The sequence below is a fragment of the Aplidium turbinatum genome, chromosome 1, assembly GCF_918807975.1.
Source record: "Aplidium turbinatum chromosome 1, kaAplTurb1.1, whole genome shotgun sequence".
NCBI classification, from domain to species: Eukaryota; Metazoa; Chordata; class Ascidiacea; order Aplousobranchia; family Polyclinidae; genus Aplidium; species Aplidium turbinatum.
Genome location: NC_137472.1, coordinates 17,478,698 through 17,549,672, shown reverse-complemented (window position 1 = coordinate 17,549,672; position 70,975 = coordinate 17,478,698). Strand labels below are relative to the sequence as shown.

At 38.0% G+C, this 70,975-nt stretch overlaps 4 protein-coding genes across 4 annotated transcripts; 3 read left to right on the top strand and 1 right to left on the bottom strand.

Moving 5' to 3' along the window:
* The first annotated feature begins 12,046 nt into the window (after positions 1-12,046).
* On the top strand, positions 12,047-22,699 carry LOC145780960 (uncharacterized). Its single transcript, XM_082592648.1, has 6 exons — positions 12,047-12,429; positions 15,607-15,727; positions 16,192-16,316; positions 21,015-21,147; positions 21,798-21,922; positions 22,438-22,699. The coding sequence occupies exons 1-6, from the start codon at positions 12,080-12,082 to the stop codon at positions 22,523-22,525; spliced, it is 942 nt and encodes a 313-aa protein (XP_082448774.1). The 5' UTR covers positions 12,047-12,079; the 3' UTR covers positions 22,526-22,699.
* An 18,100-nt stretch (positions 22,700-40,799) lies between these two features.
* On the top strand, positions 40,800-43,402 carry LOC145768760 (GMP reductase 1-like). The gene has a single exon (XM_082580348.1). It carries the CDS (start codon positions 40,829-40,831, stop codon positions 41,873-41,875), a length of 1,047 nt encoding a protein of 348 aa, XP_082436474.1. The 5' UTR covers positions 40,800-40,828; the 3' UTR covers positions 41,876-43,402.
* Positions 43,356-50,294, top strand: LOC145768766 (phytanoyl-CoA dioxygenase, peroxisomal-like). The gene is made up of 7 exons (XM_082580359.1): positions 43,356-43,482; positions 44,314-44,508; positions 44,954-45,091; positions 45,534-45,615; positions 45,717-45,898; positions 46,673-46,822; positions 48,359-50,294. The coding sequence occupies exons 1-7, from the start codon at positions 43,444-43,446 to the stop codon at positions 48,545-48,547; spliced, it is 975 nt and encodes a 324-aa protein (XP_082436485.1). The 5' UTR covers positions 43,356-43,443; the 3' UTR covers positions 48,548-50,294.
* Positions 50,295-52,137: 1,843 nt separating this feature from the next.
* On the bottom strand, positions 52,138-66,977 carry LOC145770823 (uncharacterized). The gene is made up of 17 exons (XM_082582557.1): positions 66,820-66,977; positions 65,551-65,634; positions 65,035-65,181; positions 64,547-64,692; positions 63,880-64,053; positions 62,336-62,444; positions 61,320-61,437; positions 60,958-61,049; positions 60,425-60,597; positions 59,968-60,037; positions 58,601-58,730; positions 58,339-58,518; positions 57,351-57,422; positions 56,913-57,031; positions 56,280-56,370; positions 55,646-55,721; positions 52,138-55,320 (listed from the first exon to the last, which is right to left on the bottom strand). The coding sequence occupies exons 1-17, from the start codon at positions 66,916-66,918 to the stop codon at positions 55,110-55,112; spliced, it is 2,091 nt and encodes a 696-aa protein (XP_082438683.1). The 5' UTR covers positions 66,919-66,977; the 3' UTR covers positions 52,138-55,109.
* Between the last annotated feature and the right edge of the window lie 3,998 nt (positions 66,978-70,975).

The window sequence follows — 70,975 nt, the reverse complement described above, 5'->3', positions numbered from 1 at the left end:
CTCTCAGAGCGCACCAAATTGGAAGTGTTTTTCAAAAATTTCTGGGGGAGGCCCCCAGACCCCCCGCTGGAAGTGTTGCCTTCGGCAACACACCTTCGGGCTTCGCCCGACGGTTACATCCTTCGTGCCTACTACCTTGCTGCAGCATATTTCCAAGTTGCTTTCCCAACGGTTTAAGCCACCGAACGTCACTGGTGTACACAGAAGCTCATTTGAAAACAATCTATTGCAGTTAATTATAAACAAACTTTGCAGTGTAAGCTTAATCTAGAAAATCGAAACGTCGTAATCATTATCATTTTCAGTCTGTGAGAGCCCACTGCAGAGCATAAGCCTTCCCCTTTTCATGCCAATTTAGGCTACATGATTATGTGCTACTGCTAGTTGGTACCAATTGGTTGTATTGCATTGTTTGTCAATGTCGTCCCTCCATCTCACTTTTGGATTTCCTTTCTTTCTTTTGGTCTCTCGTGGTGTCCATGTTGTTAATTTTTTAGTCCATCTATTGTCCTGATATCTTGCTATATGACCTGCCCAGGACCATTTTAGTTTCTTGATTGTGCTTAATATATCTCGTAATTTCGTTTGGTTTCTAATCCATTCGACAGTCTTTTTATCTCGCCATCTTAAGCCCATCACGATTCGTTCATGTGCTCTCTGCATAGTTCTTAGTTTAAGTGTTAATTTCTTTGTAAGTGTTTCAGACAATTGTTCACCTAATCACACGTCATATAAAAACCGTTCAGGTCTACTGAATCTTAGCGTATTACGTCATGGAATTTTTCCTAAAAATGAGCCAAAATTGCACCATCGTTCGTAAGACTTGTGTCAAACCTGTTTAAACATGAAACATTGGATCACCACCTTTGAACACCTGTAAGAATTGCGTGACAATGTCTTTCATTATTGCGTCACAGTTACTGTTTACGTGAGTTTGAGATATCGCAAATTATTCTAGTCATTTTAAAATTGTTGCTTGAAGAGGTTGGTCGCAAGTTTAACTGTTTTGCTTAGTGCTTGTCAGCTGGACGAAAATTTCCGTCTTTTATCCAAGTAATCTGTTCTGTAGTGACGAGTTTTTAGTGGTGTATCGCGTTGCACCCCATTTTCGACAGCTTTGAGGCTATTTTTAGAGAAATACAATTCTCGAATAGACGTTTCCTGAAGAGTGTTTCTTTTCGGTCATTACATACAGACGAACGGATCTGGGAATCTTATGTTACAATTTTCCCACGAAGAGATTATGGTTTACCGCTGTGACCATAGAAAATAAAAGACGTTACTCTGTCTAGTGTTTGGTACTGAAGCAAAATAATAAAGACGTTGTTGTCAGTTTGAACTTAGAAGCACATAAGTAATAAAAGAAGATCTTGTTGGTTGGTAGTCTACAGAAGCAAAAGAAAATTAAAGACATTTCTTTTCAGTTGGTACTGAAGAACTTCAAGCTAAAAATTAAAGGCGTTTCTTTGTCGGTTCTGAAGGAAAACAACTTTGACATTCATTGGCAAGAAAGAAGATTAAAGACAATCCATCTGTGCTTGAAGATTCAAGTGAACGAATCCAAGCAAGTTTTGCGGAACTTTAGGACTTCATATACCCGTACAACTACGGTATTGTGCATTTTAATTCTTTTTTGTATTTTTTACGGTCTTTGCAGTTTTTTTATAACCTAATTTTGTGTGTTTGTGTAACTTAATTTTTAATTGTTAAATTTAGCCCCAACATTTAATATGTCTACACTCGGTGGCGACAGGGACTCGGCCGCCGTCGACTCGACTGAGTTTAAGCCTGATGATTAGGGCAAGTTTTTGTTGCACTAAAAACATGAGAAAGTTGCACTTAATTTTAACAAAAGTTGCAGTAAAAAGTTGCATTTATTTATTTACCTTTTTACCATTCATTTACTTCGAAAGACTAGACACAACCTGTTTCCGTTTATGCGGGCTTGGCCAAAAGCCAAGTCATACTTCCACTTCTAATTTAGTTCGGGTGCTGTCGTGCTTGGCTGAGGTTGTTGAACTTCTAGCTTGCAAGCAAACTGTTGCGTCATAGATAACATTGAGATGCAGCTAATCCATCACATAGCTTTTGTTGTGCAAATCAAAGAGAATAGAACCATACTGTACTAGAAACAGTTTTATAGCATGTTTTTTAAATCACTCCTTTACATTTTGCTCAATACTTGATAAAAGTTGTGCAGTAAAAAGTTGCATGAAAAATAGAAAAAAGTTGCAAAAAGTTGCAATATAAAATTCCTACAAACAGCTTAAAACATCATACTACATAAATTCTGAGTATTTAGGAAGCTGCCGGAAGCTGTAAAAAAAAGTTGCAAAAGTTGCAAAAACTTGCCCTACTGATGATGTTCTTTGCGGTCGGGCAGGCCATTCTGGGGAGGGACCCAGTAACGATGAGGCTAAGTCAGTTCGAGAGGCCCGGCATCTTAGAAGGTATATTTTGACTCAAATTGGGGAACTTTCTGTAGCCCTATGTTCTTTGAGTGATAAGCAGGAACTGTTAATTTTTAGATCTAAGTTTTTCACTTTAGAAGAGGAATTACGGCATTTCCATGCACTTTTGAGTAAAATTTTTAACTCTGCAATTCTGGCAGAACTTCGTGATAGGGTAGATCCCGAATTTAACTCGTTAAAAAATAACTTCGAACAAAAAGAAAGTGAGTTCTCAGATATGTTGGATGCTGACATACATCCTGAGGATAGCGCCTCAAATGTAAGCACTAGGATGTCTAGGAGTTCGTCTCGGATAGTTGCACAAATTAACCTACAGCTAAGACGAGAGGAGCTCCAGATACAAGCCGAAGCCAAAGCGAGAGCTGCTGAGGCTGCCATGAGAGCTGAGGCCATACGAGCTGAGGCCGCAGCGAGAGCTGAGGCCATACGAGCTGAGGCTGCCGCGAGAGCTGAGGCCGCCGCGAGAGCTGAGGCCATACGAGCTAAGGCTGCCGCAAGAGCTGAGGCCGAAGCGAAAGCTGCTGAGGCCGTACGAACTGAGGCTGCCGCGAAAGCCGAAGCGAGAGCTGCTGAGTTCGCACTCAAAGACGCACAGTTGAGGGCTGAACAACGTAAGGAGATAGCTTTAGCTGAATATCGATCAGAGGTGGGCTCCCGGCGTAGCTCTAAGAAGGGATCTTCTAGGCATTCCAGAAGTGAAGATCAATCACAGTTTAATTTACATAACCTTTTCCAGACGCCTGTTCAATCTGTAAGTGGACCAGTGCAATCCACACGTTTTCAAGCTGTTTCAGGAGGTTTCGGGGCCGCGGCTAAGGGTCTTCCGAAGGCTGTTGAGCCAATGGGTGTCCGACATTTTCTTCGTAAACAGTTCTTCGTAAGCAATTTTTCGTAAAACAATTCTTCGTAAAATTAATTCTTTGTAAAACAATTCTTCCCAAAGCATTTATTCGTGCATGCAATGGAGATTTGATGTATACGAAAAATTCTTCTACGGATTTCATTTCACCAACAACTGTTTACGAACAATTGTTTTACGAAGAATTGCTTACGAAGAATTGCTTTACGAAGAATTGTTTACGAAGAATTCGCCTATAACCGAGCCAAGGCCTGCGAATTATAGCCGAACTCCTCCCCCAGAGCGTGCAGGTCACGGGGCCGCCATTAACAGTAATGCTTTGCCCCCTTCACAGTTTTCTGCGCCGCTAGTTTTGGATCGCCCAGCTACACGTAATCTGGGTGGTTGTGAGAGGCAGGTTGCGTCTAATGATTTTAACGTGTGTGAGGATCGTGATCAGGCTGTGCATGTGACTGAGCCCCCTCAGCCCCTTAAGGGATATAGCTTGTCTTCTCCCGCTAAATCGAGTTCTCAACAGCAGGATTGTTTTTTTGAATACCAAAATAGTAGGACGTTTTTCGATAAGGCGGCTTTGATTGGTTACGATGGTAATAATAGGGGAAGGGAAGGTAATTTGATACGGAAGGTAATTTGATACACCCCCCCTACAGAAATGTACAAAAAATATTGGTCAAAAATATTGTCATTAGGTGGAAGATCTGTGAAAATAATGCCTACAAAAATTGCACCATGCAGCTAACTCGTGCTTTTATGGCATAAAATTGTGAAAGTGTGTTTTTTGAGTATTTTCGTAAAAATTTTAACTCATGATTATCTTCGTCTGGAAAATTAAAGAAAAGTTTCTGAAAGATGAAACCAAACTCATTTGACAGTTCATTAATAAGGCTTCAAGGGCATGTCACGTTTTTTCTGCAATGTGCATCCAAGCATACAAAAATCAGTATTTTATAACTTTTTTTGAAAAAGGTAAATTGATACATGTGGAGAAGGTAAATTGATACAGTATATTAAATTCTTTTTTGTGACTGTAATAAATGTTGACATTGATCTACTTGATTTAAATAAGTTATTCTTTATTAACAAGACCTGCTACTTTGGGAAACAACAATTATATAAGCTTTCGTAGGCCTACACGCTATCTGCTGTCAAAAAATGAGAAAAGTGCAAAGCACCCCCCTTGAATAAGAACTCCAGCCAATGATCCTTCCCATGACCATCCCGCTGTAGAAGCTTCGCCGCACACGTGGGCCTCAACAGTCATCTTTGCACCCAAGCACGCCAACCACATATTAAATTTTCATTTATTGCTTTGCTGTCAAAGGGGATTTCTGTATTAGTTTTACTGTATCAAATTACCTTTCGGGTGTATCAATTTACCTTCCGTGGAAGGTAAATTGATACATTTGAGTGACGTTTTTAAAATTTTAATTAAAAAAAAAGTAACAAAAATAAAAAAGTGAAAATGTTTTTAAAAAGTGTGTAAGGGATCAGACTTTCATTTCAGCTTAAAATCAATAGTTTGTGTCAGATAATTTTCAGTTAACAGGCAAAAATGTTAAAAGTGTATCAAATTACCTTCCCTTCCTATGCCATTTATCTTCTTTAAAAATTGTGTTACGGCCTTAATGGCAGCTTCGCCCTTTAAAGGAACTCGTTTGACTTTGTTACAAGCAGCTTGTGTTAGAACAGTTGCGCAAACGATTGCTAATTTGGTTTCCGACACTCCTGGCTTGTCAGAGGAAGACAGGATAGAAATGTCGTTAGCTCGCTTGTCCCAGCGTTTTGGAGTTTGTGGAGGTCTTTTCGCCGAACCGGAAATTAGAAAGTATCGCTATGGTAGCAAATTGACTTCGATCTCTTCAAGTGATTTGAAAGAGTTTAAAGATGAATTGTCGCAGTGTCTGCTTTACGCGCAAGCTTATGGTCAGCGTGATAAATTGGAAGGACGTTTTGTTTTGGATTTGGCTAAGCGACTCCCGTTTGACGCTAAGCAGCGTTATCTTGACTTTTTAGGTGATCAGTATGGTGGCACTAATGAGCCTACTTTTCAGAGTTTGTTCGATTTTGTTGTACGAGAGGAAACCCGTAAGTCGACTGATTTTAGCATTATGCTAATGGGCGATTCTGGTGAGTCGCAGCATTTTAAAAAGTTTGGCAAAGGAAAATTGCCTTCATGTCCGGTTAGGCAGACGTCGGTAAAACCCCATGATGATGTGATGTCAGGGAGTTCGCAGTACTCGACTGCTGTTGGCGCACCGCGCGGTGGTGTGGCCAGACGTAGAGACATACCGGCATGCATTTGTTGTTCGTCACGTGGTCAAGTTGAATATCATTTTTTGTCTAATTGTAAAGAATTTTTGCGCTTGACACCTAAAGATCGGAGAGATGTCATTGTGAAAGCTGGCAAATGCTTGAATTGTTTGCGCCAGCATATGGTTAGGGATTGCGTTCATGCAAACAACTGTCGTCAATGTGGCCCTAACAACGATAGGAAACACTATTTTCTTCTGCATGATTTTTATGTGACGTCACGTGATTTTCTGGATTCGGTTGGGAAAGATGATGCTCGTGCCAGAGTTCCAGTGCGTAATGTTAAGATTGGAAATGTTAAAGCAGCTTTTAACCGCGTTACTGCTGCTCGTGTTTTGAATCCAATGACTGGCAAATCGAAGTTGGTGTATTGTCAGCATGATCCTGGTTCGCAGTTGACGTTTGTTTCGAGTGATTTGGTGTGCAAACTTGGCCTTTTACACCGTATGATAAAGCGTCGTTTAAAATGGATACTCTGGCTGGTCAGAAAGCTACTTGTGCTGACCTTATTAAACTCAACATCCAGTCGTCAGAGACGGATGAATTGTTTTGTGATGTATCCTCGGTTGTTCACCCAGCTTGGGCTGACGATGTTAAAACTTTACCGCTGTGACCAGTAAGGTTCCAAGTTTTTGCACCATATGTAGCGGTTGGAAGGATGCATTGATCGTAGACTTGTTACTTGAGAGAAAGAGGCAGTTTTGACTTAAATATCGAACTTGCTCTTCCGAAGGCTTGCCATCCAAGTGAAATACTTCTTTTGATTTCATCTTCTTTGTTGGAGTTGGTTGTAATTTTTAGTTTAAAATTTGACCAATGACAAATTGCAATATTGTCAAAATAGCTGTGGTGTAAATATTTTTCGTACAGTATCAATCGTCTACGTGTAGCGTATAATAACAGCTATAGAATTACATTTCATCTTCCGAGACGTATAAGTATAAGCTCTGTGATGGTAACTAACAAAATTACGACGTTTCATGCTCTCCTTCGTAAAAGTATATATAAATTTACTGATCGCTGCTTTAACACATCGAATACGTGGATTCAGCATTTGATGAATTCCGAGTGTTATCATCAATCTGCTTTCTTCCAGCATCGTGATCGTGCTCTCCAGCCTGAAACTTGTGCTTAATATTTGTGTAGTACCGATAGCTGCTAGGCCTACTCGATTTCTGTGTGGTGTTGTATTTCGTTTTCTTTGTGTGTTTGTATCCTATGGACCAATTCTACTTGTGTCTGAAACAAAATCCAAATAAATAATAAATAAATAGGCTTACTTAAGGTTAGAAGATTTTAGGAAAGACACATGACGAAGTGTGGAAAATAATTGCCAAAAAAATATAACTTTTTTAAGATTCGCTGCAATGTGAAAAGAAGTCAAAAATGCGAACGAGATAAGGAAATTGTTGCAAGGCAGCAGAGATCTTCGGATAACAGGCTAGGTAGGCTACTTAACCATAAAAAATTTTGGTAAGACCATTAAATCGTTGGATCAATCAGAAGTTACAGGAACAGCGTTTCTACCAATCATAAAGTTAGGCTACAGGTAAAACAGAGAAAAAACTCAAACATTTCTGGTAGAAAGTAAAATCAGTGAGCGTTTCGCCGTAATCAGCGTGGTCTGGTGATGGATTAGGGCTAGTGAATACATTTCGATGACGTAGGCTCGATTCCTATCACCTCTGTCATAACTATTTTTTCAATCAAAGTTTAAAGTAGGATCAGCTATCTACTGTAACAGAATGCTAAAGGTGTCCCAATTGGACGGTAGTTACTTAAACATATCTTCTGATTGCGGTGTCTTAGAGAGAATTGTCATGTTTAAGTGGCTACCTCTCCGGATCTCCCTTTCCCAAGATCCTGATCCGACGATTACATGTCCTGTCCTGTAGAGTTGAGCATGAAGTGGAATCGAAGTTTTCCCGATTTTCAGAAAATGAAGCACGGTAGGCTAGATTCTGAGTTTAGTTTGGACAGCAATTTTTGCATTTTAGTTAAATCAAATAAATCCTGTATTGTTCTGTGTGTAGAAGAAAATAATGAAAACTGTCCCCACGATTTTCGACCAAGCATAAATGCAAATAAGTGTGCCCCACCAAAAACACCTTTAGCCTAGGCCTATGTGTTAGTTACTATTATAAAGATGAAAAAATTATACCCTTGAGCTAGTTCGTGAGGCCTACGCATTGGCTATGAGGCCTATTATGTCAATTTAAAATTTGATTTTAGACTGGAACAGATAAAAATGATGAAATTTTTCGAAGTCTGATTTCATGGAGTAAGAGTGAAGTCGGAGTATCAAAAATCACGCTTTGCTCAACACTGCTGTCCTGATCCGATAGTTTTGGAAATTTAAAAGATCATGTCCTGATCCAGCTAAATTTTGATGATTCAGTGATCATCTTTGCTTCCTGAAAACTCTATTAAACAGTCTTTAATCCTTTGAAAAATGAATTTTAAATGACATGTCAATGTGATTTAGAATCCATTCCAATGTCATTTTGAAGCAGGGAATGGGATAGGATGGAATGTTAGTTGGAATGGAAGACAGATTTTGGGATGGAAGATGTCAAAGATGAAAAGGAATGGAAGATCTTGAAAACACCGCTCACCTCTACTCAGGGTGTAGTAAATTGGGTGGGCGTTTTCTTCATTCCAATTTAGCCTATATATTTAGACCTGGAGAGCAAAAACTTTGCTTATTACTTCGAAAAAGTGCGGGAAACTATAAAATTGATTGATTGAATCTTAGCCGCCCGTTAGCTCAGTGGTTACGCGCCCAGCTCAAGATCACGCGGCGCAAGTTCGACTCTCGGGGTGTGCGCTTGAGCAACGCATTTCAGGACTGCTCTCCATTCAGCAACACCTAGTGAATGGAATAATTCCCGGCAACAACACTTGAACAATCGGAAACTTCACTCTGCCAATCTCGGTAACCGGCCCTGTGTCAAGAGCCTCTACAAGTATGCGAAACTACCAGGAATAACCAACCAAGGCTTTGTCAGTCCGAGGGTAAAGATTCAAAACCAACCAAACCAACCAATCTTTGTACTCGGACTGGGAAAGCTTCTTGCAGAGCTAAATCCAGGCAGTTTCGCATACTTGTAGAAGCTCACTTAATGTCATGCATAGGCTACATTATAAAGAATATAATCCGGTAAGTTTGTGAATACTTTCATACGCTCTTTTGAACCTTTGATCTGCGGCAAAACCTTTGAATCCTGTCTTTGAAACCTTTGATCTTGTGAACATCTTTGAGCGGCAGTGAAGATATTTATTTGATGGCATCTGGCAACACTGAAGAGACTTGCAATCCGCAAGCCGCTGTCCGCATGGCAATGCTGAAAAATGTGAAAATACAAGTACAATCGAAAATTGAAATGTAACAAACAAGAACGATGAATTTTGTACTGAAACAAGATGTTTCCAAACATTTTTCACACTGGACTTCATCCCCTGCTAAGTGACAATAAACAGTAGCCTAAAGGAGTAAAGGTGAGTCCTATACTTGATCCAAGCATCGCGGGATGAGAAGATCAGGTTCTCATTACACTCAGCCTTCGGCACTAATGAGAGTAGGATGGCCCAATTTATTACACCCTGTGTAGAAGATGTTTTTTAACAACCAGCAGGAAGTCGAACCAGAATTGCATGATTGGACAGCGAGCGCCTTATTTGCTGCGCCATCCCACCTCTAAAAACAATGGGTGCAACCTAGTTCGTACCTTGAACCATTCGTACAGTCAGTTCGTACCGTACCCTGAAAAAATCGAGAAAAATTTTTTAAAAAAGCTGAAGTCGCTGATCGTAGTTTTAATAGTAGCCTAGCACAAAGCCGAAGTCGCTGATCGGAGTTTCCCCAAATAATTTGAAACAAACTCGAGGGTTAGGGTTAGCGGAAACTGCAAAACTGTGGAAAAATGTTTGCGGAAACTGCGATCAGCGAGGGTTAGGGTTAGAGCATGGATTACTCTATCGTTAGAGTTAGGGTAAGCGGAAAATGCGGAAAATTGTTTGCGAAAACTGGAATCAGCGAGGGTTAGAGCATAGATTACTCTATGGTTAGAGTTTGGGTAAGCGGAAACTGCAAAACTGCGGAAAAATGTTTGCGGAAACTGCGATCAGCGAGGGTTAGAGCATAGATTACTCCATGGTTAGGGTAAAGGTTAGCGGAATCTGCGGAAAAATGTTTGCGGAAACTGCGGAAAAATGTTTGCGGAAACTGCTAGAATTAGGGTAAGGGTTAACGGAAACTGCGGAAAAATTTTTGCAGAAACTGCGATCAGCGATGGTTAGAGCATAGGTTACTCTACGGTTAGAGTTAGCGGAAACTGCGGAAAAATGTTTGCGGAAACTGCGATCAGCGGACTTCGGTTTTGAGCTATTTTTTCTCTCCATCTTTTCAGAAGGAAAATTTTTAAATGATTGCGGAAACTGCAATCAGCGATTTCGGCTTTTTTTAAATTTTTTTCTTGATCTTTTCAAGGTACGAACTGACTGTCCGAACTGTTCATGGTACGAACTAGGTTGCATCCAAAAACAATAGCCTACTCTGCTCAATAAAATATAAGACATCCACAACTGGTTTATTTTTTTCTCAAGATATCATGACGATACAAAGTGAAATGAGAGATGAAGGAAGCGAAAGACCTTACCAGGTCACCAAGTCAGCATTCACCTCGTCAGTATTTTACAAAAAAGTTTAACAATAGGAATTATACTGAAGACACAAGAGAAAATAAAGAAACGTTGAATAAGGTTACAGTCGCGGATGCAACCTAGTTGGTACCCTGAAAAGATCGAGAGAAAAAATTCAAAAAAGCTGAAGTCGCTGATTGCAGTTTCCGCAAACATTTTTAAATTTTCCTTCTGAAAAGATTGAGCGAAAAAATAGCACAAAGCCAAAGTCGCTGATCGCAGTTTCCGCAAACAAACAAAAACTCTCAGGATCATTACTGGAAATTTTAAAATGTTTGCGGAAGCTCCGATTTCAACCCTAACCCTTTTAAAATGTTTGCAGAAACTGCGATCAGTGACTTTGGCAAACTCTTAGGATCAATACTGGAAATTTTAAAATGTGTGCGGAAACTGCGGAAAAACGGAAACTGCAATCAGCGACTTCGGCTTTGTTCTATTGTTTTCTATTAATCTTTTCAATTTGTTTGTTTGCGGAAACTCCAATAGCAACTTCAGCTTTTTTTAATTTTTTCTCTCGATCTTTTACTAACCCTAATCCTTTTAAAATGTTTGCGGAAACTGCGATCAGCGACTTTGGCTCTTTTTAATTTTTTCTCTCAATCTTTTCCTAACCCTTTTAAAATGTTTGCGGAAACTGCGATCAACGACTTCGGCAAACTCTTAGGATCATTACTGGAAATTTTAAACTGTTTGCGGAAACTGCGATCAGCGACTTCGGCTTTGTTCTATTTTTTTCTATCGATCTTTTCAATTTGTTTGTTTGCGGAAACTCCGAACAGTGACTTCAACTTTTTTTTATTTTTTCTCTCGATGTTTTCAGGGTACGAACTGTTCAGGGTATGAACTAGGTTGCACCCTACAGTCGCAATGTGGTGGTTTGTACATACCATCCAACCCTTAGGAAATTGTATACGGTATGTACTTATTGTAACAGAGATAACAAAAACATAACACACAAAAATCAAACAAAACACAAATCAGATCCCAAAGGCCCACTGCACTGCAAAATCCATTCCACCGAAAACTGTGTTTAGCAAGAGCAGTAACCAACCAGATATATATGTTTGAAATTGCTTTTTAAATGAAAAAGGAAGCAAACATTTAATTTCAGAAGGAACCTTACACTATGCCAGGGGCCCCAAGTACTGTAATAGTTTTTGTCGTGAGTTATTGTTAGATCTAGGTAAGAAATATTGAGGTTTTATCTTGTGGCAAGTACTATGATGATGGATATTATTTACATCATTAAATTAAATCATCCACTTTTGACAAAAGTGACAATTTTCTGGTATCATATCTCACAAACCAGACGTGATAGAATAAATCTGAAGTCAGAAGCAACAACACCTTGATAAAAGCAATTCTTGTTGACTTATGTATTTATGTTTAATTGCATATGTCGCTTGAAAGTCAGGATGTCTTTTTTTTTATAAAAAAAAAAAAAAAAACATTTTTTTTCTAAAATCATAGTTTAAAAATCAAAAAACAAGTCACATAGTTGGCGTAAACAGATAAAACTTGTTTTGATAACATTGTTGATAAATAAACTGTTAATTTTTTTGTCAAATTATTTTCAATTGCAAAATATTCACCACTTTATGAAGTGAACACAATCTTGTCGATGGTCGCACTTGCAATACGCACAATCGCACATGGACCCTATACGATATTAATGATTTTTTTACCATATTTTTAAGTATTAAGATTTTATAACTGCAAGTATACATAAATTGTAATCATGAAAAGACGTAGCACAAGACTACAAAGAAAGAAAGAACTTCTCAATGATGAAGATCACGATCCACTGAAGTATGGTGAAGAAGTTGAAAAGATCATTTTAAAGGAAGATTGTATGAAAAGCTTGATTAATGAACACTATAGTCCAGCAAGGCACACTAACTCATCATCAGTTGACAACCCAGATGATACTTCAAGTGACTATGAATCAGACTATGACATAGATGAGTTTACATTAAAATTTGCAGATAACCTTTTAGAAAATATGAAATCTACTACAAAGAATAATTCGTCGGAACTCTTTATAAAGTTGCCAAAGGATTCCTCTATTTCTGAATCCGAAGAAGAATTGTAAGAGTTCAAGTTGTTTATTAATCCTTTAATATATATACTGTAAATATACAATTTAAACTAAGGTACCAATACGTGTTTCTGTGCTTGTTGACTAGTTGTCATTCAAAATTCACTGTATATACTTTTATCAAAACACAACAATTTTTTAATGAATCAAAAGGTATCATTATACAAAAAAGCGCCAACATTACATTACTCAGTAAATTTTGGGATGAAAGATGAAAATTGTCAAAAATGGCAAATTTTTATGGTGGTATGGAAATAGTCTTCTATCATGATCTTTCTAGCATTGCATCAAGACGTGCAAATTTTGTATCATAATTTGAATAAAAAAATTTGTTGGTGGAGCAAAGAAATGCTTTTTCCATTTTTATATTTTTTACATTGAAAATGTATATATATATTTATATAAGCCAGCAACAATAGAAAAGCATATTGTTGCACATAAAGTGGAAAAAACATAAAATTTGCAGATGGAAGAAATTTTTGTGATGAAATGAAAAAGTATCTCAGGATGGAAGATGTAAAAAATGCCTTCCATTTATTCCCATACCCTGCCTGTCACAGTGAGGTAGCTTCTTAATATTTTGACGTCAAAGTGTAGCTGCCTTCATGTTTAAAAACAATACTTCACAATAAAAGACAGTTCACTCAGAAGCAAAATAGCAATAGGGTACTGTCTAAATCGCCAAGCTACCACAATGTGGGCGCTTGCAAGTCATAGCCTAATCTGTTGATTGGATCCTATCATTCTATGTATATTGTATAAGCTGTGTAAGATCAACTTCCAGTGCCTAACTACTCACAAGACATTTTGTTTGGTAGCCTTACCTTTAGACCAGTGTTTCTCAATCTTTTTTGGCCCAACGCCCCCTTTATGAACTGGAAAAATGTTACCGCCCCCCAACAAAAACGATTAATTACGAAAATTGAATATAAAAGAATAAATAGTATTAATAGTACTACAAAAGTGCTCAATGCCATGCAAAAAGCCAAGCAGAGCGAGTTACATCAAATATAGGCTAGTTACCAGTCTCTAAAACCCTTACAGCCTGTTTTACCCGAAAAGGGAGATCATCAGAAGGTCCTTATTCAAATAGAATTCTATTTCTATTAGAATAAGGACCTTTTGATGATCCCTTTTTTAGGGTGAAACAGGCTGTAAGGACTAAGGGTTTTAAAGACTAGTAACCTGGGTTTTTTTTTTCGCTGAGACTTTTCGGTCATTTGTCCGAAACGACTTCAAATTCGGTCATTTTTTCTGATGAAAATATTTCCTTTCAAGTAGCTGATACAAACCAAAATTTGCACTTCCTGACTAGCTACAACATGAAGTTTCGCTGAGAAACGTTGTCGTGTTATATCTGAGAAAAGTTAGAACAGACAAACGTTTTTTCAACGTTCATCAGCAAAATTCAACCTTGCAACACCCGACCACAAACATCTTTTATTGCACAACAGAAAGGAATAAAAACAAGTAAGAATGACCAAATAAAAAAACACGTTACGCTCTAATGGTTCGTATTTACAAAGTGATTTAACTCGTCAACAATTTCACCGCTCACGTTGTAGCGTGCTCGCTTCGATGTCTTGTTGGAGTTCGCAACCAAGAATGCAAACTGAATCCACGTTCTACGGTTGCGTTCACTTCTCTTCATTAAAAGTCAGCAAAGCATTAGCAATTAGCTGCCAAACTTGGCCAATTTGTGCCACGCTTCGCAGCTATTGTTAAAGCTTTCCGCCAATTGTCACTTGGTTCGCAATTACACATTGCTTCAAATTTAAAATTTTTAATGGAGTGGAGTACGACGTTGCAAAAACCATCACACAAAATCACTATCTATCGATGTGAAGTCAAACATTTCACGGAGGTTATCACCAGCTCAAAAGTTAACAACATTATGCAACATGCTTTGATAACTTCCCGACTGACAGATCAATCTTTTCCACGACTCGAAGGAAAGATTTGAAAACACAGTGGCATTCCTAGGAAGTTGAAGTCTTTGAGTGTGTTACTTTCATGTTTGCGTTTATCACAAGCAATGAGACATTGGATCAACGTTCAAAGGGATACTTCGTTGTTATCCAGGTCTGGTCAATAGCATTTCGAAAGTGTTGACCACTAGCTCAAAAATTGATAATGCAACATGCTGAGAAAATGTCCCGATTGACAGAACGGACCGATCAATCTCTACCAAGCGGTTTGACCTTTCCAAGGCGACGCAACATTGCGTCACACTTGAAAGTCACGTTTGGGAAATGTTGCTTCTGTATTTGCGTTATCACATATAATAAGACATTGGATCAACGTTCAAACACTAAGTCTACGCCATTTGAAATTTGACTAAGTCTATGTCTTGTATTTCCGATTGACAAAAAATTGTAGAGTGGCGCAAAAAGCTTCTTTGCAATCACTGAAATCGATTTGCACGCGTTGACTACATATTTTTTCGGACATTTTGACCAAATTGACTATATTTTTTTCGGACATTTTGCTAAAAAATCGGTCAATGACCGAAAAAAAAAACCCAGCTAGTAACTATATTTGATGAAAAGCAAATACATATTTGCAAGCATGAAAACAGTAGGCCTATAGACCTACTGGTAATCAGTGTGAACCTTGAACTTGGTGAGAAAGTGCCAGTTTCTTCACATTCGGTGTAATGTCAGTGAGAAACATTCGAAGATCACCTCTTATGGATATGTCAAGTGGGTTTCGCAGTTTGATATGTAGCATTGTAGCAGAACAACACAGCTGAATACCTTTTCCACCAGGTATGAGGTAGGAAATGCTACCACGAAGATAGAAGCTCTTTGATGAAATCGTTACGCTGGGCGGTAGATGGGTTCAACCAGAATGCCCCCTAATAATCAAAACGTCCCTCCCCCCCTTAAGCTGAAGTAATCATACCGCCCCCCTACAAAGTCAAAACGCCCCCTGGGGGGTGGTACCGCTCTCGTTGAGAACCACTGCTTTAGACGTACGTCTTTTTATGTTTGTGACTTAGTCTTTAAATCGTAAAGTAGGCGTAGAGAATATGTTCCATTGGATGCATCATGCATTGCATTTTGTTTTTATTTTAAATAGCTAGTAAAGACGTTTTTCTTGTTCAAATGCAAGTATGGCCTTTAGCATTTACTTATATTATATTATGAAGGTTTATTATGTCACAGACCAACAAGTATTGATCCTGGGGAGGTTGATTTCAAGTCATATCTTAGCCTCCCTTCGATTTCCTCTTCAGATGACACTAAGCCTGTGGAATTGATGGACATTTCTTCTGTTGATGAAACAGTAAGTTTTTTTTTTTACGTTCTAACCTTGGGATACTCAACCAACCACCTTCTGGTCACACATCCTCAAGGATCAATATTAACAAAAGTCCTCTGGGTGGAAATTGAAGAAAAGTATTTTTCCTATCTTGGTAGCCTACTGTCGAAAATGCATCTTAATTTGCCAGAAATTTTACTGTAAACATCGGGTCTGCTACTATTCGGTGAGTTTCTAACCCCTAACCCTAAAACGGCAATGATAATTAGGCTACGGTACCTGATAATTTTAAAAAAAAGTGAAAAAATCACCGATTAGGGATCGGACTCACCGAAACGGGCCATTCCGGTAAACATCATGCTAATGTCTATATTTTCTCAGTTGTCATATCTTCATTTTCAATTGATTCAACTATATATTTCAGTGCTATTTGGAAAATGAAACAATTTTCATTGGTTAATGACAAATATTTTCTTTGTTATTATCAGATAAAAAAATATTCAGTCCTGAGCAGCGATTATGAGGCAAAGCACTCCGCTCCGGTGCAGAAGAGTGCTCGTGCAATGAAAAAAGCTAAAAAGAGGGAAAGATTAACCACAGCTGGAAAAGACTGGTACTTATCTTATTATTCATGTTATGTCTCAAAAACAGTATTAATTATGTTGTAGTTAACTCGTGGTGGAAAAAGACTGGTACTTAAAGTTAGATTATGCAATGAAAGCAATTCAAAATGCTTTTTGATACGAAAACCAATTAAAAGCAACGCCCATATTTGCTAATTATAACCAGCAAGTTATATTGTATAACATTAGCCTATCATACTCACTACTCAGCTTGCATTGACGATATTTTGTTAGTTTGCAACAACTAGGTTACTCATTTGCAGGGGCTCTATCCACTTTTAGAATTCGGGGGGGTGAGTTTTGGACAGTGGGCTAAAATCGTCATAGGCTAGTCATTTCAACTTCTGGGGGGCTACGCCCCCCAGACCCCCCATTGCAGCATCAGCTTCTTTCTGATCGAAGCATAGGGTTTCCAAATCGTTTCACAAAGTATGTTTCGGAAAGGGCATTTTTGGGTAAGCAAACTGGTAGTCACTTAACAAGAAATATTTCTCGCATTGCAAATGAAAACTCGAACCAATCATAAACTACGTTTTTCGTGACGTGAAAAAGGGCGAAAAGAAGATGATACAAAGCAAATCAAGTGCTGGATTTTCTATCAGCTGTTTGTTTGTTTGTTCATTTGTTTTTCATATTTTTACCGATGGAGTGGGCAATGAGGAAAAGAGGTATACCGGAGGTAATAGTGAGAGCTGTGATGTCTATGTATGAGGATGCAAGAACAAAAGTGAGAGTTGGATCAAATTATTCAAACGAGTTTTTTGTGAAGGTTGGTGTACACCAAGGATCAGTTTTGTCACCTCTGATATTTGCTATTGTGGTTGACGTTGTAACTGAAGGAGTGAGGGAGGGCTTATTGAGTGAAATTTTGTATGCAGACGACCTGGTCTTGACAAGTAATAGTATGGAGGGACTGGAGAGAAAGTTTGAGAAATGGAAAGAAGCATTTGAAACTAAGGGTATGAAGGTGAATCTTGAAAAAACAAAAGTGATGGTGAGTGGAGCAGAAGGAACAGTTGTTGAGAGCAAAGTAGATCCCTGTGGAATATGTGGCAAGAGAGTGATGAGAAATTCAATGCAATGCAAGGAATGTGGAAAGTGGGTACATGCAAGATGTGCTAATGTCAAGAGAGCCGCAACAAGATTGGCGAAGTGTTTTGTTTGTGGGAAATGCAGTAAAGGAAGGAATGAAGTGGAAGGCCATGATGATGAGTTCTGCCATGGCATCGAAACAGTGACAGACTTCTGTTATCTGGGTGATCGGATAAATGGAAGTGGTGGATGTGAAGCAGCGGTGACAACAAGGGCAAGATTGGGCTGGGCAAAGTTCAGGGAATGTGGGGAAATGTTGTATGGCAGAAAATTCTCACTAAGGATGAAAGGGAAAGTATATCGGAGCTGTGTGCGGCCTGCAATGCTATATGGTAGCGAGACATGGATATTGAGAGAGAGTGAACTGGCAATCCTGAGAAGAACGGAAAGGTCAATGGTGAGAGCAATGTGTGGGGTGAAAACGAGAAGGGAAAAAAGGACTGAAGAATTGTTGGATATGCTAGAGATGAGAGAGACCATAGACCAACTGGCAAGGGCAAATGGAGTAAGATGGTATGGACATGTGATAAGGAGGGAGGAAGGAAGTTTTCTTAGAAAGGCACTAGATCTAAAGGTGGATGGGAAGAGGAAACGCGGTCGTCCAAGAAGAACGTGGAAACAACAAGTGAAGGATGAATTTAAAAAAGTCGGACTGAAGGAGGAAGATGCAAGGGACAGGGTGAAATGGAGAAAAGGGATTAAAACAATTGCTGCGCGGAAACAATCGGCCACCCCCACTAGTGGGGAACAAACCGACGATGGATTATGATGATGATGATGATACCCTGCATTGCGAGAAAGCGGACTTGAGCGCTATGCATCGGTGTACGCCTTCCGACATACACCTGACCCACGCTGCAGCCGACGGCAATGTCTGTTTCCGGTTGTCTACTCTACTTATGACTTAAATTTGGTACTACATTACTCGAAATCGATCACTGAGTAGAGGCAATTATACTCATAGTGAAGTTTCTTGTCCAGAGAAACAACAGCAAGTGCGGGGGGGGGGGGGGGTGGAGTCGAACATGCAGGCTCTCGACTGCGAGCCCAACGCGCTAACCACTCGGCCACTGCTGCCGACTAAGTTGGCAACTGGTTGGCTTTTTAGGGGTTAGGGTTAGAAAGTAGTCATTTCATTGACGTGGGTTCGACTGCTATTGCTCTTTTTTCTTCTGTAATTACCAAATAAATTTCAAAGCAAAGATTAATTCTCTGGCTAAGTGCGAGGAAGTCACAATTGGACGGTAGCCTCTTATAACATGTTCTGATTGGTTGGCGGTGTCATTCTAGTCATTTGCAGTGGCAGAATTTTTTCTTGTTAAAGTGGCTACCAAGCAAGCTAAGTTAAAACACAATGTAAACGCCTGGCTTGTAGTTCAGGGTTGCCAAACCAAAAAATCATATTGAAATGAAATATATATTCATATTGATAAAAAATTCAAAATGTGCCAACAGCGAAAATATATTTTTCAAAATTTGATTAATAAAATAGCACAAAACCTTTTCAAAGCCAAATGAGTGGGGGGGTGATTTTGCATTGATCACCCCCCCACTCCAATTAGTGGGGGGGTGATCACCCTCCTCACCCCCCCTTGGATAGAGCCCATGCTCATTTGGATAGATTTTGCATTTAAAACAAACAATATAATACAACACTCTTGACGTCTCGCATATAATGTTTTATGTAGACGACGTAATTGGCTTATTCAACCCAGTGAACCACGCGTATTGACTATTGAGGGTACGTTCAGCGGCGTACGCAGGATTTTGTTACTTGGGAAGGAAACATTTGATATAATTTGACATTTTTGATCAAGAATAGCGTAATGCTAAGTCTATTACTTTATAGTCTGACCAACGTTTAAGATGGCCTAGGGCCCTAGGCTATCTGTTAGTGAAATATTAACTCTTACGCTCTTTGCCTATGTCACTGTATTTACGCACTGCATTATTAGATATGTGAATATGAAAAGCAGAGATATGTTTCAAACTGAAATTCACTTTGTTACACAGCGGGGAGAACTGTCGCTTAATCAAGCATTTCTAACAAATAATTATTAGTGTAATTTAACATAGCAAATACCACCTAAATTAATCTAAACCAAATCCTATCATTTTGGCTGTTGTGTATGGCTTGAATGGTGAATAATTTCTCATCAGTCCAGAGAACTTGTGGCTGCGTGTCATCAAGGAGCTTATTCAGAAGAATCTTTGATTTTTTGAACCTCTTCTTCTTTGTGGCATCACAAAAAAAGTTATCGTATGGTAATTTTGTAGGGCTTGACATTAAGATTCCTTACCAGCACGCTCTGGACGGTTGAACGGCTAACATGTGCCTCTTTAGGAAGTATTCTGGTGCTCCTTCCAGGATTCCGTTGCAAATTTTCTCTAATATGTTCTTATTGAGCTTTTTGGTTTTTACGAACCTCTCTGGGGTGCTTTTGACCTTTGGTATGCAGCTACCAGTCTTTCTGAACCTTTTTACTGCCTTGTATGCATCAGAACGACTCAAATCCTTTTCAAAACCTTGAAAATCTTTGCAGGTGATAGCTCCTTATGACAGTGCGTTTCAAGATCTTATTTAAAGTCTTCTCCATGGGTGCAACCTTAATTTTCCAGAGAATTCATAAAATAGTAGTATCCTAGGATGGTTATATTATAAGTCTGTGATAAATACAAATAATTTAGTAGTCCGGAAATGTGTTTAAATTTAATATGAAATTTAGTTCACACTTTGCTGGGCCACCCTGTAGTACAAACAAATTACCTTATCAGTTAACTACTTCACCACAGCATGTGCTTCAAGATTAATTTCAATTCTTTAAATTGTAATTTTCGATTGAAACCAAAAACGTTCAAGTTTCTCCACAACAAGAATAGCAAGAGTGTCTTTTGACCTTGTTATGGAATGATACGAAAGTGGGCCGCGGATTTAACGTTATGTCATATAAATAACAATCATGCTGCATTGCTGCTGCATCCTGTAGTCTAATTCACCACTGGCCAATCCAATCGAGCGATTCAAGACTACTGCTTAGTAAAATGATTGTTAACAATGAATAGAGCAATGGCTTCAATGCCCAGTATTTTTTTGGCAAATACGGCACCCGGTAATATTGCCACATGACGACTTACAGCAATTTATTGGCAGGCTTGATCAAAAATAAGGCTGGGATTGTCTTTAAAAAATATTAGAACCTTGTTTGTAACTTAGAGGATTTGGACGCCCCAGTGTCAAGTTGATGCACTTTTTTCTTTTTGTAACTTTACATACAACTCCCCTTTTCTTATTGCTATTATTACACAATGCTCTGGAATGTTCCTTTCAAAACAACAATCCGTTTAAAACTAAGTCAATGCAATATCAGTGAGCATCCCATCAGTGTTATTCGGTTGAGTTAAACACCACGTTATGCCATTTTTAACTTAAATGCGTTGACTGTTTTTTTAAATCGATTGCTGGGTAAGTTATAAGATATTTATCAATATTAGGTACGTTTTGGAGACGTGTTTTCCCGGGCATATAAATACAATAACATTGTAGGCCACCATCAATAGTCTTCCTGTTTTTTCTGTCATCAATTTCTTTTTCAAAGGTTCAACATGAAGGCTCCCGAAATGACGGAAGAGGTCAAGCGTGACCTTGACTTGCTGCAGATGCGATCTTTGTTGGATCCTAAGAGATTTTACAAAAGTAACGATCGGAAAACGAAGCCCAAATACTTCCAGGTACATTTCTTTTGTTTTAAAAGCAACTTGCTTGCGATTATTGGCATGTTAAGTTTGTTATCTATAAGTTTGTCCATAGGTAAAAATGCTTCAAACGTACAGCATCCCAAACCAACATAATTTGAAATAAATTCAAATTAAAAAATCCGATGGTGTTCCTCGGCTTAGCACCAACTGAGGTTCGGAGCTATAAACAGTTTTGTAGCTAGTTTTGGCCTGTTCTGAGTCGGCCAGTTTTGAATCAAGGAGTCGGAGTTGTATGTTTTTGGCCCGACTCCATAGCCCTGATCATAAGCAGGCACACAAAGCCGAGTAACGTAACCACATTTTAACATATTTACGTTTATTTTTAACATGTACGTACTTATGGTACAACAAGACAAAATTTCTACCGAAGTTTTAACATGGTGTTCTATTACATGTGAGGTAATCAATCTCCTTAAAGGTGCAATTTACCATTGTTTGTAGGAAGTGTTACACCAGTATGCTGCACTCTCCTCGTAGTCTTCGATTTGTATCGTCGTTTATAGACTTGGCCGCTAGTAAACGTTTTTGTATTTATTTTTTGAAAGAATGATGTTTTTGTTATGCCTGCAGTCCAAGTGGACATGTCGGCATCGCAGCATTTTATTACCATTGTCTCTTGTTAGATTGGGAAGATCATGGACAATGCTGCTGATTTCTATGCCTCGAGACTTCCTAAGAAGCAGAGGAAGACAACATTAGCAGACGAATTGCTTGCTGATGCCGAGTTTAAGAAGTATCAGAAGAGAAAGTAAGTTTGGATTTCTCTGCGTTGTGAAACTCACGCATAAAGACATTAAGATTAACATCGAATTTGAATTTAAAATTGGATGAAGCTAACTCAGATTTGATTGTGGGGATCTATATCCCCAAAGCTTCTTTGATAGCTCAATCCTGGCAATTTTACATAGTGCAATTGCGGAGACTTTGATCTACTAACGCAGGCGCGGTCATCGAGATTGACTGTGAAGTTTCTCATTGTTGAAGTCTTGTTGTCTGTGAATTATTCCATCCACTAGTAGCCTCTGAATGGAGATTGGAGAGCTGTCTTTGAAATGCGTTGCTCAAGCGCACATCGAAGAGTCGAACCAGCTCCGCTTGATTTAGCGGATTCTTTGTTCCTGAAGTCAGGCGCTTAGCCAACTGAGCTATCGGGGCGCGGACGAATTTTATCGCAAGTGGCAAAACAGGTTTTGTCCAATCATGCTTCTGTTTGTAGGTTAGTATACTGTGCTTGTGAAATGTATTTATGCAAATTGTTTACAGAATGAAAGAAATCATTGCGAAACGAAGGGCTTTGGGTGGAAATCGAAATCGCTTGAAGAAAAAGAAACCTGCCTTAAGAACTCGATAACGGTCATGCAATTGTAAGAAGCTAAACTCACTCTTGAAAGTTTTGCCTTTGCAAGATCCGCTGGTAGTCTTGTGTTTCCCCAATTGCTTTTGTAACTTAAATTTAAATGGGTGGAGCGTTGTCTCTTCCTGGTTTATTTCGAAAAAAATAACGATTCTCGAAAATACATGAACATAAAAATATAAAGGTGAAAATATTTGTTCATAGCACTGAAGATGCAGACAGTTTGGTAACTTATCTACATTTTGGGCTTTGTATTTTTGGGTCTGCTACTATTCGGCGAGTCCGATTCGGCTAATCCGATTCGGCGAGTTCCCTATTCGGCGAGAGCCTTTTTCGGCGAGTGCCCTATTCGGCGAGTTTTTGAAATTTTATTTTTGAAAGGGAATTATCGGGTACCGTAGCCTAATTATAATTGCCGTTTTTACATCGTTAAACGTTGTCATCGTTGTTTTTATTTCTGACCATCATATCAAAAACAATACAAGTCAACATAGCAAAGGTAGAAGCGACAAAACGCGAACGTTAAGACGTGCTTGAATTCGTCATGTCAGTTCACTTGTTTTTATTTTTGATCATGATATCAAAAACAATTCACGTCAACATAGCAAAGGTGTAGAAAAAGGTAGAAGCGACAAAACGCGAACGTTAAAACGTGCTTGTGACCGAAGTAAGTTATTGAGTTGAAAGAAATTTGGCACGGTCGCAACACCTTTAGAAAAATTTAAGAAATGAAGGAAAAATAAAAAAAATAAAATGTTACAAAAATAAAATCATGTTTAATGTCTATAAGTTAGTACTTTTAAATAGTTAAAATGATTAGTTTGGATCAACAAATGTGTGGCCTACAGCTTGGATTGAAAGGAAATTATCGGGTACCGTAGCCTAGTTATCCTGACCAGCAGAAATTGCCGTTTTTACATCGTTTTAACGTCGCTAAACGTTGAAATCGTGTAGAAAAGAGAACTTTGCTGACTAGGATACGTTGAAACTGGGAAACATTCACAGAAGCCCTTCGATTTGTTCCAAGATCCCATTTAGCCTAACAGTTCATTTGTACATTGATTCAACGTCTGAATACATTATCTTAAAAATGCAACGTGTCGAAGGGCTTCTGTGAATGTTTCTCAGTTTCAACGCAGGCCTTAAAACTCGTGTTTTTTTTCGGCAGCCATCGTGGCCTACCGAGAGCTCCTTGGCGGCCAAATCTGCGTGCTTGGAGGCCAAAATACAATAACGATAGCACAAGTAAATAGCATTAAACATGCAACAATGTTAAAATGATCACTTAGCGTTGTTGAAGTCTGGGCGACGTCCTGCAATAGAATCGTTGTACCACGCATTAAATGCTTTATCGGGATTGTAATCCGGTATTGCGGGACCATCTAAAGACCCTAAATTGTTTTAACTGCTCGCAGCTCAGTAAATTGTTTCAACTGCATACCGCCTTTCATAAAACCTGACCATTTATTCCGTTATGATGTCACCATTGAAGGTGTGAAGTCACTAACCCACAGCGTTCTCAACTATGAAGACACGTGTTTTACCCACGGATTTCAACTAACCTAGTTCTCCTTTTTAACAACGATTCAATGTCCGACAACATTGAATCGATATAAAAACGACAATATTGCCAGCCGATGTAAATTAGCACTTCGGATTAACACTTCGTTAAAATAAACATCGGGAATTGCAAACAAGACTTACAGCGCTGGTGATCGCAGCTGGATATATTCAATACAACAGTAGTGACTATGATGCACTGACCTAATTCTGCGTCACTTTTTGATACTACATATTTTCGACATTTTATCCACAATCATTCTATTGCGAAATTAAATAATTGGCTAGAAGAAACCGGCGGCCAAACTTGGCCGACGGAGGAGGTAGCATAGGCGGTCATTCAAGCACTACTTAGCGGCGATGGCCGCCGGCTGCTTTAAGGCTTGCAACGTATCCTAGTCATCAAAGTGATCTTTTCTACACGATTTCAACGTTTAGCGACGTTAAAACGATAGGCCACACATTTGGTTAGCCTTTTCATTCTGTTACTACAATGTAAAAATGAACTGTTAGGCTAACTGGGTTCTTGGAACAAATTTTTGCTGGTGGGGATAACTAGGCTACGGTACCCGATAATTTCCTTTCAATCCAAGCTGTAGGCTACACATTTGTTGATCCAAACTAATCATTTTAACTATTCAAAAGTAGGGGAGACCGGGGCTAGTTGTAACATTTTTTGAATTATTTGTTATATGTCTGTAAAAACAAGTCTGAGCGAATTTTTTGGAGATTAGTTGTATAGGTAGACTATTTACGCATATTATTCCACCTAAAGCCCTGTGATATGTATTAAGGATTTTGAGAAAATTGGCCTAGAAAAACTTCAATCGGGCGTTACAACTTGCCCCGGATCTGGGGCAAGTTGTAATACAGGCAGAGGCAAGTTGTAACAGAATATTTTTGCTGCTAATAAATAGCAAACACTTTACTGAACATTCACTTTTGCTCAATAAAGGTTTATTCACTCCTCAAGGTGAGAAAATGTTCACCAGAAGGTACACACTAAAGCAAAACTGCACACAATATAATAGGCATTTCAAAAATTCACATTTTTCCTTTACTCCTCACAAAGGTGACAATAATACTTTGGCAATCCCTCGGTACATTGAGAATGCGACCAACCATGGCACTTTTCACACCTGACCCAGTTTTCTCCTGGTCTACTGTTCGAATACGCTCGAAAGACATAGGCCTACAGGTGTTCAATGTTTTTTCTTACAATCAGTAAGCTATCTTAGGTAGGCTAGTTAAATTTTCCTTTAACTTTCTTAACCAGTCTGAACAAAGTCACATGGCATATGTTGTAATCTTTGGCAATTTTTCAAATAGACTCATTTCCAGTGATGGCTTCCTCAGCATCACGTTTTAATACAGCAGGTGGAATCTTCCCACGTTCACTTTTTCTTTTATAATTACGCATAATTGTAACAGTTACCAAGTAATCTAGCTCATTTACTGCCAAAGAACATAACACAGCTCTTGTTACATCTTGCCCCAATAGCAGTTAGCCATAAACTGTTCGATATTTCACCAATAAAATGCCACATATTTTTGGTCACCTTTAATTTTTTAAATACCTAAGTAAATGGTTATATCAACAAAAAAAGACCAGCCCTCTAGCTTACTTTTACTTGTCGTAGTTACTACAAGTTTATTTTTCTAAAATTTTACTTTCAGTAGGCAAAAAATGCTTTTCGTTATAACTCAACTGTACGGAGAGATATTGAAACGAGGGTTTCTCTGTAACTTAGCTACAATACACTTGATAGAGGGCGCAATAGAGAAATACATTTTTCTGTTTAGTTGGGTAGAAAATGATAGTGTTACAACTTACCCCTGTTACTTTTAGCCCCGGTCTCCCCTACTAACTTATAGATATAAACATGATTTTTTTTCTTGTAACAGTTTATTTTTTTTATTTTTCCTTCACATCTTAAATTTTTCTGAAGGTGTTGCGACCGTGCCAAATTTCTTTCAACTCAATAACTTACTTCGGTCACTAGCACGTTTTAACGTTCGCGTTTTGTAACGGACATGACGAATTCAAGCACGTTTTAGCGTTCGCGTTTTGTCGCTTCTACCTTTGCTATGTTGACGTGTATTGTTTTTGATATGATGGTCAAAAATAAAAACAACTGAACTGACATGACGAATTTTAATTTAATAGTTCAAACATTTTATTTTTATTCCTTTCTGCGCGTTCAGCGACGTTAAAACGATGTGAAAACAGTTAGACTACGGTACCCGATAATTCCCTTTAAAAAATAAAATTTCAAAAACTCGTCGAATAGGGCACTCGCCGAAAAAGGCTCTCGCCGAATAGGACTAGCCGAATCGGACGCTCCGAAACATAATTTAGGCCCGGTACCAACGAGATCTTGGAGACTCAAGGGAAGACACTTCTAAGAAGAACGTACTACCTTATATGAAAGAATCCGAGGTGTTTTTTTTTTTGTTTCCAGTTCCAAAGTACTCTCTGGACCTCTCTGTCAACGCTGCTGTAAACAGTAATTTAGTTGGTTGGTTTTGAATCTTTATCCTCGGACTGACAAAGCCTTGATAGGTTATTCCTGGTAGTTTCGCATATACTTGTAGAGGGTCTTGACACTAGGTGCCGCTGAATGGAGAGCAGTCCTGAAATGCGTTGCTCAAGCACACACCCGAGAGTCGAACCAGCGCCGCGTGATCTTGAGCCGGGCGCGTAACCACTGAGCTAACGGGGTTAACTAAGTAACTTATTGGTTATTAAATTAAGTCAGTAGCGCATCCAGAAAAAAAACTTAGGGGGGGGCTAATTCAGAAATGTCGGCCGAGTGATTTGCGACAATATGCTAATGCCCATCCTTTTAATTAATATTTAAAGGCACTCACGGCCCACCGGTTGCCGATACATCAGGATTCGTTCTCTCAATCAGATTAGAAGCTGGCCTGGTAAACCCCATGCTACTAGCAGCATCCTCACCCCTACGTCCACTCTCGCAATTTTCTATAGATCTCGACTTTTTCGTCATTTAAATTTTAGGCTATGACGAAACAGAATTAGCTTTTCGTTTGCCAACACAAATAAGTGCGAAAACAACAACTAGCACGAAAACAGTTTGAAACAAAACACTAATTTTGTAAACAGTAAATTTAATGTGGACGTTTTTTCTACTTACAAAACATTCAGAGTGGTTCGTATCTTCCATTAAACTCCCAGACGCCTTTGTCTCTCTGCTCAAATGTCTTATACAGTTTTACTTGTCCGTGTGATTCGGCATTGACGTACGGTACATCGGTAGCATATGTCCACCAGACATTTGACCACTAGAGTACTGGAGCATCTGAACTTTAGGGAGTTAAAGAAAAGTGCCATCAAAGACCATATCATGAAGTGATCTTTTTGCACAGATCGAAAATTCTCTGCTGACTCAGTTAAAATTTTACGCAAAGGCAAATCCAAATTTGACACCAAAATTCAGGAAGCGCTGTTAATCAAACGCTACAACTCAAATTTAAACAATTAATTATTGGCCGGAGGCGCATCCATTCTTCCCAACATTTACTTGATGTATCACGTTCCCTGTGGTGCAATTGTGGCAACGACGGGGGGTCTGGGGGGGCCTCCCCCAGAGAATTTTGAAAAATTACTTTCAGTTAGGTGCATTCTGAGAGCATTTTCAACAAATTTGTGGGTATGAATATTCTTGTAAAATGGTTCCGTCCGGTGGCATAGCAAAAGGATAAAATCATGTTTTCTTCGGCATTTTTCGGAAATAAAGCTAACCCAGCAAACATTGTACCTCGGCCCAACGTAGTGTGACAGTTGGTAAAATAGTGCTCCTCTGTTGACTCAACGTATCTTGCACCATTCGTCGCAGTTGGGCCAACTTATTTTAAAATCTTTGGGCCAATGTAGAAAAATTGAGGGGTTACCGTAGTTCGCCCGCAAATAATGACGTTGGCCCAACGTTCTGTACAACTGCACACCAACATTAGCAAGAACGACTTTCTAATTCTAACTTTTTTTGCATTTTCATTGTCCCATTACAATAATTGTAAAAGGAATACCATGAAAGAAACTTAAACAATTCTTCGAAGGTATCTTCAAGTAAAATATTTCAAAAGTTGGAAAAATTACACTACCCTCAGCCAACCCGAACAACCATCAGCCAACGTTGGGCCAAGGAAAAATGTTTACTGGGAAGTGTCTATGTTTTCTTGTTGCTAATTCCAGGCTGAGATATTTGAATGTTTGGTATTGGCAAAACTAGCTTTTTTAATGCAGTTTCGTTTAAAATTAGGCAAACTTTGTTTTAGAGACATAGGTTGATTGCTTTTTTTTCATCATCATTTTTCATTGTATTCATCATCAGTCTTATCTCCGCCTGCGGCAGATTGCAACATGGCTTTATTTGCTTCCAAGAGTGGCGATTTTGAGCCAACTCGCCCAGTGTCGTCAAGTTGAGTCCGGTTCATGATTGAATGTTGTCTTGCCATCGTTTTGGTTGTCTGCCACGTTTTCTTTTTCCTTCTACTTTGCCTTTTGTGCAAACTTTGCTGATTCCGAATTGTAATCTTTTAGTGTGGCCGAACAGTTTTAAAACTTTTGATTTTATTATTGCTGCAATTGGATGTAGTTTTGTCATAGTTAGAAGATCTTCTATTTTCGTGTGATCAAGTAACCTTTTGTTGGTCATGCTTTTCATGATGTGATTTTGGAAGGTAGTGAGTTTTTTCATTGTTAATGATGTCCAATTTACGCATTCTGGACCGTACAGCACGACTGGTAAAACGTAGGTGTTGAAGATTTTTGCTTTCAGTTTGATTGGGAGTCTATTGGATGTTAGAATCTTTTTGTTCTTTTCAAATGCTGCCCAGCCTAAGCCAATTCGGTGTTGCACTGCAGTTTTTCCATCGTTGGTCGCGAATAGTCGGTGGCCAAGATATATGAATTCTGGTACTTGTTCTATTTGTTTTCCATAGAGAGTGAGATTGAGTGTGTTGTTAGTTTTGTCGGTTGTCATACATTTGGTTTTGGACACATTTATTTGGAGGCCGAAGTTAGCAGCATTTTTTGACAGAGCATCTAGGTATTCCTGCATTTTCAGTTTAAAATTATTCAAAATGGCCATATCGTCAAAATGGCTTTCACTGCCACGCGTTTTTTGATGAAATTTTCAGGATTTAGCTTGAGTAAAGGCTTTGATTTTGAACTGCTGTATTTTGAGAACGGCAACTGCTAGAAAACAAATCAAAACATGAAAGTTGTTGCATTTTCAACAGTCTTTTACAATATGTTTACAAATTTTGTGCATTTTCTTTTGAAAATGCCTTAAATGACTAAAATTTATGACAAACTACAAAAAATCTGTGCTTTTTGATTTTTTTTCGGTTCCGTTTAGATATCTGAAAAAAATGTTCAAACTGCGATAAACTTCACCGGTAGATGTCAGGCAAGTACTACGCTTGCCGCACAAAGGTTGTCACGGCGATATTGACGCGTTTTGCGAAGAAAGAACTGGATATACTTCACTTTGCACAAAAAATGACAACTTTTTGTAAATAATTGATAATTGCAGGAAAAATTTAAATACAAACCTAGTAATTTCTTTCAATTTTTAGACAATAAAAGTCTTCCTGTTTCTAAAACAGTCAGACTCATGCAGTTTGGCAAACAAAGACCAGATTTATGGTGATTGCAAACAGTGTGGATTTTTTAGAATTTTGTCTCTGGATATCCAGAGGTTGGCAGTGAAAGTGGTTGGATATTACACGACCGCCGATGGTGAATCCAGTGTATGTATTAATGTATGTATTAAACATATTTATGTATTAAACAATGTATTAACATCCGTAAATTCAATTTGAAAGGTTGAAACCCCCAAACCCCCCTCCCTTGGCTACGCCACTGGTGCAAGACAGTGATATATTATTTAATTTCTCTTGTTTTCTACTGCTATTATCTACTGCAATATAGCCTACCAAAAGTCCCACATTTTTGACCTGTCTGATCTGTTAAAAAAAATAAAATTCAAAATAAATCACAGTTTGATTCCGTATGGGACTTGCAAGTGCCATGGCTAGCGAAATTCTGCGTATCTTTTTTCCAGATTGAAATACCATTTTTTACAAATGCACTTTCTGACTATCCAACAGTCTGTTATTTAAATATGCCTCATGATTTTGACTAGTCTGTTAGTTGACAGAGAAATTATCAAATACTGTACTGAAACGCTGTGAAAACCTTTTTCCATGCTTGGAAAATACAGATGTCAAAACATAGTAGATATATAAAACATAGTAAGTAGTAACGCAGAGGCGGTCACATGCGTATTGCGTAGCCTATGACATTGTGAGAATTGAGGCTAATAAAAATTAATTGAATAAATATACTGTGACGGCCACCGGGCGTAGTTCAACTGCTATAAATACTCAGCCGGTGTTAAATGATTTTTTATTCTTAATATTTCTTCTTCCTATCCACAAAAATTTCATCAGGAAAATGCACAAAATCAAATGATAAGTTTAAAACACAACATTAGAGAACAATTTTTAAGAAAATAAATCAATAGTTTTTTTTCCAAGTCTAAACCTTAAACCATTTGACCAAGTAAACACTCACAATAGTATTTCAAATTTTTTTTAATATAATTTATGTTGTGGAACCGGTTTTCTTCCTATAATTAAACTATTGATTTATTTTCTTAATGATTGCTTTCTGTGTTAGGTTGATCGCCCATTTGAGGAAGTGTCATAGTTCCTGATCACCTTTACCAGTTAGTTTTTCTCACTTTTGATCACTTTTTTTTTTTAAAACAATTTTTATTAAGATGCCAAAAATGCAATATGACGGAACAATACAGTTAAAGTCAACATGTTTTTACGTTTATTCGACATTAAAACAAGCTTACATCAAAACAATTAAAACAAGATCAGAACTGACGATGCACTGAATAAGTGCGAAATATATTTTCTGTTACATCTACTGACAACTGCTTAAAACAAGCTTCACTGAAATCAATTAAAACGCCAACCCCAGCCAGCTAAATCTGCTGATTTTACATCGATTCAACGTTGTAGGGCGTTGAATCGATGTAAAAATGCACAATTTTGCTCGCCGGGACGCAAGTCTTCCAATTTAAAGGCAATAAGCAACGCAATATCTGTAGAAATAAAAGAATGAGAAAAGAATTTTACTACAAGTGAAACGTATTTTAACGTCCATTAAACGTAGGAACATGTTGACTTTAGTTGCATTATTTCGTCATTCTGCATTTTTTGCATCTTAATACGTATATAATATAATATTGTTCGCTCATTTTGTGTTTTAAACTTTATCGTCCTTATATTGCGCATGAAATCTTCATGGATGGGATAAAGAAACATTAAGAATAAAAAATCATTTAACACCGGTGGAGCATAATTGCAGTTTAATAGAATAAACTTTAACTAATATTAACAGGAGTATAGCATACCAAGCTGTTGAAAACTCGACAGAGAAAGCAAAATGTGGCATCCTTAGCTTCTGAATACTCCAGCCAGAAATAGTCATCAAACCACTGGTTACTTACTGTATTACTTCAGTAGACTTCGTTGAGTTAAATCTACATTATTTCCTCGAAACATTTATAATGACCCACTGCTGTATGCACTGCCACCACTCAAGAACCAAGCAAGAGCCAATCTGCTGAACAGCCGGTAACAAGTGTTACGTGACAGGCAGCAAGCGAAATACGTGAATAGAATCACAGAATCTCAATAATAACAGCAGCAAGAAGAGCAAGTTCAATACAAAAGAGAAAGCTTTACCCCCCCCCCCCCCCCCCCCCCCCTTGCAACTTGAGTTGATTTCAGGTTGGGATCCAAATATTAAAAAAATAATAACAATATGTATTAGGCCTAATATAAAAAAAATTAAAAAGATGATGCCAAAACTTTGGGGGGGGGCAGCTGCCCCGCCTGCCCCCCTCTGCCGGCGCCACTGTCTACAACTCCGATAAACTTGAGACTCCTTGCTGTGTCTTTATAATAATAAGTGAGATCTGTTGTCTTATTTGCTACAATAAGTATTAAGTAGCCTAGGCTAAGTAGGTGTCCGTTTGTAGCCATTTTTGCTTCTTGTGAAAACAATATATCACCCATGTCCTACTTGCACTGCATATGAATCTACTGGAGTAGGCTAATAAGCCTTATTAAAGGCGAAGGGACATAACTTTAAAAATGCCATTCACCAAGCTCGTTTATTTATCGAAATTAAACAAACTTGGAATAGGCCTAACTATTAACTATAGGCTACTGTAGAATTGTAGATAATGGCTATAAAATTATATTTTTAGTTAGGCTATCACCAGTAGCTTTGACAGGAGGGTCCAAAGCGTAGCCTACTTTCTTTGCACCCAAACCTTTGGATAATTTTAGAGGCCCGGAAACACGAAGAAACCACAACGTATTTTTTGAATCCAGTGCGTTTTTGTTATAAATATCTTGATTTGGAGCCCAAGGATCTCATTAGTAGCCTACCGGGTGCAAAATATCCTCTCAAAGACCCTGGCTATCACTGCTGTAGAGCCGAGTGGTGTGAGCCCTGGAACGGCAATCGAAAGGGCGCCGGTTCGACACCGCTCAAGAGCATTTGGCTGTGTCTTTGACAGGACACTTAAAGGCATGCCTGAAGGTGGACACGAAGATTGGCTTCCTTGCCTTCCCGTCCACTTAATCTAAATCTTTAACCACCAGGTGTAAGCCTGGATACGACAAACAAAAACAACTGCTGTAGAGGAAGCGCTTTCTGTCATTTTATTGAGTTGGACTGCCATTCAATCAGGGCCTTGGTATAACTTTGTCAGTTGAGGCCCCGATGCAATTATCTTTTGCAATTATCTTAGGCCTCCGTTTCTTTCTGTGCATATTATAGAACGTAGAAATAACGTATGTAAAGCTCGCAGGAGCTTTAGACCACGAAACATTTGTTGCTCCCATTGTGACTGTTCCCGAGGCTCATTTGCCTAATTGTTTCTGCGCACGCATCACCTAATTTGTTAGCGCTTTACCTGCGGGAAGGCACCTTCTCGAAGGTAGAGCCAGTAGCCTATTGTTTCACTGTTTACTTTTACTTTCACTTTCAATCACTTCAGTTGTTTGGTAAAGTCATAGGCTAGGGACTGGAAACTCAGTGGGCAACATGAGGCCAAACAGTTGGTACAACAGTTGGCCAACAGTGGGCCAACAGCCAAGTAACTAACCCTGTTGGCCAACTGTTGTAGCAACTGTTTGGCCTCATGTTGCCCACTGAGTTTCCAGTCCAGATGCTACTATTTAGAAGTCCATGGCTAGGGGAGAGTGGGGTTGGTTGAATCATTTTGAGGTTTTATTCCGCTTGTGGGCGCCACAGACTACAGATCATGGTGAAAATTGGTCTGCTGATACTTGGACATACACTCTACTAGATGAAAATGGTTTCATATAGATACTACAAAGCAGTTGAAATTGATGCAAATTTCAAAAAAGGTACTATTTTTTGAGACAACGGGGTTGGTTGAATCACATGGTGGAGTTAGTTAAATCATTCATAAAATCATTTTAAAGAATTCCTTGTTGTGCTGTATAACATAACACATTATTTGGAATAACTGCAAACTAACTTAATGGCAAAATATTTATAGCATTCCACAAAAACAAGCAAAACAGTTTAACACACTTTGTGCACATAAACAGCCCATCTGTACAAAGCTCATGAGCCCATTACGATACATTTCACACAAACTTTTCTGTCAACACTGTTATTGTAATTTTCTCCACATTGGTTGGATAGCCATGCTCTTCCATCTGCAGTAGCTGCTGAACCTCTTTTTCCTTTTTTTTGTGATTGAATCTTGCTCTTCTCTTGAGGCTTCTTAGCAGTCCTATGCTCAATTGCTTTTTTTTTCTGGCGTGTTTGTCAGTAGGCCTATCGCACACTTGAGGCGTTTTCTTCCTCCATTTCTTTTACCGGTTTTGATAGGAGCCTTGGGGAACTTACGCACCATTTCAGGGCTGAATGGCATTGAATTAACTCCGGGACTTGTCAATGCGAGTCTTTTCCTACATGAACGAGAGGTTGAAGGTGTATTGACCGGTTCCTCATCGCTTGTGGCGGCCAGCAGACCTTGCACCTCAGAAATTGAGCTTTCGTTCGAGGCTGGTGGCTCATCAGCAACGCCAATGTTCTGTGACATCACAGACGTTTGAACATGATCGCATTGGTTAGTGGTTTCATTTGGCAGATTATTTGACTCATCTCTGATTAACGATTTCATCAGGTGAAAATATAACGGGGTTGGTTGAATCACGTGATTCAACCAACCCAACCAAGATATCTCAGAAAATAAGAGTAAAAACTATTTTACACTGATCAAGTTTAATTATAAACTTGGCCGTCATTACTGATTTCTTAACACTTATAGCTAACTGGCTACAAAAATAACTTCCACTTTCTCATCTGCACACTATCTAACTAACGCTAAACGAAAAATACAAACAACACTGAAGTGTTACAAACAGCTATAAAATATGGGGGTACTCAAAAACGCCAACTAAACACCAACTTCGAAACTCGTGCGTTGCAGCATGCTGAAATGATGGCCATGCCTTGCGAAAAAAGTTATCTGATTTGGTTCAATGATTTTAGTCTCAGCGCAGTCGACCGTGATTCAACCAACCCCGGATTCAACCAACCCCACTCTCCCCTACTAAAGGAAAAACCTGACTTGGCGATTTTCCACGTTCTTTGTGTTTAACATGCTACCATAAAACGATTTTGAAAAAAATTTGGCCCCATTGCGGTCTGACCACAATTCTTCACGTGCTTTTGTCAGAGCTTTCGAAACGTGAATGGGCGTGAGCAGCGAAGCGTGCGATTATAGGCTACATTCTACGTCACCAGCGACTAGCTGATCGGGCAAGAGTTTTTACTGCGTGAACTTCAAATGGCAGATCTTGTTCTTCAAACAGTAAATCAGCCGCTTTTACATAGATTCAACGTATTCAGGCCTTCAATCAATGTAAAATGAAAATGTAAAAAAACAAGTTTTTTGAAGGCAAACTCCACAAAGGCATGTGAAACAATTTCAGCTAGGCAATGCAGAAGGTGTGGAGTGAGCAGCATTTTTTACATGGATTCAACGTGTCCAGGCCTTGAATCAATGTGAAAATTCTTGGAACGCAACACGTCTGAACTTTCCCACCCAAAGACTTTTGATAATGCTACTGCTAGTCGCTGGTGACGTAATTCTCGAGCAGTGTTTCCAATTTTTTGGTCATTTTGCAAAAAATAAAAAATAAATGAAACATTGGACTTTACGCCTTGCCAGCGCCATTGAAAACAATTTTTTTTCAATAATTTTTTATGAAATGTATTCTTGAGTATTCAGTTTACGCATTTTAATGCTTAATTCTCGTTTGAAAATTTCATTTAGTATGCCTTTAATGCCATCCGGAATCCGGATGGCTGAGAACCTTTGGTGTTGATATTGTTTGGTGTTTGCAAAGGACTATTTTTAATCCTTTAAAAAGAAAAACAAATAAGATTCAAAAAGTTGTGCGTTGAATGAAGTTTAGAAAAGGATAGGGAGACTTACAATGCAATAAAGCTTCCTCAATTTGAAAGTCTCCTTGAAAGTCCCCTAAAGCAACTTTTTAAACTTACTTAAACCTTTAAAGTCTCCATTTGAAAGTCTCCTTAAGCAACCTCGAGGGACGAACCAGTGACAACATATAGAGTAGCCTACGCTGCGATCACAAATGCAACGCAACAGGAAGCCTGTAGCTAGTCTTCGAGTCAGCTGCTGACCTTATTTTAGCATGCCATTCACTGTCTTTGCCAAGACACATCCTCAAACTCTAGAGCGGCGTTGAATCGACGTCCTTTGCGAACGTTACGCAAACGTTCTCACCACTCAAACGATGCGTAATATTAAAAAAATATTAAAAAAATATTAAAAGTTTAGACAACAATTAATAGGCTAATAATTTAATAAAATTGTAGTAGCCTAGCTCAACCAAAATTATGGCAGCCTATTGGGTGTTTCCACCTGCGCTGTAGTCAAGTTCAAAACGAAAGCGTGTGTGTTGCAAACTTGTGATGTGATTGACTGATTGTTCATCATTCGACAGAAAGTAATTCCAAAAAAACAAATGCTGTTTGATTCTGTATCAATATGTTAGTTCCATAAGAGCAAAAGAAGCAGAACCAAACACAAACATTAAGCGGTCAAAAACATGGAGTGACCCTTGTTCCCGACAATGGTTCACCTAATCAAACGTCATATAAAAACCGTTCAGGTCTACTGAATCTTACGTCATGGAATTTTTCTTAAAAATGAGCCAAAATTGCACCATCGTTCGTAAGACTTGTGTCAAACCTGTTTAAACATGAAATATTGCATCACCACCTTTGAACACCTGTTTGAATTGCGTGACAATGTCTTTCACTATTACGTCACAGTACTGCGTACGCAGGGACGTGCAGTCAGGGGAGGCAGGTGAGGCAGTGCCTCACCTGCCAACATCTGGAAAAGCAAAAGTTATATCAAAGAAATGGTTATCACAGAATAAATATTTTTTGTTGAAAAGTAGTAAATATTGCACGTTTTTAGGTGCTTTAGTTTGTGTGAATTGCTGTAGTTGTGCCCCCTTTCCCCCAAATTTTACGTTTCTACACCCAAACTGTGCTTTAATTTGTTTCTGTGGCGATATTCCTATCGAGCGTTCATGTGGTCAAAATCGTTGAAATACGCAAGGAGAGGCAACGCCAGCTTTGCCTCACTTCAGATCAGAAAACTTCCATACACTGCACTATGCGTGCCTTTTTCTTTCGCAAAGTCGCCAGAAATCATCATGAACGATTTAGCTACGATTTGAGGCACGCCTCAAATGTGACGTCACAGCTATGAAACCTTTTTCGTCAAGCTGGAGTGCCCACGAGCCTACGTGGTATGTGACTTCTTGCAGCGTAAAGGATTGTTTCTTATAAAATGTAAATAAAATGGAGGAAGATTTAGTATCAAATCTGAGAGATTTTTAAAATCTAAACTTTCAATTCAAAGTTGAAGTCATAAATAAAGGAAGACCTGTTCCAAATTTATAAGGTTTGCATCAGACGACTGAACAAAAAAAAATAACTTGCAACTTTCAAAGAGATTGGTACTCAAAAAAGAAGTGGCTGTGTGGCTATGCTTTAAAAATTGCCTTTTCTGCTTTCCCGTCTCTTATTTTCAATATCTAGTGATAATGTTTGGAGTAAAGAAGGGTCTCTACAACAAAGTCACAGATGTTTTAGTCCAAAAGGATAGGCGCATGGATTTTATTTTTAATAAATGTGAAAGCATGCTGCTAATTTTTTTGATTAGTAAGTTATGACACCGTTTTTGTTGTTAAAAAATTTTATTGTAAAAGTGACTTGAAAAAAGTAGTGCCTCACCATCTAGGAACCTCACCGCACGTCACTGTGCGTACGTGAGTTTGAGATATTGATATCTATTCTGGTCATTCGTGAAATGGTTGCTTGAGAGTTAGTCGCACATTTAACTGTTTGCTTAGTGCTTGCTAGCTGGACAAAAATTCCGTCTTTATCTAAGTAGTTTGTATCGTAGTGACAATTTTTCAGTGGTGTACGGTGTTGCATCCCAATTTCGATAGCCGCGGGCTAATTTTACAGGAATACACTTTTTGAAAAGACGTTTCAAAAGAGTGTTTGTTTTTTGGTCATTACATACAGACGAACGGATTCGGGAATCTTACGTTACAATTTTCCCACGAAGAGATTATGGTTTACCGCTGTGACCAACCCTACGCCAAGCTAGGGCAAAAACATCAAGTTAATAAGCGAAAATGCTAATCTAGTTGTTAATCTAAATCTAAATGTTGTTAATCTAAATCTGTTGTTAATCTAAATCTAGTTGTTAACTGAAATATTTTAAAATAAAATTTATCAATGCCAGGTCCTTTCGTTAAGTGGCCCCGTGCTCCGTGCTATTCCGGCGGTAGTTGTTTTTTTTTTGTTTTGTTTGTTTATCTTTATCCTGCATTGCGGGAAAGCGGACTTGAGCGCTATGCATCGGTGTACGCCTTCCGACGTACACCTGACCCACGCTGCAGCCGACTGCAATGTCTGTTTCCGGTTGTCTACTCTATTTATGACTTAAATTTGGTACTACCCATTACTCGAAATCGATCACTGGGTAGAGGCAATTATCGTAAAGTTTCTTGCCCAGAGAAACAACAGCAAGTGCGGGTGGCTGGAGTCGAACATACAGGCTCTCGACTGTATGTTCGACTCCAGCCACTAAGGTTGGATAGCCACATAGTTAGACGTAACCTACTAAGGTTGGAACTTGAAAGTCGTTAGTCAAAAAGCAATGACTATTTCACTATTCGATAATGCCCAAAAAAAGCAATGACTTTCCGCTATCGATACTTAAAGAAAGCAATGAATAGCAATTAGGCTACTAAAAATATCGTATTTGCGTATTTAACGACTCTCACTGGCATGGTTTTTCTGAACTGTGTTGCCACAAAATTTTCCTTAAATTTTTAAAGTTTGAAAAGGAAGGGGACTAGGTCGGATAATAATCAGAAAACTAAATTTTGTAAGTTCGTTTTGACGACGAAGTAAGTGAACAACAAAAAATAATTCAGCAGTTTTATAAAATAATATCGATTAATGACAAACGAGCCTGACGGTAATGATTTCGCTGCTTGCATATAAAAGCAAAGAATAAAGCACATTCGATATTTATTTTTAAAAGGAATGGGTTTAAGAATTCGATATTCAGAAAACAACGAATAACGCTATCGAATAGTGACAACTAGTCGTTACTTCCAACCCTGGTTATACCCATGGGCTATGGTCCCGCAATAAATTCAAACTTTTTCTGCAAATAGACAATTTTTTTTGTTTTATTATCTTTTTCCTGCATTGCGGGAAAGCGGACTTGAGCGCTATGCATCGCTGTACGCCTGCCGACGTACACCTGACCCACGCTGCAGCCGACTGCAATGTCTGTTACCGGTTGTCTACTCTACTTATGACTTAAATTTGGTACTACCCATTTCTCGAAATCGATCACTGGGTAGAGGCAATTATCGTAAAGTTTCTTGCCCAGAGAAACAACAGCAAGTGCGGGTGGCTGGAGTCGAACATGCAGGCTCTCGACTGCAAGCCCAACGCGCTAACCACTCGGCCACTGCTGCCGAGTGGTTAGCGCGTGGTCACAACTTAAGTGGTTACAACTTAATTGTAATACTCAGTCAAAAAAGTAGGCTACTTTTAGTACAAAATGTGCAAATAAAATGAGCGATTGTTCGATCAAAACAACAACCAAAACGTTCAAAAACTGTGCTTCACTACAATGAATTTAGCTCGTGAAGTACTTTGTTTTCCATGTCACGCTCCAATAGTTGGCTGGCAGCTGGCACCAAATCTACCAATCAACTGGTGTGACAAATTTGCAGATTGCAATCATGACAACAGTCCGCAGCCTCAAGCGTCATAATTAAGGCGCGGATTTATGGGGGGGCCCCGGGCCCCCCCCGAAATTTTGTGAAAAATTGTATTTTTCCGCATCAAATGGTTTGATATGCTTCTCAACAGCTGATAGTCCCTCGGCATCACAATTGATGAAAATGGTTGTTTTAATGTCTATTTTCTAGCATATCGTATATGTCGTAGTATCATTGTTCATATCTGTTTAGCTTTTTCTTTTTTTTTAATTGAGTTTCAAATTTTCTGGCCCCCCCCGAAAAAAACTCTTAGATTCGCGCCTGCGTCAAGCCTTAAACAGGAGCTCATATAAAATAACGACATTTCGATTTCAGAACCACTCTTCATTGTGCGTGCCCAAGGAACTGTGTTCCGAAGCTTTGTGTTTATGCAATTTGTACGTGGGTTGGCAATTTTATCCGACAGAGAAATGAGCAATTTGGAGAATTTTCATGCTTTGGTTCACTTGCTGCAGTGATTAAATATAGTGTAGTTTGTGCTGAAATCTGTTAAAATGCACTTGATTTTGTACATCTTTTTGAACTGATCTCTCCACCTCATAGAGACTATTGTTGCAGTGAACCCTGGACTATAGTGGAGTAACAGTTCAGACTTGAACTGGAGCCTTCCTAGGCTAGTAGCTCTAATCCTTAGGAGTAGTCCCTTGTAACACATTCATTTATGGTGTTTCATTATTTTTAGCATGTATAGCCTACCGAGTACTGATGTTATTGAATTTATTAGCCTATCATCAGCAGAGCATTAGTAAACTGGCCAAAGCGTAAATGCTCTGAACCAGTTGCCTATTAATAATAATTTATAAACCTGTAACATTTAGGCTCAGTTGAGTTTCACAAGCAAAGATTTGGTTTTACACACAAAAAATATAACATAATTAAAATAAACTCAAACGTTTTCGACACGTACATGTGTCCTCATCAGGAATTAAATAAAAACATTTGAGTTTATTTTAATTAGCCTATGTTATATTTTTGTGTGTAAAAAAAGTATGTTAAACCCGCCAAGGTTACTTTGTTTTATTTCTCTACTTCTGTTTTTGTAGGACTCATGATAGCCTAAAGTTTTTTTTTTAATTTGCTGCTTTAGCTTGTTGGAGGTAAAATGTTAATTTAAAGTGATGATAAAGATTAGGAAGGAGCATCAAGATTTTTATTTCAGTCCAAAAAAATTCCATTATCTTTTCAGATTTTCTTGTGTATTTACTGTGCACATTATAAGACATGCCTAGAATTGACACTGATATCAAGCTGGATTTCAAGGATGTTTTACTTCGTCCTAAAAGAAGCACACTTCGTAGTAGGAGCCAAGTGGATATGACACGGCACATCAAATTCCGAAATTCCGGTCAAGAATACTTGGGTGTCCCGTTAGTGGCTGCAAATATGGATACAACTGGAACATTTGAGATGGCGCAAGCTTTTACTGCATATGACATGTTTGTGTGTATACATAAGCATTATGACATCGATGAATGGATCAAATTTGCACAAAATCATCCTAAGTGTTTGAAACATATTGCTGTGAGTTCAGGCACAAGTGATGCTGACTTTGGAAAAATCAGTTCTATCTTGTCACAAATTGATGGTTTGAAATATATTTGCATTGACATTGCTAATGGTTATTCAGAGCATTTTGTTGAATATGTAAAGAGAGTGAGGGCAGCTTTCCCGAAACACACCATATTTGCAGGTAACGTTGTTACAGGAGAGATGGTTGAAGAACTTTTGCTAGCAGGAGCAGATGTAATAAAAGTTGGAATTGGACCCGGTTCAGTTTGCACGACTCGTGTCAAAACTGGAGTTGGATACCCACAAATAAGTGCAGTCATTGAATGTGCTGATGCTGCGCATGGTCTTGGAGGTCACATCATCTCTGATGGTGGTTGCACTTGTCCAGGTGATGTTGCTAAGGCATATGGAGCTGGAGCTGATTTCGTTATGATCGGTGGTTTGTTTGCTGGCCATGACCAATCTGGAGGAGAGACTATTGAAAGAAATGGAAAACAATATAAATTATTTTATGGAATGAGTTCTTCTACTGCGATGAAGAAGCATGTGGGTGGTGTGGCAAATTACCGTGCATCTGAAGGAAAAACTGTTGAACTTCCGTATCGTGGAGATGTTTCTGCTACTATTCAAGATATTTTGGGAGGTGTTCGATCTACTTGCACTTATGTTGGTGCTGGTAAGCTGAAGGAATTGAGCAAGCGCACAACATTTATTAGAGTTACACAACAAGTCAATCAAGTATATGGAAGTAAAGTGTAAACTTTCTGTGACTCGACCTTTACTGGATGGCTTTATAAATGTAATGTGAACTGTTATGAACAAATGCATGTGAGTTTTTGTGTTGATATGGGCAAGACTATGGTTAAGTATGTTCTTTATTGTGTTTGAAATAACACTTCTGCACTAACTGCTCAGTGCTCACCCAGTCTTTATAAAAAGCATAAAGTTTGCAAGCTGGCTCATTTTTCTTGGTTAGGCCTACATATTTTGTGTGGCACGGTTTTAAATCTGCACCTCATCTATTTAGCAATATATATACATACATTATATATAATATACAAGTGTTTTGGAAACATTTATGTACCCTTCTGTCTGGAAAGGAATTATTGATGAAATTCTGCTTTTTAATATGCAGGATATTGATAGAAATATGAGTAGAAATTTGTTCAAAACCAACCATATGAGTAGAAATTTCTAATATATAAATTGAAATTATATTGCCATGCATTGCATACACAGCTTCACATAAAACTATCATATTTCTGTGAAACTTCATCTTTATTTTTTGTACTAGGCTTATTTTTCAGTAACTTATTTATGTTTTCACTGTATGTACATCATGCATTGCAATTATTTTGCAGATGCAATGCATACTATTTCAATTACCATAATAATTTATAATATCATAATGATGGTATTGCAAAGTTTCGAAGAAAAAAATTATGTTTTTCATCAAGAAAATCCTTTGTCTTATCAAAATCATTTTCAAGCACAATTTTTTCACACTGGTGCCAGCTACAGACTTGTGCCTTTTCTATCATAGTTTTTGTTGTTTTGCAGGGCACTATTATACAGTTCACTTAAACAATAAATACTATTAATACTACAAAAAGTGCTCAATGCCAAGCAAAAAGCCATGCAGAGCAAATTATATCAAATATATCATAGTTATTACTTTTTAAAACCTCTACAACCTGTTTCACCCTAAAAGGGGGATCATCAGAAGGCCCTTATTCAAATAGAATCTATTTGAAACAGGCTGTAGACTGTAGAGGTTTTAGAACATAATAACTATTAACGATATTAGATACAGTTCATTCATGGTGCCACATTTTCTGATTTTTGTGTCATTTACTTTTTGCCTTTACACAACCACAATAGAATTCTTCAGTTGAAATTAATATGCCTTGTTGAAAAGTGCGCGTTTCGGTTTATCAACTAGTTATTTATGCTGAATGATTGTTCTCTGTAAACATTGTCTTACGCCTACTGTGCTGATAGCTAACTTCTTCATTTATTGTTCTTGTGTTCCCAAGATAAAGTGACCTAATGTAGAGGTTGATGACCTATTCTGCATTGTGGAGCTGTTTGACGCTGAAGTTATTTTCATGGTCCAGTTATCGATTTGTGGTAAATTAGTAAATGATAGCAAAAGTTATGTAACGGATGTGATTTGCATGTAAGTCATTTACAATTTTGTTTGAAATGTTCAATCAAAGATTTTTTTTTCTTGGGTAGACTGGTGCTAACTGACACTAACACAACATATTAAATTTGTTTTCCTAGCCAGGATTTAGTAGTTGTGTACTTCAAGATTTACTTCTAAAATGAAAGCCAATCGTCTGAATGTAATTCGAGGGCACCTGGTAAGTAAGTTACATAGTTGAAATACAAAAACATTCTTGCAATTATTAGTACTGTGTTAGAAATAGCAGTTACAGGTGTTAACTGTAAAATTGATTTACTGGTTAGGCTGTAGTTCTGTCAAACTAATATTGCAAGTAAGCAGTATAGCTATGAAAACAAACTGTAATGAAATGTTGATAAATGTATGTATAAATGCTATTATCATAATATGTAATTTATTGTTCTTATTGTTTTTGTGTGAATCGTTTTCATTTAAACTTTGATATTTTATGCAATGATGATTCTCACGGACAGTTTACACACACTGCAATGTGCAACACTACAGCAACTTAATACTGAAATTTTCTTTTGATTGTCTTGAGGTATTGTTATCAATAACAGCACTTGGTTTAATAAAGGGTGGTTTGTAATCCCAAATATAACTGGATGTCAAAAAATTCAGATTTTAGTGAATAGTGTAACACTTATTTAAGTACCGTATACTTATATTACTTAACCAACAATTACCATTAAAAGTTCAATAAACTACGCATTCAGTTATTGACTAAATTCGTTATTGACTTTATGAAATTACAGGGAGCTACAAAAACAGAGCATAACCCAGGCAATAAATCAGTTGTTTTTTTACATTGATTTAACGTCTGCAGATATTGAATCAATGAAAACAATGACTGATATGCTGGCTGGGAAATACTTCAATTCTGATTGAGTTGCTAACTGCCAAGTGCCAATTTATATTGCATAAACAACTATTTTAAGCTTAGTAAGACCTCTTGATTATGATATATACTTATTTTGTTCATTGTCTAACATCAGTCAATCATTCACAGGCACCTCATACAGTATCTTCTTTGTCTGCTCAACCTTCCCAGCAGCATCGCTACACGCTTGATGGTTTCAATATACTGACTGAGGCTGATAGAGAATTTTTTGAAGAAAATGGCTACTTTGTGGTCAAGAAACTTGTCTCTGAAGAGCGGATTGAAAAATATCGTCAACAATTTATCAAAATCTGCAACAGAGAGGTGAACACTTTACCAGCTCTGCAATAATGATCTATTGGTCAAGATAATGCGGTACTTAGGTTTTTGCAAAAATGTTTCACAATATTGCATTATATATACTGTAATTAGGCATGCTTGATTGTTGTTCACCTACCAATAAAATAAACCGTAACGTACGTTACAACTAATCCAGCCAGGAAATCGGTTTAATCAACGTAAAAAAGCGACTGATGTGTTTTGATGTTCGGGATCAACTTTATTAGAAGTAGTCACCCTGCTGCCAAAACCTGTCTTTTTTGCGTTAGTTCAACTGACAATCGACATTAAATCAATGTAAAAAGAATAGATTTTTGAGTTAGATATCAACAAGCACTAAAAAGAACCAACGATAAACTGACAGCACCAAAATGTTATCCAATCATTTTCACATCAACATAGTCTGAAATCAATCGCCAACTTTTTCTAGGTTGAAGTTCCTGGATTAATAGTTATGAAAGATGTTGCCATCATCAACAAAGGTCTGGAGAGTAGTGAGCGAACTGTGACAAAAATTCAAGACTTCATGAACGACGAGGAGTTATTTGAATACTGCACAGACCCTCAGGTACTGCAAAGATATTCAGAGACATTATGAATCTGTCGGGTGGTTGCCTTTGACTTTAAAGTTTTTGTTTAAAGTCACCGAGCTCAATCTCTTTTGAGCTATATATTTTATGAAATAAAATCTACCTGCAGCGTCGTATATAGTACCGTACTGTAATATAAACACTTTTGTGTGCTATTCAGCTTCCATGGTGATTTGCTTTAAGATCTGCAGGCTACGTAGTCGTAATAGGCACATGTCTTTGAAGCACCTTTTTTATTAAATTTATGTACATTTACATTAAAAAGCTGAGTGTTAATTTCAATTGTGTTTTTTGATTTTGCTGCAGTTCATACAGTTGCTGCTTATACATAAGCTTTGCATTTATTCTTTGCACAGTTATCCTAGCTCAGTTAGAGCCATCCACAAGCCTTTTTCTAAACTATGTAAATATTTGCAATAGATCTTGAAATATGCTGAAGCTTTTGTTGGAAAGGACATGATGGCCATGCACACTATGCTTATCAACAAGCCTCCAGACCAAGGTAAGGGCACGTCTCTGAATGCAATCTGTTTGTTCACCTGTCGGATTCTGATTGTGATACTTATGCAACTGCCGTGAACAACATTGTGATACGTTTGCCAGGTACAAAGTCTTCTCGTCACCCAATGCACCAAGACCTTCATTACTTTCCATTCCGACCGGCTGATCGGATCGTAGCTTCTTGGACAGCGATGCAGAAAGTGAATCGTGAAAACGGCTGTCTCGTCGTGCTGCCAGGCACCCATAAGGGACATTTGTTGCAGCATGACTACCCAGAATGGGAGGTGAGTAACCGTTACGGTACTTTACGTTAATTCGATGTACTACATAACACTGCAGCAAGACCTTCTGCGTTTCTGATACAGACGTTGCAAGACGTTGATTGCATTCGTAATCAATTCCTAAACTTTTTCCATTAATTTTTATGCGTTAGAAAATAAAACAGTAATCATCTGTTTGCCTCATCTTCACCAAGTGACACTTTGCAGGGCTCAGCCAATTGTTTTTCGTCCCCATAGAGGTTGACCATGTGGGTGCACTCTTTACTGACCATTGCAAACGTGTGTGTTTATTGTTCATGACTGATATTATGCCCACAGACTTCACATCATGCTATATTCGAAAGTTCTTATTAACTGAATTAGCGTCGCAGTCACGTCGTCTTTGTTTGCTATGCAATGTTTTTGAGTTGCTGAAGACGGAAGATTTTGGTAATAGCACTGATGAATAGATTGATTCAACGTCTGCAGACATTGAGTAAACAATTTAAAAAACGACTGATTTGCTGTCTGGGTTACAAGCGGTTTTAAAAATGAAATAAAACGAACATGAAAAATGTGTTAAGAAACATCGATATATACTTTGAAAAACTAAAGAGCTCAGGTTTTAAGACTGCAAGTTCGCTTCCATAGCAAACGTGTAGTCTACAGCCTTTTTTTTCTTGAGATTTTAATTTTTGTTCTGCGCCTAGAGTAGAGTCTTCTATCTTTTTTTATCTTTATAGTTTAGTGTTAATTCACTCTATCACTTCATTATTATTATTATTTGCTTTCCTCCAGGGAGGAGTGAACAAGATGTACCACGGAGTCCGAGATTTTGATCCTGACACTCCTCGACTTCATTTAGAGATGGAGGCAGGTGACACCGTCTTCTTCCACCCCATCTTGATCCACGGATCTGGAACAAACGTCTCCAGAAATTTCCGGAAGGTCAGTCCTCGAAAGATGTCAATTTTTCGTCAAAATACTCCATACTCTTGATTCAGTAGTACCTTTCTGTGTTAAAGTTTTGTTTTAAAATATTCTGTGAAATTACTTGCGCGCCTGTCAGATACGCTATGTGCAGGGGCTATGTGCACTATGCATATCTTAATCAAAGAGCTGATGCTTTACTGTAGCATTGCAACCACTCGACGTTCCAGACAGCAATACACAATCTCGGGTTAGACTTGTTAACCAGTTGCTACGGCAAACGTTGATGGACGCTGCGTGTTTGCGTGCCCGGTATCGGCAAGCGTGAATAGACGCAACTTTTTGTTGCTTGACGTCGGGACAGCGTTTATGATCGCAGTGATTTCCCTCAAGCTTCTGTTATCTACCAGAAATAGTTTGGCTTCAATAAATCATCCTTACGGTGCTGCTTTCTCAGCGGAAAGTAGGTCTGTTTGCAAGCAGTTGTGAGAAAAGTGTGTTGAAACTGGCTATTCGATGAGTCTTTTCACATTGATTTAAGGCCTGGACACGTTAAATCCATGTAAAAGAAGCTGATTACTCGATGCCGTCTGAATTGCCGAGCTGAATTCGTTTCACATCAGTTCACATGCCTTGAAAGAGTCTCAAAAGGGGGCAAAAACTTGTTTTTTTACAAACAGTTTTTAAAAAAGTTGTTTTACATTAATTGAAAGCCTGAATATATTGAATCTATGTAAAAGGGGCTGATTTACTGTTTGAAGAACAAGATCTGTGATTTGAAGTAGGTTCACGTGAGTTTACAAGCCCGTAGCAAGGCCAAAAAGCCGACAAAATTAAAAAAAAGCCGCTGCTACGTCATGATGCGGTATGCGCAATAGCCGACTTAGACTGGTTAAAAGATATTATTAATTTTTGACGACACTCGTAAGGTCCTCGGTTCGATTCCCGCCGAGGACACACATAATGACATGCTGAAAGGTGGTCATGGAATATGCTTTCATGCTGTTCCGTCTGCTCAACCCAAATGTATGCATGTGTTAGCAGAACTATGACCACATAGCTTTGTACTGACAGCACAGCGAATCATCACAAATGACGACACTTTTTTTCCCCTATAAGAGTAGCTTGTCGTTTTACAATGAAATATGACAAAACGGCAGTGGTTGAATACAGTGTGGTAAAGATACGTTACGCACCATCATACGCAACATACGTTGTAGCAACTGCCCAATTTAAACTTTCTTTCGCATTCCGACCTTGTAGAATGTAGACCAATCGGCATGCGACAATTAAGCAAGTACAGTACATTTCAGTTACTGTCAGCAAATGAGCTTTTCAGCTAGCATCGGACTTGCTTGGTCATTGCTTGCTAAACTGAATTTGCTGACTTGTGACATGCCAAGTTCTGGCTCGCTCAGTTTCATCATTTGCCAACTTCAGCCACTTGTTGAAATGTTACTTGCTCAATTGTCACTTGCTCAGTTCACAACTGCTGACTTGTAGCAGACTCGTGTAGCTCTGCATCCCTCGTAATGACACTGCTTTTATTTTTAGGCCATTTCGTGTCATTTCGCAAGCAGCCGTTGCCATTACATTGATGTGAAGGGAACTGTGCAAGAAAACATAGAGAAAGAAATCTTAGACCTGGCTCACAAGCGGGTAGGAGATGATGTGGAAATTCAGTTACAAGACGTCTGGGCTATAAAAGGCCGGCTTGTTCAAGGGGAAAGGGTGACTTTGTAGACTTTTTGGTGAATTTTTTAACCGAAAAACGAGTTAGTTCTATCGACCTGTAGAGTCATTCGTCATTTACCAATTCAGTTTTAGCTCACTTTGCTCTGTGGGAAAATTAATCAATGGACTAAAGGTGTTGATTTAAAGCATTAGTCAGTTTTGACTTTCATTTGTAAAGTTGTCTTCATTGCTTTTGCGCTAGAGCGTATTTTTGTAATTATCATTTTCTAAAAATGCTAAAACTCGAACGAGACTGTTTACCAAGCAGTTAAGCTGAACTATTACAAGATGTATAAGGTGATACCGTGATAATCTACTTTTATTCTGACGTTTTGTCAATCAGACACGACTGACTTCTTCAGGGGGCTAGATGAGGTAGTGCCTAGGATGGCATCTCTTTTCCTACTACTAGGTCACTACTCTTTTCCTACTAGTAGTAGGAAAAGAGATGCCATCATTACGATTTATTGCATGAGGCTTTTGATTGGTAAACCAACTTTCAGAAAACATGCGATTTTGGTAATCACTTTCAACTTTTAGAATTAAAAAAAAACTCTAAAATTTAAAAAAAATGCCAAGGCTCCAAAAGTTGAAAGTGTAAAGGCTATAAAAGTTGACAGGTAGTCGCTATCTGGCCTAGCCCCCTGAAGAAGTCAGTCGTGTCTGATTGACGAAACGTCGAATAAAAGCAAGTTATCCCCTTACATATCTTGTGATAGTTTAACTTAATTTACACCAGAAGAACGCATATCATGTTTTTAGCTAAAAATATTTTATAGTTGAATGTCTTACAATGTAATTGTTCATGATTTATAAACGCAATTATATTTTTGGTGCAATCAGAAGTGGTCTTTTGAAAGGTGGGTTCGTTTGAAGCCTTTGGTGCTTGAGCGAAGTACAATTTTATTTCGGTTCTAATAATATCTCAGACTGATTTGCACTCTAGGATAATACCGTTCAACATTGTGCGATTTATAGCAATAGTAATGTAACTGTGACAATAAAAACCGAAGGCTTGACTTAAGCAACAGCAACAACAACAAAAGTTATTAAACTGAGTCGGCTAATCAAAAACGACTGTGAAAATTATTGATAGAATATATTAATTGATATTGCTCTATAATTGGCAATCAAAATGGATGTTTCCGTCCATTTCACCGTCTGCAGACGTTGAATCTATGTAAAAATGACGGATTTTGCTGTTTGGGTAGTGTTTGTTCTGTTTTCATATGCCGCTATCAAAGCCAGCCTCTAATTAATTGGTGCTCTTATCGTTCCGTATCAATTGGAGCAACGTTTTTCCTGTAGTGGAGATGTGTTCACGAGGGAAATTGTGATAAATCAAAGATTGGTTATGAAATAGTAATTTTTCTAAAGCATGTTTGAGTTCTCATCAAAAACGTTGCTTTTTTATTTTTTTTACGTTTCGTTTTGGTATAATTACTGTACATGTTTTTGTACATTTGGTATAATTACTGTAGATGTGGCAATCCCAACTAGCAAATCAGTTCTTTTTACGTTTGCAAACGTTGAATCAATATCAAAATGACTGATTTGCTGATTAGAAAACAAGGTAACATACGACCACATTTAAGAGTTATCACCCAACTTTTATTCGTTCTTTCGTATGCTTCAAGTTCCTCACAGAACCTAACCTGTTGCTGACCTTTGCTCCAAGTGATTATTATTTTTCTTTATTTCTCACGCCATTTTCTATGCAATGCAATATGTAAATAAACAAAACTATGCGACATAAGTGCTGCGCATGTTGGTTCTGAACAAGACAGTGGATGGAACAGCTTCATTGAAAATGTGACATTGAAATGCTTCGATGGCAACAATATGGCCAACTTGCAGGCTTATGAACCAGGATTGAGATGCTTTAGAAGTTTGTTTTTCCTGCAGTTTACCCATGACAGATCACGATTGCATTGGTGCTCTCAAACTTAGACAAAGACCTCAAGGACTTTCACAGTGTTTAAGGTTAACCTAACGCACCTTTAACATATTTCACTATGACCCTTCACTTGACGTATCGTTTTTATGACAAAGTTAATTTCTAAACTCTGAAGCGAATGTTATAGTTATGTCATTTGCAAAACACTTAGGCTACGCCAAGTCTCAGCCTCCCTTCAATCTACAGGAAGCAATATATCGCAATGTTAATAGTTTCGACTTCCATAAAGAAGTCATATGATGATTCGAAGAACCCCGCGATCTTTATCGGCTCAAAAGTTTCGGAGCAATTGCAACACTTGTGATAACTTAGGTTGGTTTTCAATCTTTATCCTCGGCCTGACAAAGCCTTGATTGGATTATTCCTGGTAGTTTCGCATACTTGTAGAGGCTCTTGACGCAGGGCCGGTTACCGAGATTGGCAGAGTGACGTTTTCCGATTGTTGAAGTGTTGTTGCCGGGGAACTATTCCATTCACTAGGTGCCGCTGAATGGAGAGCAGACCTGAAATGCGTTGCTCAAGCGCACACCCTGAGAGTCGAACCAGCGCAGCATGATCTTGAGCCAGATCTCGTAACCATTGTGCTAACGAGGCGGACTGAATTCGAAGTCACAGTCAAAAATTCTGGTTACAAAACACTAAATCGTGGTGGAATTGAAGCCTGGTTATAAGGCTACATGCCGATCTACCTATGTTAATGTGTAAGTTCAATGCTAAATGTTGACATTCAAAGTTCGAAGTTAGCTGCAGTTATGTCGCAACCTCGCAGTGTTTGCGTAGCAATTTCGTGCGACGCTTTCCGACGTGGTATTTCACGGATAAAACTAGCACAGGTTGTGCATTATAGGCCTATTCCTGTGGCAGAATCAATAATTTGGTGTCGTCAGCAAGAGAAATTAAAAAAAAAACATTACAGCCTTGTACAAACATGTTCTTGTTGACCCGTGGTCTGTAAATGATTCTCGAGTAAGCTGCGACCTTTTTTGAATGCGCCTTTCCATTTCTATCCACACCTGTTGGTTGGTTTTAAATGTTTATCCTCGGACTGACAAAGCCTTGATTGGTTATTGCTGGTAGTTTCGTATACTTGTAGAGGCTCTTGACACAGGGCCGGTTACCGAGATTCGCAGAGTGAAGTTTTCCGATTGTTGAAGTGTTGTTGCCGGGGAATTATTCCATTCACTAGGTGCCGCTGAATGGAAAGCAGTCCTGAAAATGCGTTGCTCAAGCGCACACTCCGACAGTCGAACTTGCGCGCGTAACCACTGAGCTATCTTAACTGCAATCACCGTACGGTATCGCGAACTTTGTGGCGCTGCGGAAACTCCCAGGCATTGCACCGACAGTCGACACGGTATCTTCAAACATTTACATTTTATAAGATGATCTTGGTGAGTCAATCACGTCCAGCGGGCTGAGAAGCAGATAAAATACCATATGACATCCTGGACTGGTGGCGGAAGACAGAAATGATGTAGCTTGCTGCGTTGCAGAGGAAGGAGATAAAGTTCATATGAAAGATGAGTGGCCATATTGATTGTACAGTTTTACTATTAACTCCAAATTACGTGCCAACATTAGATTACAAGCGTTACCTTCGCGTTCTGAAGTTTTCATAATATATAAGCTGAGAAAGTTTAGCATTGTGGTGTATTTACGGTCATTTAATAATGTAAGCAAAATGATATAAAAATGATTTTCCTACCAGTGCAATGCACATAAAACGCAACAAATGACACTTTAAATCATCTAGCAAACCGGCAGTGGCTGATATCAACCAGACTACTTGTCAAAATAACACGCACATCGAAAGTGGATTATTTCGACGAAACAAAATACCACGTTGTTGCTTTCAGCAAGAACAACGACTTAGCGAGCTGCCACGAGTAAAAGATTTCATTAAATTCGTGCAAAGATGTGGATAATAGCATCTGTTGAAATCATTAAGGTCGGTTGAACACTTCTGTACCATACAATGTTCTTTCTGATTAACAGCATAATGCTAACCGTCAAAGCTAGCCATAAGCGCTATGCATTATGCAAGCTATCAAAATTTGCACTTTTTACATTGATTTAACGTAATAAAAAGTGCGAATTTAAAAGCTAGGTTAAACTACATGTGCATGTTGGTAATTGCAACAGCTTTTTAAGTCTACATTCTTCATATAGCAGGTTGCCGATATGCACAAAAATATTTTTTCCAAACCAGTAACTCTTTTGAACACTGTTTTCTGCTATACCATGTAAACTAAAGTGATCATAGCTGAAACAGCAACCATGGAACAGAACAAGATACTAAAGCCGGTGTTTGAATATACAGTAGGACTCGGTGATTTTTACCCGTCGAGGTACTTTTTGTTGTTTTTTCCAAGGGCATAAAAATTTATCCGATACATACGGTTACCGTATGCGAGCTCTACTGTACAAAACATACGATTTTATGAAATGTACAAAGATAAACTGATCAAAAAGCACAAAATACTTTATTGACATCTATAAAAAAGACCTTTGATTAGTGAGGAAAGTTTAGTTAGGGATAGGCATTCAGCATAACATTATATTCGTCACGTCTACAGACGTTGAATCAATGTAAAAAAACGGTTGATTTGCTGTCTGGGTTCATTCAAAAACAAATATACATTTCGATTATACGTTATTGACACTTCCTACAATTTCAAAAAAGAAAACAAGTTCATTAAAACTTCGCTTTTCAAACCGTTCCAAGCTTACAGTACACATTGTTGATACGACACAGCTGGTTCATCGCGCCCAGACGGATCATCCCTCAAGCAGTTTCCGTGCAGGACGTATTGAAGGTGTGCAAGCTGTGAGGGTGAATAATCTAGCATAGCGTTCAACAACCTTAAGCAGTGAAAGATTGTAGTCGTTTCCACTGATTTCAAAGCCGCGCAGACCCATGAAGTTTAAATATGAAGCAAAACTGTTTTGATACACGGTTCGTTAATTAAAAAATATTCTTCAAAATAACGTTCTTATGATGATTTATTGCACCTAGTTAATGTAGTTTATCGTTTTCATAACTTTACATTAAACATCCGATATTTAATGACATTAGTGCTTTCCTGTGTAAGCACTTGCCTTGATGGGTCTCGGATGCGGAGATAAAAGATGCTCCATGGGAGCTGGATGACAACCTCAGACTGACGAACATAACACGGTGGTGGAAGTGTAGATAGAGAGAAACGAACAACCACCCAAACAGCAAAATCCATCATTTTTACATTGATTCAACGTCAGCAGAGGAATGATCCGTCTGGGCGCGATGGCCAGCTGTGTCGTATCGACAATGCATACTGCAAGGCTGGCAATCTCACGAAATTAGAATGATTTGAAAACCTTTCCTTTTAAGATTAAATTAATGATTCAGTACAAGTTTTCGCTGTAAAAGTTGTGGTTTCTTTGTAGCGGTGGCGTTGTATATCCGCTCTCAAGATAACAAAGTTATCAGTTATAACAGGTTAAAATTACATCAATGTTGCTGTTGCCTTTGTTCCACAAATTTGTTGGTATTCATATGTTGACTCACATGTTGGTAAAAACATACGACAGTGACAGTTTGTGAGAAAAAAATCAACCAATTACTTAAAAGTTTACGCATGAGCAAAGCAAAGTAATTATTGTCTGTGTATCGCTTAAAAGCAAAGTAAACGTTGTCTGTGATAAGTTAATCTTAACTGCTTTTTCCATAAACAGAAGAATTGAAATTTTTTTTTGAATTTTTTTTCAAAGAGTGCTGTTTATTTAAGATTTAAACTTGCTGTAATATTTTCGAAATTTGATGTAAATTAAGCGAAAAAAAAATCAATAAAAAATGTAGAATTCATTATAAGTGATATCACGTCAAAGCTACAGACGCTGTTTGATATAAATAGGACTATTTTTTCTTAATGGAAATTGTATATAAGATGTTTAGTTATTTACGCTTGTCATGAGGTGAGATGAAGCGTGCAATCGGGTTATATAACATTTGTAGCGATCAGAAAGCATAACCACAGACAAAAAATCAGTCGTTTTTTGCATTGATTCAACGTCTGCATACTGCATATCAATGCAAAAAAGCGACTTAATTGCTGTCTTGGACCTTTGCACAAAAAAGAACGGACTATTGTTTAAAAAGCATCACTTGGAAATATCACATATTACTGTACGTAAAACGTCTTGCGTAACCACGTATGTTACCGTACGTAAAACGTGTTGCGTAACCACGTAAAACAAAGCTACATGGCGTTCGAGTTCGTCTCATGCGTTAGAGCAGTCGATAAAGTCACAAACAATGTAACCAAAATGTAAAATCACAATTTTAAAAAGGATAAAAGCACATGCTTTGCGGAAAGTAACAGAACAGCCATTGTTTATTATACACGACTTGCACATAAAATACACAACACTATTGATACAGATTACTATTGTTTTTTGCTGTTTCTTATCAATGCCATTACGTGGCACTTTTGTCTGTGGCATTTTTCTCGGATTGAATTGTCAAGCGCAAGGCATTGTGGGATATCACTGCCATTTCAGAATCAGTCATTTCTTTACTTCTGACAACCTGACATTTTTGCTGTGTCATTGCATGAAAACCAGGCATTTGCTGTGTCATTGCATTGGCGGCCTGATTGGTATCGCCGCATTGATTCTTCTCATTGGTGAACCAACCGGCGTATTGACAGGTACTACATTCTGAACTGGCTGTAGTGGATTAGGGTAATACGTGACCCCGCCCACTTGCTGACCAATCAGACCGGTCGTAGGAGGAAATGGCATTTGCATGTTTGGTGGAAGTACAGGCCTTTCCGGTAACACGTTTCTGCAAACGAACACTGGACGTCAAAATTTTGTGACAAATTTATTTCTACTTTGTTCTCAAAGAAATAACTATGACATATAATTTAAATCAAAAGCGGATTATGAAGATCCAGAAAAACGTAGCAGCCCATAATAAAACCAACAAGTTTCTACACTGCTGGAGATGTTGGGAAAGTCCTATCCTCAAAAGTAAAAAAACTCCATGTAGAATGTTGATCGTGATTAGCCTGTGATGCTGTTAAGAATAAAGTAGCCCAATGCATTGCAACTGAAGTGGAACTCGCAGCTGAACCAACAGAACAGACGAACAAAAAAGTCATATTCACCTTTGAACGAAGTTATTTGGCGGAAAATTCTGTGGAATAGGCGGGGGAAACACTAAAGAACCTAGGCTACCAAGGTCTGCAAAAATACAGAGATTTAACTGTAATTGACAGAAGAATCATTACTGACGTTTCACACATCATTTTAATATGCTTCCTCAGAGTGAGCAAGATGTACAAGTTGCTGTTAAAATTGTCTTCCGAAAACAGTGGTGAAAAATAGTCCTAAAATTAGACATAACCTTAAGATAACACAATATGACACTAAGTTAATCTGCTAAATACGTAGATTGTTCAAGATTAGCTTTCTGTGAAGTAGAAGATAAATTTAGTTTTGGATGACCAGGGATATTAGGGGGAATCGACAATCCGCTTACAATACTTCACATTATCGCCGTTACTTCACTTTTGTAGTATCCACGATTTCTAATCTCTATGCCACAGTGTCATGCATTGTATTCGTTGATGAATAATTAGGAACGTTCGAGAGGGACGTGGTTCGATACCGGGTCACGACACAAGTTTGATTTCTTTTTTTTCCCGTCAAGATGCGAGTTGCAATACAGCATACAGAAAAAATAGGCTACTCCTGTACTCCAGCAAGAAAACAACAGCCGTGTTTTGATTGGCTACTCACCACGTTGATTGGACGGGTGTGAGATGGGCGGGGCCTGCGGGGAGGCGCTAACTTCAGGGTCGTTGTTTAAGAGTAAGTTAGGAACTGGCAGCTGAAAAAGAATGTTTTCGTGAATTTATTGCACTGAACCGAAACGTGAAAACAAAAAAGCACTGAAACCAAAATAAAGACATGTCGTTGAGCTGAAAGCGCTAACCTCGACGGTGTGGAAATGTGTGGTCCGGAAAATTGTTAAAGATTTCCAACTTTGCAAGAACGCGGTATACTTATGAACAAGTCAATGTAAAAACCTCGCAAGAAATTCATTCTGTTCGCTAACTTCAAAGTTCACTTTCAACACGTCACGAATGAAGGATTACCGTAAAGTTAAAAAAACAAAAAAGGGAGCTGAAAACGTACACGATCAAGAACATTCGTCCATTGAGGCTCATAAGACGAATAGGCTAAAAACCTGCATTGGATTCTTTCCTAATATGGATGGATTAGAAATTAAAAACACACACTTCAAGACCTGAAACATGGTCGCCTTATTTAGGTTTCCTTCATTCACCAAACACTCTATCAACTGCGCAATTTGTAAAAGAAAATCAAAAGCAGAGTTATGACCTTGAAGATAAGGAGGAGAGGAATTACCTGGCCAGGAAGAGGCGGCTGCTGTTGTTGTTGTTGCTGCTGCTGCTGCTGCTGGAGAGCTGCTGACAACATGAGCGCTCTCGATTGCGCGATCAGTGACTCTTGGTAAGCGATTGCAGCTGAAAAAAGAAAACGATTATTTTCGTCGAATTAAGGTTTTTAATCGAGTCCAGTCTTTATGGTTTCATCACCATTTACAGCCTGTGAATCAAATACTTCTCTATGCTAACTCTACCCCAACTAGAAAAAGTTGTTATTTTTACACAGATATAAAGTTAAACTATGGTAAAAAGGGCGTGTTTCGCTTGTTGGGTTTGTACCTTGTTACTTTCACACAATAATAAGTCATCTTCCAGTAACATTTGCTACCACGTTTAATCGTTTATGTTATTCAAAGATCACACAAAAAATGGCTTTCACACACAACACAATCCTTACAATCAATCCAATGCTGCGGATCATTCATGTCTACGGCTTGGTCTGGCTTTGCTGTGCCCAGCATCGGTTGCACTGTGATACAAAATACCGAACAAGAGTTAATTTTTTATCAATGCATATATAACGTTATAGAAACAAATTGGGGAGAAATCGTTGAGAAACGCCAAGACCATATTTGGCACAGGAACACACAGCATAGGAAAACTGGTATGAAAAGAACAGTGACGTCACACGATAATTTTTCTAGGGGACATACTCAATTGTTTTTTGTTTTTTTAGGAGGGGCTAGCAAGCAACACTGTAAGAGATGAAATTTCCACCATGCTACACAAACACTAAGCACTTTCCAATGGAGCACTGTAGTTTCCTTATTGTAATTCACATTGTGCAAGACAAAGGCTTGAGAGCCACTGCATTATAGTTAAATAGAAAATTTCCTGTCTTCGCAATGAAAAGAACATTATCACAAGCTGAAAATAAATCAATAGTTTTTTTTCAAGTCTAAACCTTAAACCATTTGACCAAGTAAACACTCACAATAGTATTTCAAATTTTTTTTAATATAATTTATGTTGTGGAACCGGTTTTCTTCCTATAGGATTCATCAGCACAACTGGAAATTTCGTTTAATTTATTTTCATTTTAGTTTAATTTATTAATTTAATTTCGTTTAAATTATTTCGTTTCGATCCAGTTGTGCTGATGAATCCTATAGGAAGAAAACCGGTTCCACAACATAAATTATATTAAAAAAAATTTGAAATACTATTGTGAGTGTTTACTTGGTCAAATGGTTTAAGGTTTAGACTTGAAAAAAAACTATTGATTTATTTTCTTAATGATTGCTTTCTGTGTTAGGTTGATCGCCCATTTGAGGAAGTGTCATAATACCTGATCACCTTTACCAGTTAGTTTTTCTCACTTTTTATCACAAGCTGTCACGCTTGATAGTACAGTAACTTCGCTTTTATTTTGACACAACACTTACTATTGCCAGCAAACATCGTGTCCGCCATTTCTTGATTGAGCCCGGATGATTGCATGTCATATGCAGGCGGTTGATGATTAGAAAGCCGCGAGAATTCTAAACTGTTTTCGATCTGAGCAGGGCGAACATCTACTTCTTGCTGCAGCTGTTCCACGCTGGCCACTTCTTGCACCGGGTCAACTGCGAAAAACATTCAAAATCTTATAAACTTTGCAAGAAGCGCCGAAAAATTGCCCACAGCCGTATCGAAACTTAAAGTTACCCGAATGACCCTGGGCTGCGTTGGAGCCTTGATTCCACTCGTTTGGAATTTGAGGAAATCTTCTTGGAGGGATGTTGGGAGACTCAGTGGCTCTTTGACGCAAGGATGAGTATCGACGAGGTTGTGATGCCTTGTGGAAATACAACATAGTGAAAAGAATAGTTTGTTCTATAGAAAAAGATGAAACTACGAAAGCTTGCGCATGAAATCTTACAAATTTGTTGTTTTTTCTAGGAGGAGGATTCATTCTTTTGGATGATACTACCATGAGATGCTAAGAGAGAACAATATTGTTTTATAAAGTCGCCGCTGGAAACGGATATGGTCGACAGATAATCCAGCCCCAGGGATATCTAGAGAAGGGGATATGAAGGCTCGCAGCAATTGCCTAATTCTCGTGACACTACCAGGGCGGTAGTTTGTAGTGCTTTAAACATGTGGTTCTTTTTAAAATCGTAAAACGTTTTGTAGTGCAGCTGGTACAGTGAGCTACAGGAGACAGTTAGCAAATGTTACGTAGAGCATATTTAACAAATACTTGCTTACAAAGACAGTTGAAAAGTTACCAGTAAGCTGTTTTTTTTTTAACAAAGCCTTCGCAGTAGGCTAGATGTAAAGCAAGTATATGGGTAGTTGAATTAACAAGCAACCATGAGCATGCTGTGAATTTCCAGGCCTGATGCTAATAGCGCAATGCAAGTTATCATAACAAAATTTATTAAACTACTATCGGTGCCAATTGTCATTTTACGATAAACACAGATTATTTACGATAAACAAAAGCCCTTCTATTGTCAGACGTAATAAAAGCCTTCGTATCCCCCAGCCCACCCAACTGACAACTTTGTAAAATTGTTTCCCAAATTACATAAAAGAGTACGAGTTCGTTAACACAACGCATTTTCGCCAGATTCAACGAATGCAAAAACCTGTACAAGCTCAAACAAACCAATAAAACCAACGATAATGCGTTGTTGAAAATTTTCAGCACAGCCGAGTGCAATGTATAGCTCTACTACCCATTCCACCAATGCCGAGTGTCAAGCAGGAATGAAATTTAGTGCCATTTTAATAAAACCATTGATGTGATCCGACAGGGTATCGAACCATGCCTACTGAGTACTGACCCCCCCAGAAGCGGACACTCCATAGGCCACCAAGCCAATTAATGTGAAACGATTCAACACAAAATTTTCTTGCAGAACCTTCTGACTTTTAAAAAATTTTGTTTCGTAAGATAATGAGCAGCATTGGTGGAATGATGTGAATTGCGGATGGTTTTATTGCTTATGTAACATCAGAATGTCGTCAAAGAAGGTTATAGAATGCAACTAGTAAATGTAAAAATGCTCGAAACTGCATGTTACCTCTTTGGACCCGGACAAAGACATTTCTTTCATTCTTTCCGTGAGGTTGGTTTCATTTTTGTTGCTGCGTCTGGTAGGAGTCAAATAAGCAACTTACATCATTTCTATTATTATCGTTCTACAAAACAATCACCATACACGATACACAAATTATGTTATTTGACAAACAATGTCTTCTGGAAATTATTTCGGTAAAAATCATGTATTCGAAAAATATCTTTTGGCGCAAGGCAAGATCTCATTCCTCTTGGCAGACTACAACACTTTAAATTGTCTCTCGTTTTAATTTCAAAAATTGCAGAATATTATGGCGAGCGGCCATGCATTCAACAATGCAGCGAAAGAACAGTTTATTAAAAAAAAAAAAAAAAATTGGAAGATTTTTTATGAAAATCTCTTGCAAAAGAGGTTGGGATATCATTCAAAAAGAAATATTTTTGTGTTTATTGAATGTTACCGTTTACTGGAATATCCCTTTTCTCTGGTAGGATTTCGATGGGATTTCTCCTTCTCGCGGTTGCTGATGACATCCAAAACATCTTCCATATTATCTGGAGTCTTTTCTTGTCGTTGATCTTTCTGACGAGGAGGAGACTCATCCTTTGGAGTTGGTTTTGGAGGAGGAGGAGTCTAAACAAGATAAAGATGCTAACCCAGAGACGCATTTTCCAGCCCAATTCACCAAATTCAAATAAAACAAGCTTAATTTTCAAGTAAAACAAACGAAATCGAATATTGAAGCAAAAGAAAACTTTACGCTTTAAGTTTAGCGAAAAAAGCTACGCAAGACAGAAGACACCACAGTGATAAAGACAAAGCTCAATACCAAGAACGATACTGAGCGAATCTTCATGTAAATGAAACCACTGTTTATCAATAGCATCTTGAGGACTATATATTTATGTCGACTGTCGAGCTATCTTATAACTGTTATAACATCACCCTATTATTGATAAGAGAATAGCTTGCAAGGGTTTATGAGATGCTCACGATATTTCTTTCGGAAGCTTTCTTTTCAGAATTGTAAGTTTTTCTCTTCCCTTCAGTTTTAGGATCGGAATCTGAAGTCCTGTTCCTTTCATCTGGAAAAGATGCGATATAGAAAGTTAGGAAGAAACGTAAGTTGAGATTGGAATGAGTTCAATCGCAAACTTATAAAGTACACGAAATTTGGCATGAGGAAAAAACTTTTCATCACACTTGAATAGTCTTTTTAGAAACAGGGGTGGACGATGCGGATACCAAGCAACTGGTTAAATTATGAATCAAGGAATTTTTGAGCTATCCGATGACCATGACCTGAAATCAGGAATCTTTGAAGTGAAATACGATCTCCTGTACACATCACATACCTCCATCAAAGAAATCGTGCTCCGATCGTGTAGGTCCTCTTCTCGTGGCTCGAAAGTCTTGAGATCGAATGGAAGTTGGATTTCTCCTTCCTCTGTTGGATGTGGGTGGAGGACGTCTCTAAAATTTATTCTTGATAACATGTTGTTTTTAACGTGTTTCTAACGTTTTTTTAACGTAAATTCAACGGATAACTGCGAGATCAATCAGTTTCAAATTGATAATCATATAGCTTGCTAACGGAGAATCAAACTAAAAAAATTGCTTTGAAATAAAGGAAAAAACAAAAGGAACCGACAACGCTGCCTATGCTGTTGTGTAGGTTATCTGCGTGAAGACACTCGGTCTGTGTGAAGACACTCTTTTCAATGAGTTAGTTCAACCTCTTTTATTTTGGGACAGCTCAAAATAAAAAATGGTAGTTTCTACAAAACTTTCAGATGAAAGAAACGCTTGGAACGTTTCGTCATATTCAGCTTTATGCCTTGTATAAATATGTTTTATTTTCCATTATGCGTCCAATTTTATTTTGTATTTACGGAGTATTTTCAAGTGTAAAAGAAGGAAATTTTTTCAGAAAGACAATGGGTTTGAACTGACATGTTATTGTTTTAAGTTGCATTGTAATTTACGTTGTTGCTGATTGCTTTGTTTCCTTAAGTTCCTTTGTCGTTTTTACTGTTGTATATTTTCAGTCTGATTTCAGCTTGCAGTTTCGGTCTTCAGAACAACCTAGCTGCATTTTTAGCGGAATAAGCTTCTCTAATAGAAGAATTGTAGATGGTTTTACTACATGGACATTGATGGGAAGAGGAAAGACCGTCCGAAAACACAACAAAGACAAAGACTGAAGAAGGAAGATACGACGGACAGAATGAAATAGACAAAGGAAGGTAAAGACAACCAGCCACCTCCACCAATTGGAAACAAACCTAGTTTGCTTGTTGAAGATGAAACATTAATGTATGCACATTGCATAGTGATCAAATCAAATCTAGTCTAAATTTCTTGCACTTACATTATCAGTTTCATGTAGCTCAGAGCTCTCGTTTCTCGGATATTGATTACTTTGTTGATACTGTTGCCTAGGTAACCCACGTCTGGCTCCAGGGCGCCTCCCGTGCTGGCTGCAAAATGAAATAGAAAATTTGGAATTGAATTCAAACGTTGTGAGAATAGTGGAGTCTATGATTTACGATTTGAAAAAGGAAATACAGAATAGAAGTAAAACTGTTGGAATGTTTCGGAGGTAAATTTTCATTTCAGTTCTATTTGTCAAAAGTTGTGAGAATAACCAACATATAGCTAACACTTTAACAAGAAAACACGGCTAAGCTCATGGTTCAGCAAACGTTTCGCAAAGCACATCGTTGCCTTCTTTAATCTTACATAACAGCCTCTTCAGAAGTTGGTGTAAATAATGTAAATATTAAACAGTGGACAACTGAACACAAATGTTGTTCGACGACCCTGTTTCAAAATAACTAAAGTGTTTCCTGCACTTTTCAATAAAGCAATGTCGAGGGTCTGCGCTACAACTAAAATTCTAAGTTTGAAAACTATTTAAGTTACAAAATATAACTTCAGAGAAAAAGAAGGTTTAAAGTTTTGCAAAACTATAAAAAATACGCAGTGAACTCTATGTAAAGCACGAATTGGTGAGACAAAATTAATCCCTTTACGGCTTCAATGTTGGCACGGGACCATAAGCTTTAACAATTAAACGACACAATTTAGGTTGCAGTTACGGTACACACTTAAACATTAAAATGCAGCAGAATGCAGAAATTTTCCACTAATAACGCTTTGCTTCTATAAATTATTTTTCATTGCTGGCGCGAACATATATATAGAAAACGATAAAGCAAAGTAGCAAACACACGAATTTGACATCAACAAAAGGAAAAGATGACAAAACCAAAAGGTTTAAAATATGCATCGATAAAACAGTGTTTGGAAAACACTATCTTAAAAATGCACAGCCACCAAACCTAGAAAAAAAAAACTTTTATTTTGTCGGTTGTAAAAATAGGCCAACAATCAACACTTGCAAGTGCAACAAGGGCGATTTAACACAAGAAATTCAAAAAGTGACAAGTTTCTTGAACTTTTACTCCGAGAGTCTCGCATTCAAAAACTTAGTTGCGATGTCATAAAAGACTCAGCAAGGTAAAAATTGTAGGAAACTGGCTCAGTGTGACCAAGCGGATTCAGAAAAAAAAAAATACAGATATGATTAAATATAATAAAATACAGACATACTACTTCTGTTCAAATAAACGTTGATCAATTAATCACAGCTTCAATTTTTAAAAATTTTACAAACGTTACAAGTGAAATAAATTTTTGGTGATTTAAATGCAAATAAAAGATTGCCATAAGTGATAAAAATGTATTTAAAAGAAAATTAAGAAGAATTGTAACAATTGTAACAATTTGAATAAAACATTAAAGCTACAGAAGCAAAGTACTAAAGTAGTTTTGATGATATGAATTCTAGTACAAAAAATATAAAAAAAGATCTGGCATATATTTTGATGATAATTAATCAGATCTCGGTACCTTCGTGTTTTGCTGGACTGTGATTGGTTGTTGTATTTACGCGCTCTTATATCGTAGCCATACTCGGCTACAATTTCCTCCCTGGTTTTCGGAGCTTGTTCGTTTTCGTCGTACCTATCGTGGACCCATTTGGCTTTGCTTGAGTCTCTGCTGAAATTTCGATTTCCGGGACGTCTGGATGAGGAAATTGCAAAGTTTGAGTTGAAGAACAATGAGTAACATCACAATGACCACAGCATCAAAAAATCATTATCACTAGAAATGTAAGCAGGAAAAGTTAGCTGGACCTAAAGCAGCCATGTGCAATATTTTTCGTCACGCCACAATCATAGACTTAAAAAATTCAATGTCACGTCAAAACAGAAATGTAAAGTAAAGTCTAAAAATACTTTGCAATATGAGAATAAAATATTTAAACAAATTGGGTAATTATCAAAAATCTAACGTAAACTAAAAGTACAAGCTACCAACAAAATATAAAACTGAAACAAAAGTGCGGGTAACTGAACAAACTATATTGCTCAGGCGAGAATAGCCTGATTACACAACTTGCGAACCAGTCACCTAAAGTCCTAAACTGATTCCATATTCCGAGCAACGAATAAAAGTCTATTATAAGATTTTACAAATTCTATTCAAATAAAATTCTAGCATTGCTAGCACTCACCCGCGGCCTCGTGTGTCTTCTGAGCGCATATCGTGTTGAAAAAAATTCCCCTTTGTCGGAATAAAAAATGGTGATTCTTCTTGTTGTTGTTGCTGGGAGATTTTCAACACACGGCCGGCGGGCCTCCCTTCTATGTCATTATCGGACTGAAAAAAATCACCCGTTTAAAGTGAATATGAGATAATTGAGAAGTAAAAATGGCTGAAATAATATCATTATTTCATATAGAAGCAGTAGTTGCCTGGCAATCGATGGAATCTTTTTCAATCACGAAGAGCCGGGTAGCCGAAGATATGTATGTCTTATAAACAACTGTTCATTCACGCCATACCAATAAGATCTTTCCCTTTCATCCATGGGTCTGCTAAAATGTCGCATGCTACAGCGAAGTATTTTCCTTTTTGTCCTCGATAAGTTGATAATTTTTTTGCGGTTGGAAAATCAAAAACTGAATTCAACAGAGCCTTATACGTGGAGATCATACGTACCTTGCCATCTCCACTTTCCCTTTGAACATCGTCACTCTGTGTGTCATGTGACAAGGCATTTTCTTCTCCAGCGTCAGTTTTCGCTTCTACTTCATCTGTTTCCTTGTCTTCCACTGCATTCGTATCGCCATTTTCTTCATCATCTTCCTATGAATCAAATATAAATAGCACTAAAACTCAACGAAATTAAAAAATTAATAATTCAAAATCAAAGCAGAGCATGCTAGACAAGAAAAACGCAGTTTGTGCATTCTTTATCCCAATAGTGCTTTTTAAGTTAGCTAAGTCAAGTGTTGTGCACAAAATAGACAAGTTTGCTTTGCTTATTCCAATTGAGTTTGAGCTGTAGATGTTATTATCAAAGCGAAATTGATTCTTTATTATATTATGCTGCGAGATTACGTTGCTATGCAAACGTCAGCATTCGATGAAAGCAAATAAGCAGTACTGCCAGAATACACAATAATATTATTTGCAGGAAATGACAATAAATCGACCATCACAAGTTACAATTACTTTTTCTGATTCTTCGTAATATTCGTCTTCTTCGGCACTGTCATATTCGGACATATCAACATATTGTTCATCAGAATCATGTTCCTGAAACAATAAGTTGCACTTTTCAAAGATGTCGCTTCTTGCTTATGCCTAAATGGACAAGTAGATAGGCTAAGCAGCAATGTAATAACAAAATAAACCCAAAATGTACGCTAGATACGAAACCTATGTTCAGCAAACGTTTCAAAAACAAAACTGTTTTCATCTTCAATGATTGTGAGTAAAAAATTCACTGTTGGTCAAGCGGTTCCCTTCAAAGACATCATTCCCAAGATACAGCTGCATGATCTGAGTAGGTATAGAGCCAACGCCCAACATGCTTTGGAGTGGCAAATCACACCTCTTCAACACTAACCAGGGTACACAGCAGTCTGACATGCTGACCTGTCGCAGAGACATATAACCGACTAGGCGACCATTGTGAAACTAGTTGACGTGAATTCTGCTTTATTCTTGCATTGTGCAGATATTTCATGCTACGTTTAGATTTGTTTGACTAAATTAAATAAGAAATAAAGTTACTTTAAATTTAAAGTATAATCAAGCTATAATAGAATGTGTTAATGATGTAACCTTTTTGCTTTAAAGCTTATAATTTTTGCATCACAGCTAGTGCCTAGTGAAAAAGTTGTGATGGCAATTAAACATTGGTAGAAAAAGTGTCTGTGAAAGGGTAGATATCTTCATTACATAAAGTAGAACTCGCATCAAGTAATCTTGTAGTGAGATTAACCTGCGATAGGTCAGTCGTGTTCAGTTATCTCGTGTCACATCAGTCGTGACAAAATGTTTTTATCCCCACTAACTATATGGCTCATATGGTGACATGTACAATTGTACATAAATTGTTTTAAAAAATTACACCGTCAGCCGCTTATCCCAACTTCAGTATATGAGTTCCAGAGTTTGCCTCACCAACAGGGACTATTTCATTGAGAGCAACTTACTGCACTACAGCTTTGAGTTCATTTCTATGTTAAATATAGAGTGGAGTTTGGAATATAGATACTATCAATATGACTGATGAAGATACAGTCGATATGCACATATCAATGTAAATAAAACCTTAATATGTACAATGCACATATCTCTCCTTCTATTTGTTCACAATCAGTTTTTGGATCTCAAGTCACATTATATAGAATTACAAATACAATAATGTATAACATTTATCCATGAAAACTTTTTATATTAGAATGTATTAAATTGTCTTTAGTTAGAACTTACAGATACAGATAGATTGATGTGGTTTGCTTGTTGAGATTCACCTTCAGATAGTACTTCTTCATCAGTATTTACTTGTCGACGTCGTCTTCTGTCGGCCATTTTTAAAAGGTTTAAACTTTGCGAAATGATAAACAATCAACTATTATAAGAATGTGTTACAATAAGTGCAATTGTGATAACCAAAGAATGTCTTATAACCTTGAAAACAGGAACATATAAGTTATCAATCTTATTGAAGGCAATCCCTCCTTCACATAATTCAGTATTATGAAACTAATTTAGGAAAAAGTACATTAACTGTACGCTACTCTTTTTACTGAAGGTCAAAGTTGCATCGCACAGACAAAACTGGTTAATCGTATCAGATATTTGCCAAGCACTTTGATACAATTATCCAATTTATGCTTTCAACTAATTTTCTCAAGAAAAAAAGGTTTATGGGAATAAATGAGCGTTATTGTTGAGAATGTGTATTCAGTCTTTGAAATTAGCATATTTTTACTTCGGCAAAAACATTGCCGAGGCCAAACAGCAAAAGTTGAAGTTGCCTCGGCAATTGCTGTGAACGTTTATTACAAAAAAATTTGTACCAAAACATGTAAAACGAGAAGCAAAAAATATACTAGAGTAGTCTATCACGACCGCACTGTTTGATTTGTTGTGATGTAGTAACACCAAAAGTAGCGATAAAGCGAGCAACCCGATTACGCACGCTGTTACAATAATTCACGTCAAATAACTCACAAGGGGGAAAAGAAAGTTAATTTTGGGTTGATTCAATGTTCGAGTCAGCACAAATCGATTTAATTTTCCAGGCGGGTTATATTGCGTAACAACAATGCCCAATAAGAAATTTACGTTTGTTTTACATTAATTCAATATCTAGCGACATTGAATTATCATAAAATAACGTTAATTGCGCAACCAGGTACCGGTAACAAATTAACGGTGGCCGTGCTTAACTATATTTATCGATGCATATACCGCAATATTAAATCTTTTCGTGCACGTCTTTTAAACCATTAAGGTTTTGCCACCTTTTCCTTTTGTTGGATTTGTTACTGTATTTCTTTTTCACAATATCATTTCTTTAGGATTCTGACAAAGAAAAATAAATTGAATTGTATTGAATAACAGCTTCCTGCGAGAAGTTTGCCTCGATTTACGTTTACAGTACACTAACATAATTTTGGCGCAACTGCGAGCAACACAAAGTCTGTTTGATAAAGAACTAGCTGTCAGAATCGAAATCATCAGATGCTGTATCAGAGGATGAGGTTGTCGCGTCATCAGACACATCAAGAGGCTCATCGCTTGGCTGTAAATTTACACTGTCTTTGCCGTTTGCAATGAAGCGACCACGTTTTGCGGCTTTCGTGCTTTGATACCATCCACACGCCTCTTTCTCTTTCGCAGAGCTCCATCAGGGTGTTGACTTGAAGGAAAAAATCTATGGCTTTGGCATAACGACTGGGAGGAATGTCTAATCCTAACCTTATAACCGCTCGTGTGGCCTCGGCATTTTTATTGCCGACGCTAATTTCGAAGACTGTGTATTGTGTGTGCTGACTCGGTTAGGCTAAACGCAATGAGCATTACAACTGTGTAACCCAACCTAATAACGGATTACAATTCTGGTTAAATTTGGGAGGTCATCAGTGCAGTGTTACATAATACAGTACATTGTCAGTGATCATCTCACAGCATGTTGAACTTATGTGCCTTCAAAAACCATTAAAAATGAACGTGGCGGTCCACTGTTATGAAAAAGGGATGAGGCCCTTAACCGTATCTGTTGCTGCTTCCTTTTGGCGGCAAGAGTTACTGGCCGAGACCATCAGGTCTATGTCTCTCTTATTGCTAATTACTCCGTTGGCTTACATCAAATAACAACGGGAAAAAGTATGCCATTGGTCAAAAGCCTTGTCTATCACTTCAATTCGGAAAATATATTTGTGATTGTGTATTTTAGGTAGAAAAGGTGATAAAGACTCGGTTTTTGACCTATTTTCGTCATTTCTTGGTCAAATTTCTCAGTTCACATTTCATTTTGAAAGTCTTCTTGCATCGAACACAGAATTTCATCAATTTTGTTTTTCCATTTCTGTGCAAACAGTATTCCATGCACTTTTTGCACTACAAAGCATTTTGCTCAAATAACAAATTACCTTCCTAATGATTGTCTGCCAGCAAAAAATGACTCATATCGCGTCAGATCGCGACTCCTACCCAGAAAGCAAAATTGACGTTGAATTAATGCAAAAATGACGAATTTTGCTGCCTGGGTACAGAATGGAATTTTTGAGCCGTTGCGTTATGAATGACAAACATAAAATGAAACTGCACGCTAATAGTAAACTGTCAATCAAGCTATTGAATACAGACGAAATCGGTTAATCGAATCACCTATTTGCCAGACATTTTGATACGATTATACGATTGATTCGTTTAACCAATTTACTAAAAAAAGGTTTATTGTGAATGGGCGTAATGTTGAGAAGATGTCTGTGCTGACTAGGCTGCAACGCACATTACCACTGATACTTCCTACAACTGTTCACAATTCTGGTTAAACTTTAAAGAATTTCCTAGTTCTGTGTTAACATACCACTACGCTGTATGTCCCAGCCAGCAAAACTGGTCTTTTTTACATTGATTTATTGTCCGCAGACGTTGAAACAATGTAAAAAAGATCAGCTTTGCTGACTGGGAACCATCAAAGCATTTTTCTGCAAACTGCAGCAATCGGACTGCAAATCGGCAACCTTTCATATCACCGATCTCTGTGACGTCACAACGCGAACTTTGACGTTTGTCACAATCAATGTGCAAGGCCTCGCGTCAGGCTGCTTTGCGTCTTGACAGAATGTGCTGTTTTCATTATGGAATTTTGAGCGATGTGTTATTATCGGGTATTGACCTAAAGTAACCTCTGATGACGAAATCTGTATTATGTAACGTGTTTTCTACAACCTTCGGCCCTACGTGACATTCTTTAGACTTCTTTAAACTTGCTTGTTTATGCCGCTCAATGCTACGTGACCGACGATGAGTTCGTGTGATGCAACACTACGTAACCTTCTCGAAGTTACTAGACCGAACAAACCTTTTATAAATAGTGATGTAATTTGCGTAATGGATTATTATGGTGATTATTATGAGTTGATTATGAGAGTTGTGCTATGAGTTGTGGATTGGTAGTTGATGCAAAAATTAGAGTTATTTGAGAAGCCGTTCGTTAAAGTTCTTCAAGAAGTCAGATTATCATTTCACTAGTAGAATTATTCGACATTTAATTGTCTGCTTTTCGGTTTGACCCATTAAACTACGTCATCGAACCTTTCCAAGTCTTTTTCCTGGTAAGAGATAGAAAGAAATCGTGACAGTTTACTGTGAAAGCATTATGCTTGCAAAACTCTTTAGTTGATCTTATAATCGGAAATGTTATTGAGAGATTCTGAAGTTACTTGTTATTCTTGTGGCAAGAATAGTCACTTTGCTCGAGATTGTTCTGCAGATAATCAGCAACGATCTCACGATCGCGGATGCTACGAGCGCGAAGAACCGAGAATAGGCAGGCGACGACCATTCGGAGTTTGCTATAGATGCGGTAGGCGCGGACACTTCGCCAGGGAGTGCGTTGCTGACGGCGGACATTCGGAAAACAGACGTTGCCATGACAACCACTGCTACCGATGTGGAGAGATTGGACACATAGCCAGGAGCTGCCCTTTTGATGAAAAGGCTTGCTACAACTGTCATAAAGAAGGTCATCTCGCCAAGGACTGTCCGGAGAGGAGGTGCTTCCGATGTAGGAAGATGGGTCATCTCGCTCGCCGGTGCACTGAAGTCATTGAGGACGTTGAAAACTTTCACAGTAAACGTGATTATTGTTTAGAGCAGGGTTTCCCAAACTTTTTGGGCAATGGACCCCTATTTGTCAAAGTGTTTTTTCGCGGACCCCAATCTTATGTCGCATCAATTTTCCGCCTAACCAGCGATAAATGTTAATACAAATAAAAATAAGTAACACTGAATCATGTTTATTAATCGAAATGACAACATCAATGGGATGGATGTGATTGCTTCTTATTGCACAACTTGTCAATTCTTGGAGCAATTTGTGACAAGCAAACTCGCAATTCAGAGTCTACGG

Excerpts from the sequence above, each read along its gene's own strand:
- LOC145780960 (XM_082592648.1), top strand. The coding sequence starts at position 12,080 with ATGAAAAGACGTAGCACAAGACTACAAAGAAAGAAAGAACTTCTCAAT. Across the intron at positions 12,430-15,606 it reads TCTGAATCCGAAGAAGAATT|ACCAACAAGTATTGATCCTG; the intron begins GTAAGAGTTCAA and ends ATTATGTCACAG. Across the intron at positions 21,148-21,797 it reads CGAAGCCCAAATACTTCCAG|ATTGGGAAGATCATGGACAA; the intron begins GTACATTTCTTT and ends GTCTCTTGTTAG.
- LOC145768760 (XM_082580348.1), top strand. The coding sequence starts at position 40,829 with ATGCCTAGAATTGACACTGATATCAAGCTGGATTTCAAGGATGTTTTA.
- LOC145768766 (XM_082580359.1), top strand. The coding sequence starts at position 43,444 with ATGAAAGCCAATCGTCTGAATGTAATTCGAGGGCACCTG. Across the intron at positions 45,092-45,533 it reads AATACTGCACAGACCCTCAG|ATCTTGAAATATGCTGAAGC; the intron begins GTACTGCAAAGA and ends TATTTGCAATAG. Across the intron at positions 46,823-48,358 it reads TCTCCAGAAATTTCCGGAAG|GCCATTTCGTGTCATTTCGC; the intron begins GTCAGTCCTCGA and ends TTTTATTTTTAG.
- LOC145770823 (XM_082582557.1), bottom strand. The coding sequence starts at position 66,918 with ATGGCCGACAGAAGACGACGTCGACAAGTAAATACTGATGAAGAAGTA. Across the intron at positions 60,038-60,424 it reads AAGGGATATTCCAGTAAACG|ACGCAGCAACAAAAATGAAA; the intron begins GTAACATTCAAT and ends GACTCCTACCAG. Across the intron at positions 58,519-58,600 it reads CGCAGCCCAGGGTCATTCGG|TTGACCCGGTGCAAGAAGTG; the intron begins GTAACTTTAAGT and ends TGTTTTTCGCAG.